This window comes from Marmota flaviventris, chromosome 2 (genome assembly GCF_047511675.1).
Source record: "Marmota flaviventris isolate mMarFla1 chromosome 2, mMarFla1.hap1, whole genome shotgun sequence".
NCBI classification, from domain to species: domain Eukaryota; kingdom Metazoa; phylum Chordata; class Mammalia; order Rodentia; family Sciuridae; genus Marmota; species Marmota flaviventris.
In genome coordinates this window covers 177620278-177692366 of record NC_092499.1, presented here as the reverse complement: position 1 = coordinate 177692366, position 72089 = coordinate 177620278, and the positions used below count along the sequence as shown (strand labels likewise).

The window sequence follows — 72089 nt, the reverse complement described above, 5'->3', positions numbered from 1 at the left end:
GGAAGCCCTGGTAATGGCGTCAGAGAAGGGAACCTGTTTCTGTCCTCTTGTAATGACTGTTTGGGGTTGGACTGTTGAAGAGTCTCGAATTTTATCTGCTTCAAGGCAGATGAGATTTCTTCCTCTGTCAGAATGTGCCTCCACTCTTTGGGAACAAGTATTGGCCTGCAAAAAGATCCCAGAGACTAAAGCCTCCAAGTACCACCCAAGCTCCGTGTCAGGGAACTGCTGCCCCCTAGAGGTCGAGTTTCCATTCCTGAGCTCAGAGCAGCCGGTGTGTTCTCTGAACAGTTTATTTTTCTTTCTTTTTCTTGGAAGAAAGGGATTGAAATAACTCTCCAGCCTAGGAAGTGGCAAGCACTTGAGGAACTGAGCCAGGAATCAAATTTTGTAACATACTATGCAAATTCAATAAGCTTCAGAGATATACTCTTTCTCCTTGAAAAGATTCGTTTCAGTGTACTGAATTAAAAAAAATCTTTGAAATCTTATTATACTCTTTCAGTATAATGTATCAAGACATCACAGGGTACTGTGTAAATATATACAATTAAAAAAAATTATATAGGTGATGCAGTAAGCTGAAAATGGCACCCCAAAAGATTAGAAGAAGGGATGTTATACTCTTTAGGGAGTAAAATAAAATATACGTAAATAACAAATGTATAAATAACCTGTCAAATTCACAAAGATCTTAAAAGTCATTTTAATGGTATTCCTGTTTTCTATTATGAATACTTTCCACTTAAAAATATTACAATTATAAAAGGCATTCACCAGTGTGACACTACATGGGATGAGTATAAAAACAGAATAGTTGACTATTAGTCTGAGACTTCCAGCATCTTATTTGCTTATAGTTAGAGAATTGTTCAGACTTCCCATTTCCAGCCAAAAATTTTTTAAAAATATATTTTGGATGACAAAAGAGAAAATCTAATTTTAATTAAATGACCTCAGAGTTCCTGCTGAGTACAATAAGAGGAAGAAAAGAGATGCAAATGATCTCTAGGCTTATAGAGTAACCATAAAAAGGGCTTATTAACTCCTCTGTAAAGTTTCTGATATTATTTGGTTGAGAAAGAACTTTTGTAGTTATATCATGTTCTCATTAATACTCCCATGCAGGGGAGACATTTCATTTCTATTTTTTGATGAAGTTTTGAGCTAAAGTCTGCACGTACTCTCTGAATTTACCTCAGTGGGAAGTAAAAATATAAATATGAGATTTTTAATGGGTCTACGGCTTTTTTTTATTGTTTTATAAAATAGTTAAAAATCCCTTACCCTTCCTTACACATTCCTAGTAATTATAGCAGAAACATGTAAATATAAACATAGCTCTTCAACTGAGTCATAATTTAAATATATGGTGTTTTATAAATTTGGTTCTTGTAAACTCCAGGCAATACTTCATTGACACGGATTGTTAGTTTCACCATTTATATCATATGAACATAATATGATATGATGTCCTTGTTTCTCTATCAAAGTGTTGTATATGAACTGTGGTTTCGTTATCCTTCTAAGTTAGTGCAAATATATTTTCTAAAACTCATTGTTGTTCTGTGATCTTCAGAACAATTCGACATTATGGCAAAGATTAGAGATCTTTATCTTATGTATTCTTATTGATACAAACTATTTTGATCTTCAAATTAATTAAAATTAATTAATCCAAGCTAGAGAAGTTACAGCCATCAACAGATTATGTAACTCACAGAGAAACAAGGAAAGACCATTTTAGTAATAATTATTCTTGCCGAGTGTTTTTCAGAATCTTTCAGTGTCACTCAACAGTATTATAAAAGCAGTTTCATTTTAGTTTGTCCAGGTGAAGAAAGAGGCCCATACCTCCATTGAGAGGCCCTTTGTAGCTACTTAGATAGATCTCTGAACGTGTAAACTGTGGTCCAGCTAAATGTCGGGTTGACTCTGTGTACTTCAGAAGGGTGCAGTTGCTGTGTGCAGAAGGACTTCCATAATACTCTCATCTCTTGAAGGTAGCTGGCCCCCAACAATGCTTTCCTGCCTTTCCCAGGAGGTATTAGTGGTTAAACTTCTCCACTCCTGGAGAAGAGGAATCCTGGTGGTAGAGAGTCTTGAGCAAAATTATTTCAAAGTTCTAAAGAAATATACCCGGGCTTCTTCACAATCACAAGCCCTCCAGTGGACACGGGCGGACATGCCATTGGATACACCTGGCCGTGAATTTCACATAATTTCCTCACTCGATTTTGATCTGAACTTCACTGGGAGGTGCCTCCCCAAGAGCTAATTCTAATTATGGCGTCCGGCCCAGGACGGTCTATTTCAGATATCTGCCTCCCACTGTCAGAAAGTGTGTGCTTTATCTATTTAACAACATCTTGTTCTTAATTTGCATTCTTCTCTTAGGCACAGGGAGAAATATCCCACATCTGAGTGATGGCGGTTCAAGGAAGTTCCCAGTAGCCTCTTAAAATTAGCTGGACAGCTGGGCACAGCGACACAGTGGCACACCCCTGCAATCCCAGAGGCTCAGGAGGCTGAGGCAGGAGGATCTCAAGTTCAAAGCCAGCCTCAGCAACAGCGAGGCACTCAGCAACTCAGTAAGACCCTGTCTCTAAATAAAGCTGGGGATGTGGCTCAGTGGTCGAGTGCCCCGGAGTTCAATCCCTGGTACAGAAAAAAAAAAGTTACGTGGACAGCTGCAGACTCGCCATCCCCTTGACTCCCTTGCCACTAAAATGCCAAAGTTTTCTAACAACTTCTTCACCGGCTACAACTGAACCAACTCCTGAAGCTCCCAGTGGGAGAGCATTCAGTGTCCCTGTTGACCTTGCTTTAGACTTCTCTTGTCTGTTCCTAAAAATTTACATTGCAATTTTCCATCCTTCTCCTGTAACCATATAGTCACTTTCTGCTAACAATTTTCTCATCAGGAAATAAACCCATACTTGAGACATATCCCCCAACACAGCCTGGTGAATCCATTAGCAACCCACAAGATCCTACCATATAATTCAGCCAAAGGAGTTTGGCCAAACACTTGGAAGAGTGAAGCATCTCAGTGGTGTGTGCCACGGTCCAGTTCTGGAGGACCCCCTCCTTGCCTCTCCCGATGCCCTGGCTATTCCCTCCTCTCCACTTTGTCTGATTGATCACCTTGACCTTTGCCATTGCCTTTGGGCTTTGAGAACATTTCTCTGACAGCTGCTTCTTGACCTTCTGAACCACTGAGACGTTTTCCCAAGAGATGTGTCTCTGAAAACAGGCTGAGATCTGCACAGGGAGGGTCATCCAGCATCCACAGGGCACACAGGAAGCAGGATTGGGCAGGGGGAGAAGTGAAATTGGAGTCCAATTGCAGCAGAAGCCTCAGCTAGTTTGGGGTTCTCCCCAGTGGAAGCAAGGAGGCAGACTTCACACCCCTTCTTTGAGCAGACACTGGGTACAGGGCTACTCCTGGGGCAAGGCTGACACATGAATCTGGCAGTCTTTTTCTTTTATTTTTAAATTCTTCTGATAATAATTTCTTCCTTCCTTCCTTCCTTCCTTCCTTCCTTCCTTCCTTCCTTCCTTCCTTGACTGGGGATTGAAACCCAGAGGTGCTTTACCACTGAGCCACATTCCCAGCCCAATTTTTGTTTTTTAATTTTGAGACAGGGTCTTGCTAAGTTACTTAGGGCCTCACTAAGTTGGCGAGGCTGCCTTGAACTTGTGATCCTCCTGCCTCAGCCTCCCGAGTTGCTGGGATTACTGGCACACACCACTGCACCTGGCTGATAATAGCATCTTTATCTGCTATTTTTTAAAAAAATTTTCTTTCTTTCTTTCTCTCCTCCCATAAGCAGCCTCTTTTAGTACGATTCCCTCTGGGAATTGCCAGCAGTTCCAGCAGCTGGGGGAAGGCACTCCCATGTGCAGCGTGAGATAGAGAGTCTGAGGCCTTTCTGGAAGCACCCGATGCTGAGCACTCTGATCCAGTGGACATCAGGGAAAACTGTGGGTAGCAAGAGTGGCCAAAGCTTGTGCTGTCTGGGAGGCTGGAAGAAGACTAATGGCAGAAATTGATTCTCAGGGTGAGACTCAGCTGCCCTCTTTCTGAACACATGCATTGGTGATGAAATTACCTGCCCTATGTTTTATTTGTTAAAATCTCTCTCTTTTTTTCTACTGTGTTATAAATTTTAAACTTGTGTCTCCCTCCCACTCTTAGTAATCATTGGTATTCCAGCATTGTTCCTTGAGATACACATCCTACTCACTGTGAGTGAAACAAATCTCAACAGTGGTAAAACATTCCCTCCTCCTATGCAGTCTGTTAGAAAAGCAGATACTATTCAGGGTGATAAAACTATTCCTCATGAAGATGCCGTCGAGGTGTCCTGTGAAATCAACCTTCCCTTCCACGATGAGTAGTGATTGCGATTGGTTGTCGTATCTATTACACCAGTCTCTTCTATCTCATCTCAAAGATTAGAAAGTCAGAAAGGGATCATGGATCCTTTCCACTCCTCCCAAGAACTAATCAAGTGAAATGACCCCAGCAGTTTGTTGTCTAATCCAAATGTTGGACTCCTTTGAATTAATGATGGCCATGAAGAAAATATGGACACAACCGTATCATTTTACACCCCATCCTTGTGAAGAAAACAGACTCTGCTAGAGATTTCAGATAGATCTGTTCCCTCCCATGTTCTCAGGAGCTGCATGACCTTGGGAGAGTCAGCACTATTCCTTCCCAAACCTCCCCTTCTACGGCTCTCTCTGTAACTGCTGTACATGCCGTTATTTATCATAGAGGTGGACACAGGTCATTGCCCACGTTGCTTTCCTGCCTTTCTTCTTCCCCCAGTTCTTGTTCCCACCTGTTGGCTTCTCTGTCTCAACAGTGCCTGGCGCAGCTGAAGGTGTGGGAGGTTCTTCCTGACTCCTTCCCCGCAGGAGAACAGGGGCAGTGGATTATTTTTAAAGTTTTTCTTTGCTCTTTAAACATTTACTTTTCAGTTGTAGGTGGACACAATACCTTTATTTTATTTTTATTTGGTGCTGGGGCTTGAGCATGATTACCCCAGCCCTTTACTGTTTTTCTTTAACAATAATCTATATATTTCAAAAAGAAGAAAGGATTTTGAATGTTTTCACCAGAAGGAAATGTTGAAGTTTGAGAAGTCAGATATGTTCACCCTGATTTAAACATGGTATATACATTATGGGAACTTCACATGGTACCCATCAATATGGACAATTTGTATGTTTTTATGTATCAGTTAAAAAGTAAATCACCCCCAAATTTTCCATTATTCCATTTGTGTTTCACACAAAAAAGACAAATGGATTTTTTTGAATAATAATGATGAAATCTATTTTTTCAGCTTTACTAAGGTGTAATTAGCAAAATATATATTTAAGTTGCATGAATTGATGTTTTGAAATACACACACACACACACACACACACACACACACATATATATATATATAGTGGAATGATTACCATAATCAAGGTAATTAACATACCCATCAGCTTACACCATTTTCTTTACTTTATTTAATACCAGACAAAATAGACTTTCAGAGAAAAAGCATCATTGCCTCTAGACCTGGTGTGCCTCTAGACCTGCCTGCTTGCAATCCCAGCTCTTTGGGAGCCTGAGGCAGGAGGAGCACAAGTTCCTGGCCAACTTAGTAAGACCCTGGCTCAAGATGAAAAATAAACCGTTCTGGGGTTATAGCTCAGGGATAAAACACCTCTGGATTCAGTTCCCCCCACAAATGGATCAATTCATTGTGATAAAATGTTTAACTAATTACAAAAATATGTTTCTAAGTATATTTTTATACCTAACAACAGAGCATAGAATATATATATATATATATATATATATATATATATATAGAGAGAGAGAGAGAGAGAGAGAGAGAGAGAGAGAGAGTCAGAAATAAACAAAGGAATAGATGGACCTACAATTCAAGTGGGAGATTCTAAAACGCCATTTTGATAGATGATATCAGTAAACACTAATGAATAAGATTAAGCTAACATACATTATAGAACACTGCGAAGATGATATTATACCATAAAATCGAACAATGTAACTCTCTACCTGAACAGATGAAAAGACGCCTATGGTGGCCTCAAATGATACAGACAAACCTAGACATTTCAAAAACCAGTTATAGCAAATAGCTAATTGAGAAAAGGCAAGAGCTCACCACACATGCTGCAAATTAAATGCCAAAAGTTTGTGGTGACGGTTATAGATATTAAAGGAACTGGGTGCTCCCTTTCAACAAGGAGTCCCACTAATATCGCAGCAGAGGGCCTGGCCCGTGCCATTAGCAAGCAGAGCTGATTCTCCAGCGAAGGGGAGATGGACACGCTAGCTCAAGGGTTTATGGAAACAAGTGGGTGAAGAAGAGCCAAGACCATTTGGAAGAACAAAATTATAGACGTTACATTTGTGAATACTGAGATTTATTAGCAAACCCTATTGATTAGGAAGATGTGCTTCTGATACAAAGATCAATAAATCAGAAAAAAAGGGAGTCTGGAAACAGAACTAGCTCTGCATGCTTACAGGAGTCAAGGAGCACAGTGGGGGACCAGGGGCACAACAGGGGTTTCTCAATAACGGTCCTTCATCAGGTGAGTCGCAGCACCTGTGCACCTGTCTCCTGAATGACAGGCACCCTCTAGCCTATCTACTCCATGTGGGTATGGGAGAACACTTCCATCCTTCAGTCAAGTTTGCTATATGGGTTCAGTCACCAGGAGTTTCAGTCTGTAACACCAATGTTCAGATTGCACAGCTACAGTGGAGTCATCCCTTATATAGGTAAAACTGCCTTTAACTTTTCCATAGATGGTTCCATGCCCAGTACTGAATTGTTCCCATAACTAGGTTCCATCCCGTGGTTTGGTACTGGAGTGTATCCTGTACCTGTCCAATGGCTACTTCTCCTTAGTGTACAGAGGTGAGGGCTTATGGCAATTTTTCATCTGTATTTTGTTATAACAAAATTTTAAGGTGTCTAGTTCCAAATTATCCCACAATCTAATTCTAATTTTGATTTTATATGAATTATATGTTTTTGCAATTGTTTCAAAGAATGGTCTGTCAGCATTTCTAAATCAGAAGAGTTTATACCTGTAGCCTTGTTCCTGAGCCCTCCTAACATAGGAGTTAATGTCTCTCTCAGTTCAGCCATGACCCTAATTTGTTCCCTCAGTAAAAATTCTCCATAACGGGGGGGCTGGGGTTGTGGCTCAGTGGTGGAGCACTTGCCTAGAATGTGTGAGGCACTGGGTTTGATCCTCAGAACTGCATATAAATAAATAACAGTCCATAGACAACTAAAAAAATATTTTTAAAAAATTCTCCACAATGGTACAACTCATTGTGTACAAGGAAAATCAACTCAAGTTAGCAGCAGTTATACTAAAAGATGTGAGTCATTCAACTCTTGTAAGGACCTTAAGCTGTGGATTCCTAATTTATAAACAGGATGGACTCATTTTAATGGGACAATATAATTTGTATTTTTGGAGAAACCACTCCCACTGTTTAGGCTTGGATATTTCTTCCTTATCTTTACATCTATTTTTAGTTTTATTAAACCAGGCCCTGACAGCTATAAAAGATAATGGATGCTGGGCGCAGTGGCACACACTTATAATCCCAGCAACTCAGGAGACTGAGGCAGGAGGATTGCAAGTTTGAGTCCAGCCTCACCAACTTCATGCAGCCCTAAGGACTTAGTGAGACCCTGTCTCCAAATAAAACATAAAACAAGGGCTGGGGATGTGGCTCAGTGGTACAAAAGAAAAAAAGGGCATTTGGAATCTTAAGGATGCAATTTAAGCATAATCAGGTTTGGTTTGATTAATTAACAATTTCTTCCAATGGTAGGTGACATTTCAAGTCACTTTATTTAATATTTGGGTAATATTGATTTCTGTCTGTGGGAATATTTAAAATTTTCCATTTTATTTAAATTTAAACCACCCAATCAGTAGGTCTGAAGTATTAGAGACAAGTAGGTAAAAGGATTTCTGAAGCCTCTTCTCCATATTTGAGATAATTGACAGTATAAAATTCCATGAGAGTGAGACAGTTATTTTTAAAAAGAGGAATACAATTATAAGCCTTCATTTTAACTGACACAAAATAAAATATTAAGTTTAATGGTCAAGATACCTAAAAAGAAAGTAACAGCTGTCCATTTATATTGCCATTAGTCCCAGAGACTTCAGCCTTAGCCTACAATTCCAAGCTGTGGTCTTCAACAGGACCTACAGCCATCAGTCACTGGTGCTGGTCCGTGTGTGGTGTGTTCTGTATTGTCGCTCCTTCAGTTTGATGCTGGTGTGAGTTATGAGTAGTAAGGCCATCCCAGCATGATGACCACCCAGCATGATGACCACCCAGCGCGACGCTATGGAAACTGCCTGGATATCAGCCTGGTAAGACGCCTTCCCAAGGGTGTTGTTCCATAATCTGGCCACACGATGGCGGAAGGAGCCCAGGGAAGCAAGCCCTTTGTATCTGAATTAGGTGTTGGGCAGGGTAGTAGGAAAAAGTTCAAGGAAGATATATTAAAAAGGTGACTCTAGCATAGATATGAATTCTGAACATTGGTATTACTGGGTGAAGGATATAAGTGTTCTTCTATACCGACATGGAACAAATAGGCTAGATGGGTGCCTGTCATTCAAGGAGACAGTTGCTGTAACTCAACTGACAAAGAACCATTTATTGAAAAAATCACTCTTTCTCCTTCTACTCCATGTGCTTCTGGTCTCACGTAATCATGAAGGACTAGTCCTGTTTTCAGACGATTTTGTTCTCTTGGTTTACTGATCTTTGCATCAGAAGCACATCTTCCTAATCACTATAACTTTCTGATAAATCTCAGTATTCAGAAATTCAACTTCTATAATTTTGTTCTTCAAAATGATCTTGGCATCAAAGGGCGGTCAGTAGAGAATGGGGAGCAGGGGGTGGGGGTTGCGGAGGGCGGGTGGAAGTGCTGGGGAGTGATAGTGTCCAAATTATATTGTTATGTTGTGTGCGCTATGAATATGTAACAACAAATTCCACCATTATGTGTAATGCACCAATAAAAGGTGAAAAGTAAAAAAAAAATTAAATGTCTTAGCTGTTCTTTGTCCATTTGTTTACATAAATCTTTCAATTACCTGGTCAATTTTGAAAGAGCTAAAGAACCAACTTGTGCTATGCTAATGGTGTGGGCCAGGCTCTCACTGCAATATTAGAGGGGATATTTGCACTGTTAGTGGGAATCCTCGTTTTCCTTCAACTTCTTTCTTTTAAAATTTTGTTCTTTTTAGATATACATGACAGTAGAGTGTATTTTGACATATTAAATATTCATGGAGTATAACATTCTAATTAGGGTCCCTTTCTTGGGGTTGTACATATATAATGTGCTTCACTGGTCATGTATTCATACACGAACATAGGAGAGTTATGTCCAGTTCATTCTACTGTCTATCCTATTCCCACCCATTCCCCTCCTTTCATTCCTCTTTGTCCACTCCAATGAACTTCTGTTCTTCCTCTCCCCCCTTGTTGTGTGTTAGCATCCACATATCAAAGAGAACATTTGGCATTTGTTTTGGGGGGAATGGCTTACTTCACTTAGCATGATAGTCTCTCAGGTCCATCCATTTACCAGCAATGCCATAATTTGATTTTTCTTTATGGCTCACATGTATATACATACCACATACACAGTGGAACATTACTCAGCATTGTATATATGTACCACATTTTCTTCATCCATTCTTCTGTTGATATACACCTAGGTTGGTTCCATAGCTTAGCTATTGTGAATTGAGCTGCCATGAACATTGATGTGGTCCTGTAGTAAGCTGATTTTAAGTTCTTTGGGTATATACTGAGGAGTGGGATAACTAGGTCCAATGGTGGTTCCATTCCAAGTTTTCCAAGGAATCTCCATACTGCTTTCCATATTACCTGCACCAATTTGCAGTCACATCGGCAATGTAGAGTGTATCTTTTCCCCCCACATCCTCGCCAACATCTATTGTTACTTTTATTCTTGATAATTGCCATTCTGACTAGAGATGGAATCTCAGTGTGGTTTTAATTTGCATTTCTCGAATTGCTAGAGATGCTGAATTTTTTATACATTGATTGATCATTCATATTTCTTCTATGAAATGCCGGTTCAGTTCCTTTGCCCATTTATTGATTGGGTTATTTGTTTTATTGGTGTTAGGTTTTTTGAGTTCTTTATATATCCTGGACACTAATGCTCTATCTGAGGTGCAGGTAGCACAGATTTTCTCCCATTCTGTAGGCTCTGTCTTCAAGTTCTTGAAATTTGTTGATGTCTTCAAGATTTTCTATTTTATTAGATTATTGCCTGTATTTCAGTTTATCATGGTTATTTCCTTTTTCATAAAGGATTTTAGTAATTTGAGTTTTTTTTCCCTCTTTCGATTATTTAGATTGGCTAGGGATTTATCAATTTTATACATTTTTTTTTAAAGAACCAACTTTTTGTTGATTTTTAAATTTTTGTTTCAATTTCATTTATTTCAGCTCTGATTTTAATTATTTCCTGTCTCCTACTGTTTTGGGTATTGATTTGTTCTTCTTTTTCTAGGACTTGGAGATGTAATGTTAGGTTATTTATTTCATGACTTTCTGTTCTTTTAATGAATGAGCTCAATGCTATGAACTTTCCTCTTATAACTGCCTTAGTAGTGTCCCAGAGAATTTGATATGTTCTGTCACTGTTTTCAGTTACCTGTAACTATTTTTTTTTTACTTCATCCCTGATTTCTTCTGCTATCCATTGGCCACTCAATAGCATATTATTTAGTATTGAGTGTTATAATAACTTCTATTTTTCATTTTATCATTGATTTCTAATTTCATTCCATTATGATTGGACAGAATGCAAGGTATTATCTCTATTTTTTTTATTTGCTAGGAGTTACTTTGTGGCCTAGGATATGGCTTATTTTAGAAAATGATCCATGGGGAGGGGGTGTGGGGGTAGAAAAATGATGGAGTGAAAAGGACATCATTACTCTAAGTACACGTATGAAGACATGAAGGGTGTGACTCTACTTTGTGTACAACCAGAGACATGAAAAATTGTGCTCTATATGTGTACTATGAATCAAAATACATTCTGCTATCATGTATAACAAATTAGAATAAATGCACAAATTTCTAAAAAAGAAAATGATCCATTTACTGCTGAGAAGAAAGGGTATTTAGTCATTGATGGATGAAATATTATATACATGTCTGTTAAGTCTAAATTATTAATTGTATTTTTTAATTCTATGGCTTCTTTATTTAGTTTTTGTTTGGAAGATCTACCCAGTGATGAGAGAGGTATGTTAAAGCCACCCAGTATTATTGTGTTGTGGTCTATTTTATTCTTAAAATTGAGAAGAATTTATGTTTGTAGTATAAATATTTATGTTTGCAGCATAAATATTTATGATTCTTATATCTTGTTGATGTATAATTCCCTTGAGCAGTATGAAATGACCTTCTTTGTCCCTTCTGATTAACTTTGGCTTGAAGTCCACTTGATCTGATATGAGAATAGAAATCCCTGCTTATTTATAAGATTCATGTGAATAATATGTTTTTTTCTCATCCTTTCATTTATGTTCTGTAAATATCTCTGCCTATGAGGTGAGTCTCTTAGAGACAGCATATGATTGGGTCTTAGTTTTAAATCCAATCTGCCAGTCTATGTCTTTCGATTGATGAGTTTAGACCATTTACATTCAATGTTATTATTAAGAAATGACTTTTATTCCCTGCCATTTTGATTTATTTCTATTTTTTTAAATTTAGTTTACCCTTTAATTGACTATTCTTCCTGTATAGTTCCTCCCTTTGCTGGTTGAAATTATAATTTTCAAAAAAATTTTTAAATTTTTAAAAATTTTTTCTTTTTCATGAAATATTTTACTGATTATGTTTTGAAGTGAAGGCTTTCTAGTTGTGAATTCTTTCAACCTTTGTTTATCATGGAAGGTTTTTACTTCATCATCAATTCTGAAGTTTAATTTTGCTGGATATAGTATTCTTGGTTCACATCCATTTTCTTTCAGAGGTTAGTATATATTATTCTGAGACCTCCAAACTTTTAGGGTCTGAGTTGAGAAATCAGCTGAGATATGGATTGGTTTCCCTCTAAATATGGCCTGTCATCTATCTCTGGCAGCATTTAAAATTTTATATTTATTTTGTATGTTGGCATTTTCACAATAATGTGCCTTGGTGTGGGTCTATTGTAATTTTGTATATTTGGGGTCCTGTATTTGATTTTCCATTTCATTCCTAAAGCTTGGTAAATTTTCTATATATTATTTCGTTGAAAAGATTGTGCATTCCTTTGGTTTGTATCTCCAAGCCTTCATCTATATAGATAAATCTTAAATTTGGTCTTTTCATGTTATCTCATATTTGTTTCTTTGAAGTTCTCTTTATGGTCTTTTTACATTTTTTTCTCCATGGCCAACATTATTTTCAAGATTATATATTTTGTCTTTGCTGCCTGAAACTCTATTTTTCAGCTGCTCTAGTCTGTTGGTGATGCTCTCCATTGAATTATTAATTTGGTTTACTGATTCTTTCATTTTGAAGATTTCCATTTGATGGGTTTTTTTTTCAGAATCCCTCTCTCTTTATTGAAGTGTCTTTCACTTTCTGTATTTTCTTTCTGATTTGACCCCTTACACCATCCTTTACCTCACAGATCAGTTTAACTATGCCCTTTCTAAACACCTTCTCTGACATTTCTCCCACTGTGGTATCGGTGGATTCTGTTGTTGAAGTATTTTGGTTTGTTTGGGGTGGATTGTTCCCTTGCTTTTTCATGTTGTTTGTGTGTCCACCCATCTAACCATATGGGTCTGAAGCAATAGTGTTTCTACACTATGTACTTGTAGTATCCCTGAGGGTTTCCAGTACCCCATTGTTTAGGGGGAGACAAATAATAACAATCAATGCAAAAAGTATATAGTATTAAGCCAAGTAGTTCCTGCTATGACTATACAATGTTAATTGTCACAATAAACAGAAATGATGTTTTTAGTTACTGCCCAAAGTAAATCAATAAGTTGGCAAAGGTTAGCAATCTTGAATGGTTTACAGGAGAGAACAGAGAGATGTAGGGTGTAATGATTATGAGGGAGGAGGAGAGAAAATAGAAGTAAAAAATTAAAGGAAGAGTGAAAAAGAGAACAGTACACTTTAGTTGTCAGCAGAAGTGAAGAGAGAATTTGAATCAAGGGAAATAAGTGAGAGAAAAAATAGGTAAAATAAAAATTAACAAATAAACAAATAAATACAATTTTTAAAATAAACAATAATAATAAAATAATATAAAACCAAACCAAAATATCCTAATCAAAACCCAAGCCCTCAAATACTGACACATGAAAAATAACTGACTTCAAAAAGTGCCAGAAATGATTAAAAAAGAAACAAACATATATAAGTGTCCATGACCCATTAAGGTCACAATTACACAGGAGGAAAAAAGAATTGCTTCTACTGGAGTTCACAAACTTCTCTTCTCAGCAGTGTTTGGTGGGGTGGGCTTGAGTGTGGTGTCTTCCTCCACCCTGAGGGTGGGGTCGCTGGAGTATGGGAGGAGGCGGGGCGGGTCTCCTGGGGGGCGGGGCTCCTGGAGGGGCGGGGCTCCTGGAGGTGGGGCTCCTGGAGGTTTAGGCCTAGATAGGCTCCAGGTTCTTTGTTGAATGGGGATTGTTCTAAAGATTTAAATCAGAGCACCTCCAGGGCCCAGCATTTGCAGGTCCACACTGGGGGACTGCACCCCAGGAACCTGCCATGGGTTCCACTTGTGCAGAAGAGGAACCAATCCTGTGTCCTCTCTGTCACTCATGAACCCCACATTTCCTGGTCTGTGGGGCTCAGTCTCCAAAACTCAATCACTCCTGACCCCGCCCTTTCATGTATCTCCCAGCTGGCGCTTGGAGCCACCAGACTCAAGGGGAAGGGGGAGCCAGGTGGGTTTCCACAACCACGTGGCAAACCCTCCTCTGCTTTTGATGTTCTCCTTGTCACTCAGGCGCTCTCTCTGTCATGCGGTGTGGGTTTGTCTGACCTGTGTGTTGGGCCCTGCTCAGGTTGGCCGGGGATCAGCTCCCACAGCTGCTGGCGGCCAGGGCACAGCTGCAGAATGGTCCCTTCCTCTCTCCTCCCTCCTGCTGTGAGAGATGAGCCTTCTTTCCACCCAAGGGTAGTGGGCAGCCGCCTTTCAGGTTAGTCAGGCAGGGTCGTGGATCTCTGATCTCTCCATACCTACACGTGCCACAGGCCTCCTAAAAATGCGGGTTCCCTTATCTGTCCACTCTGCTGGTGGAGGGATGCTTTGGCTGGTGCTGGCTGCGGTGGTGCTGGGCATTTCTTCCTTATTGTATAGTATCCAACCTTCTGAGTCCCCATCTGTCTTGAATGTCCAGAATTAATTCCCAGTAAGGTCCCCCATGAAGCAGGTAGGAAAGTGACCTCCTCTATTTTGCCATCTTTTAAAAAAGATATATTTATTTTTCAGTTGTAGTTGGACACAATACCTTTATTTCGTTTATTTGTTTTTATGTGGTGCTGAGGATCGAACCCAGGGCCTCACACGTGCTAGGCAAGTGCCCTACCGCTGAGCCCCAGCCCCAGCCCCAATTTTGCCATCTTGAAACCAAAAAAGAGCTTCTTTCCAATTTCAAGGGGAATATAAAGTTCCTTGAACAAATGTAACATTCACCACAAGATTTTGGTGTGTTTGCTAAGTTCTTTTCTCTTCTCAATTAGTTAAGATATTCTGCTATTACTGGTTTTGAAATCTCTAAGCTTGTATCATTTGAGGTCATCATAGGAGTCTTCTCATCTATTCAGGTAGAGGATTAAGTTGTTAGATTTTCTCATGTATTTATCTTTGGGGAAATGTCTGTTCAAGTTCTTTGCCCATTTCCACACCTAGCTTTCTTGAGGTATAATTCAATAATAGAAATTGAAAATATTTAGGAGACACAAAGATATATAATACATTTAAACTGATGGTTTGATATCTATGCTATATATAATATATATAAATATTATATATAATATATTTCTCTCTATATTATATATATTTATATATATTGAAATTATCGCTGAAACCAAGCTAATTAACATATTCATTCCCTCACATTGGTTATCATTTTGTGAGTGTGTCTGTGTGGGTGGTGGTGGGAACCCTTAAGTCTATGTTCTTAACAAAATTCAAATATAGAATACAGTATTTTAAATATATATTTATTACTGATTTTAACTGACATCTAAAAGTGATACATGTCCATAGGGTACCATGCAATGTTTCAGTACATGTCCACATTGTGTAATGTTTCAATCAGGTTAACCATATCTGTCTCCTCAACAATCTATCATGATGAAAATGTTCAAAATCATTTCTTCTAGACTTTTGAGACGCTGGACATGATGGTTATCTGTAGTCACCCTGCTGTGTAATACCACACCAGAGCATCCTACTCCTAAGTAACTGTGATTTAGTACCCACTGATCATCCTTTCCCCATCCCTTCCTCCCCACTACTCTCTCCTGCCTCAGGTAACCACCATTCTATTCTCAACTTCTATGAGATCACTTTTTTCTATCTTCTATATATAAGTGAGATCATATGTTACTTTTCTTTGTGTGTCTGGCTTATTTTTCTTAATGTAATGATCTCTAGTTCTATCCACATTGTTGCAATCGACAGGATTTAATTTCTTTTTATGGCTACATAGTATTCCATTGTGTATATGAACCACATTTTCTTTATCCATTTATCTGTTAGTGGACACTTAGGTTGATTCCATTTCTTTGCTAGTATGCTTAGTGCTACAATAAACATGGAGTGCAGATGTCTCTTCAGCATTATGCTTTTTTTTTTTTTTTTGTCCATATACCCAGTAGTAGAGGGATTCCTGGATAATGGTTTTATTTTTAATGTTTTGAGGCACCTATATATTATTTTCCATAATAACTGTACTAATGTACATTTCTACCAACAGGGTGAAACTGTTCCCTTTTCTCCACATCCTCATCAGTACTTGTTATCTTTGGTGATTTTGATAGTAACCATTCTTACTGCAATGATGTCATAGCTGATTGTGGTTTCAATTTGCATTTCCCTGATGATTAGTGATGTTCAGCAGTTTTTCCACCTATCTCTTGCCATTTATATGACTTCTTTTGAGAAATATCTGTTTAGCCCATATTTAAATTGGGTTTGGGTGGTTTTTTTTTTATCTTTTGTTCTTCTTTTTCATTTGCTATTGTTTTTTGAGTTCCTTTTCGAGTCTGAATATTAATCCTGTAAAAATATATAGTTTAAAAATATCCTCTGCCATTCTGTACAGTATCTCTCTACTCTGGTGATTGTCTCCTTTGATGTAATTCCATTTGTCTATTTTTGGCTTTGTTTCCAGAGCTTTTGGGGTTTTATATTATCCTTGCCCATTCCAATATCCTGAAGTATTTTCCCTGTTTTCTTCTAGTAGTTTTATAGTCTCAGGTGTTAAGTGTTTCATCCATTTGACTTTTTTAATTTGTGAGAGATAGAAGCTAGTTTTACTTTTCTGCATATGAACACTCTTTCTTCCTAGTCAATTGTTTAAAAGACTGTCCTTTTTCCAGTGAATGTTCTTAGCATCTTTGACAGAAATCAGATGGGAGAGATGTGTCAAGTTATTTCTGGGCATTCAATGCTGCTCTTTTTCTCTTTCTTCCTTTTTAAAATGTAGGTACTTATTGCTATAAATTCCTTCTAAATATGGCTTTTGCCCTATCCCATAGGTTTTAGCATGTTTTATTTCATTTGTTTCAAGAAATTCCTTAATTTCCCTTTTGATTTATTCTTTGACTCATTGGTCATCAGCAACATTTAATTTCTATGTTTTTGTAGTTTCTAAAATTCCTCTTCTTTATTTTTAGTTTTAGTCCATTGTGGTCAGAAAAGATGCATGCCATGATTTTTATTTTGTAAAATTCACTGAGACTTATTTATGTCCTACAATATGGTCTGTCTTGAGGAATGTTCCACTGCTGATGAGAATGTGAAATCTGTAACTGTTGGATGAAATGTTCTGTAAATGTAGGGTCCATTTGGTCTAGTATAGTTTAATTCTGTGTTTCTTTGTTGATTTTCTGTCTGGATTCACTATCAATTTCTGAAAGTGGGGCATTTAAATTTCCAAGTAGGTTGTTTTGAGGTCTATCTCTCCCTTTAGGTCTAATAATGTTGCTTTATATAATTGGGGGCCCTGGCATTGAGTGCACATATATTTTAAATTGTTACTTCCTCTTGTTGAATTGATTTCTTTATCATTATATAATGACCTCTCTTTTGACAGTGTTTGACCTGAAGTCTATTTGACCTGAGATAAGCACAGCTACTCTTGCTCACTTTTGGCTTCTCTTTATGTGGAATATCTTTTTCTGTTCTTTCACCTGAAGTCTTTGTGTGTCTTTATTGCTGAAACCAGTTCCTTGTAATATCGGGTCTTATTTTTTCTTAAATACATTCAGCCAGGGTAAATCTTTTAATTGAGGAATTTAATTCATTTACACCCAAGGGCATTATTAATAGGTAAGGTCTTACTCCTATTATTTTGGTAAAATTTTCCTGGTTGTATCCCGTATCCTTTATTTCTTTTCTTTTTGTTTACCTTTGTGGTTTTTTGGTTTATATTGATAAGGCTTGGTTCTTTTTTTCTTTTTCTTTTGTGTGTCTGCTCCACTAAGGATTGTTCAACTTTCTCATGTTTTTATGTCATCCTTTTCCTTATGTCACTAATTTTCTCATTGCTTGCTTGCTGAATCATGCATTCATTCAGATTTATGTCACACAAAGTGCCAACTGGTGGTAACTTGCCTCTGGTTCTCCCTGGGAGGGCAGGCCTACTTTGGCCCCTGTGTTGCTGGGAAATCTCCGCAATTCGGAGTGTGCAGCTGACTGGGAAAACTGAATAGCTATGTATAGAAAAATTATATTAGACCCCTCTCTCTCACCCTGCATGAAAGTCAAATAGAAGTGGATCAAAGACTTAGGAGCTAGGCAAGGATCTTTACAACTGCTAGAAGAACAACCATCATGTAGCTCAACACTCCATTATAAAGGTGCAGGCACTGACTTCCTTAACAAGACCCCCAAAGGGCAAGAAATAAAACCAAGAATCAATAAGTGAAATGCACCAAACTAAAAAGCTTCTGCACAGCAAAGGAAACAATTAAGAGCATGAAGAGAGTCTACAGAATGGGAGAAAACCCTTGGCCAGTTCCTCCTCTGAGAGGAGATTAATATCCAAAATACACAAAGAACTCAAAAAACACCAAAAACAAACAAACAAACAAACAAAATCAAAAACAAATAACGCAATCAATCTCAATCAATGAACAAAGAACTAAACAGAAACTTCTCAAAATAAGAAACACAAGTGACTAACACATATATGAAAAAAAAATGTTCAACAGCTTTAGCAACCAGGGAAATGCAAATCAAAACTACACTAAGATTTTATCTCACTCCAGTCAGAATGGCAATAATCAAGAATATGAACTACAATAAATGCTGGAGAGGTTGTGGGAGAAAACGTGCACTCGTACATTGTTGGTGGGACTGCAGACTAGTCCAACCACTCTGGAAAGCAGTATGGAGAGTCCTCAAAACAACAGGGATAGAATCACCACATGACACAGCTATCCCCCTCCTTGGTACTTTCCCCAAAGATTTAAAATCAGCATACTACAGTGATGTAGCTACCTCAATGTTTACAGCAGCACAATTCATAATAGCTAGATTTTGAATTCGAACCAGATGCCCATTAATGGATGAATGGATTGATTTCATTCTTTTTTTATGGATTAAGCCATAAAAAAGAATGAAATTATGGCATTTGCTGGTAAATGGATGGAAATGAAAGACATCATGCTAAGTGAAATAAGCCAGACTCACAAAAATCAAAGGTCAAATCTTTTCTTTCATATGTGCAAGTTAGAGTAAAATAAAGGAGATGGAGAGGGAAAGATAGGATAATATAAAGAATCAAACAAATATAATTTAATAGATGAGAAAAGGAAGTCAAGTGGAGTAGAGGAAGGAGAATGGGAGGGGGAGGGAAAAGGGGAGGGTCATGAACTGAAATCGAACCCCATGCATGCATGAGTCTGTTGGGAAAAAGCCAACTACTACATATAACTATAAGGCTCTAATAAAAAAAAAAGTGTGTGCAGCTGAGATGTGTGACCCATGTCGTCCTTCTGCTTGACTGACTGACTGTCTCCATCCCTTTTAGTTCACTGCACACAATCCTGGCCCTTTTCCAAAACTAATAAAGACAGAACACTGTCCAGCTACAGTGATTCCTATTCAGTCACCTGCAACGCTGCCCTCTGTTTTCCTGGGACATGTCAGTCATGAAGCCCTATTTAATGACCATTGCCATCCTTCTGACTCTGGTTCAAAAGTCTCCAGGTAACTCAGACCTGCTCAAAGGTTCTGGGGTCTTGCCTGTAGTGTTGGCATCTTGGTGGCCTCTGAGGTGACTCCAACTCATGTGTAGTAGGTACCACTTAAGGCTTCTCTGGCCTCAGGTTGCAGGTGTTGTCCCCAAGGCTCATCACGTCTCCTCTGGTTCTTCTCGGCCAAGGCAGATCTAGGGGGTGGTGGTTCCTGGTGTTCTCGGCCCAGTGGAGAATCAAAGCATGGGTCACTTTAGGTAGAGCTGTCATTGGGATGGAGCTTGATTCGTGGTCTAGGCGTGAGAGATGGGGTACAAGCTGGGGAGCTGTGGGAGGGACGAAGGGCAGGTGGAGAGTAGAGAGTGGCTTGGCATTGAGTGGTTTTCATGGTGTTGTGTTTGTGTTATGTTTTGTCATTGGGCCTTGGGTGTCATCAGAAGAGAAAGGCTGGAATTGAAGTTGGGTGTTTGACACAAGTGTCTTAGGCAGGGTCTCTGTGGGGCTGATCTTGGTCGGGGCTGCTTATCCTGGGTTTTGGGGTGGTTTAGCTTGAGTAAGAAAGTTGAATTCATCTTAGCAGGTCTATGGCTATCAAAATGGGGAGAATATTATGTATCTTTATCAGATACATAATTTGCAAATATTTTCTCCCATTTTGAGGCTGCTTTTTTTTCCTTTTTGTATAATTTCCTTGGGTGTGCAGAAGATATATATATATATCCTATTTATCCCGTTTATCTTTGTTGCCTGTGCTTTTAAGGTCATATCCAAGAAATCATCTGAGACCAATGTCAGGAAGCTTTTCCTTTAGGTTTTCTTCTTAGAGTTTCCGGTCTTATAAGTCTGATATATTTCAAGTTGATTTTTGTGTGTGGTATAAGATAAGGGTCCATTTTCGTAGATATCCCTACAGCACTCATTGGGGAGGGTGGCTTTTGTGTATATGTGCTCAGAATCTACTGTACAACATAGCTTTATAGTTGACAGTACTGTACGGTATGTTTAAAATTTCCCAAGAGAGTAGATCTTAACACAAGATTTGGTGAACAAAAAATAATAAATAAGAGGACAAGAGAAAACATTTGGAAGTGATGGATGGGTTTATGGTATTAGATAGTGAAGATGGTTTCGTGGGTGAATATTTATCTCCAAACTCATCAAGATGTATAAATTAAATCTGCACAGATATTTTTTGGCATATCAATTGCACTTCAATAAAAAGAATTTTTTTTGGCATGAGGGATTGAACCCAGAGACACTTAATCACTGAGCCACATTCCCGGCCATTTTAAATTTTTATTTTGAGATAGGGTTTTTCGAAGTTGCTAAGGCTGGCCTGGAACTTGTGATCCTCCTGCCTCAGCCTCCTGATTGGCTGGGATTACAGGTGTGCATCACCACGCCCAATAAAACATTTCTTTAAAAAATAAATAGGAAGTGTAAACTCTGGATGGAAACTATCCAGCATTATTTTCTAATTCTGAGGAAGTTTCTCCAGTGTGATTTCCGGGGGAAACTGAAGAACAACTGTAGGAAGTGAAGATAAGTGAAATCAAGTAGCTGCAATGTCCTCCAGTGTCCTCTCCAACTGTGGCATGTAGAGAAAGGTATGGGAGCAGCCTCAGCCCTGCCCTGGGAAAACCCAGGCTGCTGCTTTCCTGAAGTGAGTTCAGAGGTTTTCTTTTTCTTTCCTTCTTTTTTTAAACTCCTCCACTTTCTTCTCCCTCAACCTTCCTCCTTCCTGCTTCCTGCTTCCTCCTGCTTTGTGTCCTCCTCCCCACACAGGTCTCGCCTTCTCCCATCCCCTTATGGAGGGACACTTATTCTCAGGCTCAGTAAACTCAGTTCCACGTTGGACGAGTGTAGATACCACAGGTGGATCTGAAAAAAAAAAAAACACCACAAAAATGAAGGCAGTGTTCCACGCTTCAAAAGCGGAACACGGTGTCGCTTCCTTAATAACTACATACTACTATCACCTGGTAGAATTTATGGGCAGGCACTGTTCTGGACAATCTTTTCTACCAGGGCAATCAAAGTCATTTCCCCCCCCCCTTTCATCAGCCCAAACATATGCATATGAAATTGAATTGATTGAATGCCAAATTTCTGTCCTTTAAATTGATGTATTCCCCATATTGAGTGGAGTGCTTTTTATAGAGTTAATTTTAATGAATGTCTATTAAATGAGTGGATATATAGATGGCTTCACAAACATACATGGATGGGGCAGGATCATGTCTGGGTGCCCAGGGAGCACAGAAATGATGTCTCACATTGGTCAGGGGCCCAGACAGAGTTGTTAGGAAGGCCCAGGGCATATCTTTTGTTTGTTTGTTTGTTTGGTTGGTTGGTTGGTTTATGATAGTTTAATTTGCTACTAAAACACTTCCACTGGGCAATGTCTATGGCTGAATGTAAGAAGGCCCCGCAGGATGTGGCTCTCGTTCAAGCAGAAGCCCAGAGTGTTTTCTGAGGGCCTCTTGCAAAGCAGCCTTACTCTGGCCTCTTCTAAGTCTGACTGAATCAGAAATTCTAGAGACACCGTGTGAGTATCCTTAAAAATTCCCTAGATCATCACACAGCACCAAGTATTGACACCCTCCTTCTCAAACACAGCTGAGATTTTCTGATCTGGTGCGAACTCCCCCGTTCCCCTTCCTCACACGGGGATACTAAGTTCAGGGAGCTAAAACTGAACATGGGACAGAGGAGCAGGGACCATGCTGGGATGTGAGATAGGTCTCCTGTGACCTCCATCTGAAGATGAAGGGATCACCAAGGTGCTGTTACTACCACGTGGGTGTTGAAATCTGTGGCCATGCAGGACAATGTAGAAATGGGTTAGAAATGACATAGGAGTGAGAAGTGATACAATTTTATGACAAAAACTTTATTTAAAAAGTTTTTTTTTATACCACTGTAGATATAATCCTCTGGGGACTGCCATGTGGAGGGGTTAAGGGAAGGGTAGCTTGCCAGATCTTCAGTGTCCCTACCTGTCCCTCTGGTAACCTCATAGAGGAGATCTTGTGTGTCCTCACTTCCATTCTGTGTCTTTGGGAGATGGGGGAAGTCCCCCAGGTCAGGTGGCAGCCAGAAGAACATGGGTGTCACTCTAAGGAGGACCCTTGCAGATCTTTTCCTGTGAACAAAGAGAGGGGGACACAAAGAGCAGGCCCCATGATGGGGGCGAGGATCAAGGTGGGACACACAGAGGTACCCTGATGGTGGAGAAGGAGTGACGGGTGCCATTTTTGATTCCCTCTGATTAACCAGTGGGCTGCTGATGTAATAATCCAGTGCCTCCTCTGGATTTGGGGGGGCAGTTTATATATATATACCAGCACCCAAATGTTATGGCACCACCAAGGCATTTTTCTTTTCTTCTTTATTTCCCTTCCTGTTCTCCAACTTCCCCTGAATTTGAAAACATTGGCGCAGGGCTCCTCTTTCCATGCAGGTAATAACATCAAACTTTCTCTGTCCCACTTTTTTTAATGTTAATAGTGAATCAATTTATTTATTAACTGGAGCCCTCAGCGTGGTTAGAAATGGGGTGGACTGGCACAAAGTCAGTGTTGACGATGGCCGTGGGGGTGACAGATGGGGGGATGTTTGGAAGAGTCCTTGAATACTGAACTGAGGATTTGGGATTGTCTGTTGAACAAGCTGTAGAAGGCCCCGGGTCTTTGAGACATGACGCAGGGAGACGCTACCTATGAAATCCTCTCATAGAGAAGGAATGTGTCACAAAGGAAAGGACCTGGGCTTGATGCATGTGGGCCGGGACTTGAATACTGGCTTGGTCGAGTATGAGCTGTGGGAATATGGACAGAAAAGAGTCTCTCTTTGAACCTTAGGGTCTTTGTCTAAACAGTGGAGATTATAGCAGGGTTTTATGTGGGTTTAGTGAGATATCATTTGTAAAATACCCGATACATAGTAGATTCTGTATCATACCGTAATAGATGGTTAATATCACTTTCTAATAGCTCCTTTGTCTTTGGAAAAGAAGAGCTAACTAATACCATTGGTGACTAGTATTTATTAAATTCTGGTTAAGTGTCCGGAATTGTGTGGGTATTTTTCAGCAAAGAACCTGTATACACACACACACACACACACACACACCTGCACGAGTGACATGTTGCTGTCAGGGTGGGCTTTAGCCATATATGGATTTTCTTTTTCTTTTTTTTGGGGGGGGCGGGTACTGGGGATTGAACTCAGGGGGCTAGACCACTGAGTCATGTCCAAAGCCCTATTTTGTATTTTGTTTAGAGACAGGATCTCACTGAGTTACTTAGTGCCTTGCTTTTGCTGAGGCTGGCTTTGAACTCGCGATCCTCCTGCCTCAGCCTCCCGAACCGATGGGATTACAGGCGTGCGCCATTAAGCCTGGTGCTGTAGCCATATATGGAAGGCACATGGTAGAGGTCTGTAGGGTAAACACATGTGTAAACACTTCATTTATTTGTGAATTGAATCTGTGGAAAGAGCTGACTTGTGCCTGGGATCCCGTATGCACTACTGCCCTGCTCGTGTTGCCTGGGACCTGTTTCTATGGGGCCAATATAGAAAAAGAGACGTGTGTGGACCGTGTTTGTGCCTGTGTTTCAAAGTGTAAAATTCTGCATGCTTAAGGGTTCAGATATGTGTGTCCTGTCTCTGAGTTGACCCTGGTGTCTCTGATGAGCTGTGTGTAAAGAGATCTCATCCCTATAGGAACTTTGGAATGTGTCCCACATGGGCTCACAGTGACAGTCACTGAAGCGTTCGTTGGATCCTCAGGAAAGACATTCCTATCAACACCACCTAATATCTAATTATTTTATATGCCAGAGGCCTTTCTGAGCTTTCTGTATCTGCTAATTTAGCCATCACAAAAGCTTTAGGAACTTGGCTCTATTATTATCTCATCAAGGATGGCGCTAGTAAGTGACTGAGCCCCTGGTTGATGCAGGTGGTTTTGACTCCAGTCCTGTGACTTAATGTGCTGAGGGCTTGTTCTCTCTTGCTCAGAGTTTCCTCACCTCTGTCCTCACTGCTTCCCAGAAACTGACCGTGGCTGTCTTTCCCAGGCGGCCTGTTCAGATCCAACAACAAGAAGGAGCACTGGAATCCGTGTGAGCTTTACCGAGGAGGCAAGTGCAGAGACGCCTGTGGCAACGACGAAATTCAGTACCTCTCCTGCCTCCCCGACCTCAAGTGCTGCCTGAAAATCTCTACGTATTTAACCAATTCTGACTCCAACTCCAGCTCACCAGTTACAAACACGTCCAGCTCTGCTCCAAGTTGAAGATCAACAACGTCTCCCGCTTGTTGTAGTCATTCCTCCCCCATCCTGCAACCCCTGCCCATAAAAATGCATTCCCTTTCCCGTGTGTGTCTTTCACCTGGGAGCAGTTAGGGCCGGCAGGAGAGGTTAGGCTGGGAGCTGGGAAGACATGAGGAGAGGAAGGGGCCTTGGGACAGCTCGGTGGGTACAGAGGTGCTGAGAAAGAAAGGGGTCTCCTCTCTGCTGAAGTTGCAAAGGGGAGGTGACATCTGGACTGAGTCTAGTGCACAGATAGGCCATGAATTCAAATCCTCTGAGAAAACATCAGCTGGGGACAGAGGTGCCTTTGGTATCCAGAGAACTAACATGGTGTGTTTGGTACGGTGCAGTGATCTCCAGAGGAACCGAACTGGATGGATGGATAGAACCGACTGCAGGAATCTGTTGGGCAAATTAGGGTAAAACTTTCTGCTACAGCTGTCGAAAGTAGAATAAATGGGTTTTTACCCATTCACCCTGTGTTAAATTCTGGTTAAGTGTCAGGAATTGTGTGGGTATTTTTCAGCAAAGAACGTGTATACACACCCACACACCTGCATGAGTGACATGCCACTGTCAAGGTGGCTCTTCTTCTGTAGCTAATGTTGCATTTTCCATCTCTTTGACTATGAACTTCTAGAACTATTGTTCTTAAGTAAGGTCTCAAAGTTCTAGATTCCCAGGCTCGCCTCAGGCTCGCCTCAACTAAGAGAAATCTGGGTTTTGTGCTGATCACACCACTGAAATGGCCTTGGTTTCGGTTACCACTGCCTCCCATGTTGAAAAATGTAAGCATTCTTTGCATTTTTTTAAATATTTATTTTTAAATAGTAGTTGGACACAATATCTTTATTTCACTTATTTATTTTTATGTGGTGCTGAGGATCGAACCCAGGGTCTCGCACGTGTGAGGCGAGTGCTCTACTGCTGAGCCACATCCCAAGCCCATTCTTTGCGTTTTAACATTGACTTTGCTACCATTTCTTGGTCCCTTCTTAAGTTCTTATTTGCCTTGACTTCTGGGTGCTCTTTCTTAGTTATTTTTAGAATTTCTTCTGCCATCTGCTCCATGATATTTACGGTCATTGTTTCTCTCTCTCTCTCTTCCTCTCTCTCTCCCTTCCTCACCCTCACATTGCTCATTATTAGACAATGGACATTCCCAATCCAAGCCAACAGATCAAAGGACATGTACCAGAATACGCAGTTGCCTTTTATTTTGCATGTGGTTTAGCAATCTGGTGGTAAAGTTTAATTCTGTTGACATCTTTGAGACTCAATGACATTCAGACACACCGACGGGGCAGAGGGCGAGGGCTTAGCAGAAGCTGGGTTTCAAGGCAGGACACAGAAATTTGCTGGCACAAGTCACATGATAAAAAGAAATATGATTTAATATTGAGGATAAGATATTGGTTCTGGGTTCTGCACAGCAGTCAGGAAAGATGACTGGGACTCCAGGTTTAAAGCACAAATTCCACTTCCCTGGTATCCACGTGTCAGACGAAGACCCGCGAATATAGAGTTGGAAGGATTTGTCCCTCTCCTGAATCACTGCCCAGCAGCTCTGCAATCTTGAGCACAATCTGTCTTCCTCTATTCAGTCCAGATCGCACCTTTGAGGTCCAGACTCAAGTATTGAATTATGTATTTATCATGTTCTCTGGGATATCTTAGCCATCTCATACACAAAATGCCTCACCTGAACCCTAAATCTGTTCCCTCAGACTTTTATCATCTTCTCTTCCCTAGTATTTAGCATCTACAGTTTGTCCTGTGGCTCAGTTCAGACACTTGTGAAAGTCACTTGTATCCCCCCAACTTTCCTCATGTCATCAAGGCAAAACCATCAAATGTGCTTTTAGCCCCTCCTCTTAAACTAATCTCAACTTAATGATGCAATTGGCATTTGTGTGATTAAAAATAGAGGACTCGCTCCAGAGAACATGAAAAATCTCAGCTGATTGTTTTACTCCCTCAAATGTACATTTTTGTTCCTTTAGGGACCTGCTGATGTCATGTTCTCCTCAACAAATCATGTGATTCCCTTTTGAAAAAAAATACACATTTTGATTGCTATCAGAACTTATACCAAATAGCATCTTAGAGGTTTGCTATTTCATAAGGTCTATCTTCTTCTCTCCAAAGTAGCGTCACTTTTTCCTTCTCAAGTTCACTTTCTCCATGCCTCATCCAACACAAATCTTTTGTTTTTCACCAGAGACTGAATCCAGGGGCGCTTCACCACTGAGCCACATCCCCAGCCCTTTTTATGTTTTATTTAGAGACAGGGTCTTATCAAGTTGCTCAGGATCTCACTAAGTTACTGAGACTAGCCTTGAACTTGAGATCCTCCTGCCTTAGCCTCCTGAGTTGCTGGATCACAGGCACCACCACGCATGGCTCAGTACAAATTCCACAGAGATTTGAGGGCCTGTTAAGTCATATAAATCCTTTGGTTTGGGTGTGTTAAGCAATGGAAATAAATTGGTTCTCAGTTCCTGGCTGATGGGCATCTTCTCCTTCCTTCCTGAAAAAACAGTTCTACTAAATGGCAAATGTATATTTACAAAGTTTGAGTCTGATCAGTCTTGCAAAACGATTTGGCATAGTTTGTGAGAGGCTGGGAAGATGGAGGTGGAGTACAGGATGTGAACCGAGTTCACACATGGCTTTGCTTTCAGATCCTCTTCTGCGGCCACCTTCTACTCCCCAGGGAGAGCCTGACCCCACCCTCAAGCTCAGCAACCCTTGCACCTCAGTAGAGATTAGTAACTGAGGCCGATCACTTACACCTGAGGAAAATCAGGTCACTTTTGTTGAATTACACCAAACTCTGTGGCATCTTCAGTCAAATGGTCAAGAAAAAAAAAAGTCACATCTGCTTGGCTTATTTTAGACTCCTGTGGTATCACCTGATAAGATTTGTAATTGGTGACCAGCGATAACCCCCCAACTAGTGGTATTATTTCCTGCTTTATCCTGAGGGTAGGATGTCCCAAAATATTTAAAAGAAAAATCTAGAAATCTACCTCTTGGGCCAGAAAGCAGTCATGATATTTATGGGGGAAAAAAGAGACTCACAAAGAAAATAAAAATTCTATCTCTCCTTTGCAGGTAAGCCTTTGAGAGATTGAAAAAAACATTAATGAACCTCAAAGGGAAAAAAAGACCCTCAAAGCCTTTTCAGATAGTGGGTTTTACAGCCCACTAGAAAGAAAGAGAGGGAGGGAGAGGGAGGTGGGAGAGCAAAAGGGAGGGAGGGGAGAACAGAAGAAAGAGAGAGACAGAGAAAGAAGAAAAACATTTGGTTTTGTTTTCACAATTGAAAACCAACCTGGTCCCAGAGTTTTGTATACCTCCAATTTTTTTTAATGGAGATTCTATAAAGTCTATTAAATTGCCTCAATATAAGAGTGAGCCCTGAAAGCATTCTTTTTAAAATTTCTTAGTGTATAAAAGAACACACCCTAGAAATAATAATAAATACAAGCTATTCTACTTGGGTCAAATATACCAATGACATTTCACCAAATGAACTCTATAGAAATTAACCCAGGCATTGTCTTGTACACTGGTAATCCCAGCTACGTAGGAGGCGGAGGCAGAAGGATTGCAAGTTCAAGGCCAGACCCAGGTGACTTAGTGAGACCCTGTCTCAAAATTAAAAGGGCTGAGGATGTAGCTCAGTGGTAGAGCATTTGTCTAGCTGTTCTAGGCTCTGGATTCAATCCCTGGCATCACAAAAAAAAAAAAAAAAAGCCTCTTCTGCTGACCAAAACATAAAATAGAACAGTAGAGAATTCTCCCCTCAGATTATCTTTAGGATTAGAAATGGTAAGGAAATAAGAGGAATTTATTTTATTTTGACTGATTATTTATTATCTCTAACAAGCTCTAACATTAAATACTTGCAACATTAAGAAATTCTGTGTTAACATGTCAGGTAATCTTTATTCTATAGATAAAATTTGGTTTTGTTTTCACAATAAATCCCTTTATCTATCTTTATTTATACATCTTTATTTATTTAAAGGGATTTATTCCTTTATCTATACAATAAAGCATCATCCCCAAATAAAAGCATTAAGTATGCATTCTAATTTCTTAATTAAAATGATGTTTGGAAAGGGACCAGTCCTAGTAAACAATTGCTAAGAAAAAGAACCCCAAATTTGAAAATAAGTTAAAAATATAAATAAAAGATAGTTAGGTGTCTTTTTAATAGAATGCTGGACAAATTCTAGCGATCTTCCTAGGATTATATTATTCCACTAGGGCTGCACACCTTTGAGCAATTTGACACTCACTAGGCTATTTTGAAAGTTTCTATAGGTAGATTACAAGTTAAAAAACTGATGTCTTAAAAAAAATCTGAAGAGACGTGCAAACTGTCCCCATACTTAACGCTGCACAGGGACACGGTGGAATCAATGCATTGAATCCCCTCGTTTTCCATCTGGCAGGACAGTATCTTTGCATGTCCTTGTCCTTTGGGATGTTAAACAGGTTTACATCGGTTTGCAAATTGGTCCCAGAATCCTTTTGATCATTTATATCATCACTTCTCCTCTGAAAACCAGTCAGAATATCTTACTGGCTTCTTCATCATTCATGAGTTTAATGCAATTATTGCCCTTTGTTTATTTAATATTTGCATGTGTCACTTTTTTACGTTAGCATCTTCATATTATGATTTATACTTTATACTTCATCACAGTAAAGACACGTAACAATAAAAGCATAAAATGTGCAGAATTTATATTTTCGATCTGGTGACTTTTTTTGCGAGAAAAGCGGAAAAATGGCAAATATCTTAGTTTGAAATAAGATTATATAAACTGTTTTTAGATGACTAGTGCTTGGGCCTGTAAGATCATAATTTGGGCCTGAAACAAGCAAGTCACAGATCAAGAACCCCTGAAGTATTGGAACCTAAGGTCAGGGTCCCCTCATAGGATGGATCATTTTGCTATTAATACAGTCAGATTGATCCGTCTTTTATTCAAGGGTAATTTTGAAAAAGAAATCTTTTCCTACAATAAGAACAGAAAAATGTTAGCCTGTATCTTCTGAATATTTTAGGATGTCTTGTTCATCCTAACACCTGCTCTGTTCCCAGAGGCCTAGAAGACAGTTGGCCCTCAATATGTTTTTGTGGGTAAAAGAAAGAAATGAACATTTTCTCACTTTGTTTTGTTTTCAGAAGTTTAAGTTTTTATACTAGGTTATTTATGTGGAGCATATTCATCTTACTTTTGTGAAAAGCAGGACTATGATTGCATTTCCCAATAGGTTGGACTAAATTGTCCAGCTGTCCCTCTTTTCCTGCTGATTCTCTATCTGCATTCATCATGTATCAAAATTCCCTGTATAAGCGAGCAGGGGCAGTGGCTCACACTTGTAATCCCACGGGCTCAGGAGGCTGAGGCAGGAGGATCCTGAGGGTGAGGTGCTAAGCAACACAGTGAGACCCTATTTCTAAATAAAATACACAATAGGGCTGGGAATGTGGCTCAGTGGTTGAGTGCCCCTGAGTTCATCCCAGGTAGTCCCCTCTCAAAAAAAAAAAAAAAAAAAAATTCCTATATAAGCGAGCAGTTTCTGGGCTTCCTACTTTGTGGCACTGGCATTTCCCCCAGCATCAAGATTTCTGTCTTAGCAATTATAATCGTGTAAGTAGTTCACATATTTAGTAGGCTCACTCACCTTCCTCATTATTTGTGGTCAGAATTTTCTTGTCAATTTTTGGCCTTCTATACTTGATATAATTTTTATTCATTCCTTAAACATTTTATAAAAGTATATTGGAATTTTGACTGGCACTACATCAAATCTGTAGACCAACTTGGGAAGAAGTAATATCTTTTCAAAATTATATCTTAAGATTCATGATCGCGGACTATATCTCCACTTATTTAGGATTTCTTTATAACTTCTAGAAGAACCCCCGTCTCAAGGGTTGCTTCTGGATTTCCAAGGCTATGAAAGAGAAGAGAATGTAGGCCATTAGCTAAGCTCAAAAGTGTCATTTGCTGTTTCTCTCCTTTTATCATTGATTGGAATTGTATGGCCAAGAAACAACAAGCCTCTGCTGAAATTTTTCGACATTCTGATCATTAGTACCACTCCTGGGCTGGGGATATAGCTCAGTTGGTAGAGTGCTTGCCTCACATGCACAAGGTCCTGGGTTCAATCCCCAGCACCACACACAAAAAAATATCAACCTCAATGGGGCTGGGGTTGTGGCTCAGAGCACTTGCCTGGTACATGTGAGACCTTGGGTTCCACTCTCAGCACCACAGACAAATAAGTAAATAAAGGTCCGTCAATGACTAAAAAAAACAAACAAACAAACAAAAAAAAAAACTCCTGTCCCCTCTTGTTTGAGCAGAGGAAGGCCTTCACTGCACCCCCTCGGTGGGAGGTCAGCTCCCTTACCTCCTACTCAGCTAAGAACACAAGACAAGGTGGAAGTGCCTAGAAGGTGGGCCCAGAGACCACAGAGAACAAGAACATTCCCCCCACCCCAGAACCTGCGTTTCCTAAGTAGAATCTGCCCCCTTCACCATCTGCCTATTTGGATTGTAGAATTTGTGTTAATGACCATCACGTGTCTGTTTTTCCCCTTTTCTGAACTGGTGTCCTTGCTGTGGTTGTCGCTATTGTTTTAAATCAGGAGCGGGGGCAGTTGGGGGTGGGCGGGGAGCTTGCCATTGGTTTGGAGGCCACTGGGCTAAGAGGAGAGGCTGTGAGGAAGTGCACTCAGGAACAATTGGGAGACCCTGCCCTTGTTCATTATAGAAACAGATTATAGATAGACTTAATATTGTTGGTTTTGTTTTGTTTTGTTTTTGTTTTTTGGTACTGGGGCTTGAACCCACAGATACTTAACCACTGAGTCACATCCCCAGCCCTTTTTATATTTTATTTAGAGACAGAGTCTCTGAGTGGCTTAGGGTCTCACTAAGTTGCTGAGGCTGGCTTTGAACTCACGACCCTCCTGCTTCAACCTTGAAAGCTGCTGGGATTGCAGGCATGTGACACCGCTCTGGGTTTGGGGTCACATAATTATACAATCATGAAACATAATTTGCTCCAATTCAGTCCCCAGTGCTGTCCCTTTCCCTTCTCTTCTCTCTCCCCTGTGCCCTTTCCTCTACTCCTACTGAAGTTCTCTCTCTCTCTCTCTGTCATATATATATATATATTAAACTAGTGCATTATGGATAAAGATACAGGTGCAGTTCACTGTGGCATATTCATCCATGTACATAGGCAAGTTCAGTCAGAGTCATTCCACCGTTCTTCCCTTTTCCCAGCCCTCCTCCCTCCCTCAGCCCTCTGGCAAAGAGTGGCTGGATAATCTAAAATTCTCTTTTTCCTTCCTGAGCTCCTTAGACCACACATCCGAGGCTCCTTTGCAGTTAACCTGAGACCATGAAAGTGGTTCTGCTGGTGGATTAGGAGCAAAATGAAATACACCATTTAAGGTCCTGCTCTTAAAAGCTCTGCAGAGTCATCAGCTCTTCCCATCGCAGACTTGTGCAGCTGGGAGCAAAGCACTTAAAGGTGGCCCAGTCACAAAACAGAAAGAGCCCAGAGCGGATCACAACTCGGCACCACTGTCCTGAGTTTCTCAAGAGTCAGTGGACCAGTGATGGAATGTGACAGGAGCAAGACATTGGCGTTTTAAAAATTGAACCAATGAGATCTTTGGCACTGTTTGTTGTGGTAACAGGAATTAATTATTCCAATGACCCATGGGGCTATTCCTTGCATCCCTGTAAAGAACAGAGAAACTCTCCTTGGCTGTTCTCTGTTCTTAGGTCCACTCAGGATTCCTGGGGTTTCATTCCCATTTCTAAGCATGTTCTGAGGAAAGGGTCGGATCATCTTAATTTACAATTTCCTGAAGGAGTTTTCTGTTGGATGGGAGGCTGGAGAGGGCGCCTGGTGGAGTCTCAGGGAGATCCTGAGGTTGTTCAGAGCAGCCTGTGGACTAGCCTATGCTACAAATTTTTCTTTTTCCTATGCTCTTTTCTTCACCAACTTTTCAGGATTTTCTGCCGTCTCCATATTTCTGCCAGCAAGTTTTTAGGTTCTACTTCTAGAAAGAGGAAGGAAAATCCCATTGAAACAAAGTTACCGATTATCAATCAATCATGACAAATATAATAATGTAATAATAAGTGTGAGGTATTTGTAAATTTAACAACAGCTATGTGTAATAAATATGATTATGTTTATTAGCCCCGGGTCTGATATATGAGGACTTGTTCATCCACACATTAGAAAAAGTTGAAAATGATATGCTCGATCAAGTTGAGAAATACAGCTGATGCCACGGTATTGTACTATGCTTTGAAATTGTACTGTCGATCCCAAAATTGTTAAACAGGTCAAGATCACTATAGAGGATTTTAAAAAAAGTTTGAAAACATGATCCTATGCATAATTAAAACTTTCTAGCTTGATATTTTCATGACGTCTTATGTATTTATTTTGCTTTGTTTTGTTGTTGTTTGTTTATTTGGTGCTAGAGTACTAGGGATTGAACCCAGGGGTGCTTCACCACTGAGCCACATCCCCAGTCCTTTTTATTTTTTATTTTGAGACAGGGTCTTGCTAAGTTGCTTGGGGCCTCACTAATTGCTGAGACTGGCCTCAAACTAGCAATCCTCCTGCCTCAGCCTCCCAAGCACTGAGTTTTCAGGCATGTGTCACTGTGCCTGGCTATCTTATATGCGTTTTAAATTATGAAAGGATATCTAAGAATGAGATTGTTCCAAAAGATCTGATTTTTTTTTCTTTTTTTTCTTTTGCAGGCATACAGAGAAAAGGATGTGTCAGAAGTGAGGCGCTGTCAGAGTCCTTGGTGTATTAGATTTTGTTGCAGTACAGTTTCAAGGCATAGTACAATACCATGGTATGTAACTGGACTGAGTTAAATAACCTTATTTTTTTGTGTCTCTCCACATTCCCCCAATCCTGTCTGCTTCTCCAGCCTTTGGTCATTTGCTCCAAGAAGAGGCCTGGCCACCACCGCCTTTACCCCACCCCATGTCAGCCGTTCTCTCTGGAATGAGGGCTGGGATCTCACGCAATGCCTGCTTCACACAGCTTTGGCACAGGGCCCAACCTGAGCAGATCCCCGGAGCCTCTGCCGGCCTTCGCCATATCTGGAGAAGGGCTCCATCATGGGGATCAGGTGACCTTCTGCAGTGGCTGCTTGAGGGGCCGGTGGAAGAGCAGGAGACCTGAGGGGAGGAGGCACAGGTAGGTTGCACTCACCTGCTCTACCCTGCCCCATGTGCTGCTCCACTTGGCTGTGGCCACTCTGCCCTGGGATTACCAAGGGAGTGGTAGGACACAGGACTTGTCTCCTGCTTGGCTCCCTGGGTCGTTTGTTCAACCCTAATTACTGGGCCTGCCTCCAGAGATCTTGATGCTGTCCATCTGGGACAGAGGAAAGATTGGTATTTCTAATCCATTCGTAGGTGATGCTGACGTAACTGGAGCATGCTCTGAGGACCCTATGTTTCAGGCAACCCATGTGAGACGACTGGTCTCCAGAGCAGTCCTGGGAAGCAGAGCAGTGGACGGGATTGGAGCTGACTCCTCCGCCCCCATGAAAAGAACAGGAACCCTATTGTTGGTGACAAGCAGGGTGATAACAGCCCCTGGGCTGATCACTACTTCTGAGTCTTTCAGCTGTGGTTCAAGGGGATGGGGTACAGGCCAATGCAAGCACCTTGCAAGATCAAGCGGCTGCTCTCCTTGACTAGTTCAGGGATGGTGGCAATCAGAATCGTGGTGTGGAGCTGTGACAGAGATCGTGCCTTTGAAAAAAGAAAATGAAAGGCTTAAAGCAATTAATGGCCCAAACGCATTCTGTTCTGAAATCTAGAAGTCCTCTCCGGCAGCTTAAAGCAGACTCTCTTTTCCCACGGTCAGAGATCACGGACACTGACTGCACTGAGACTCAGGCTGAGGATGTGATTATAATAGCAAGGGACACTAAGCTCACAGGATCCATGAGTTTCCCATGTCAGAGGCAGGATCCTGATAGGGAAAGTGTGGGAGGGAACACTGATCTGGGGTGGAGCACTGGGGCAGAAGGGGTTGTGGGGAGAACCTGAGAATCTTAAAAATGGGATTATACTACTATAGGATGAGGCTTCATTGTGTCCTCACTGTGCCATTTACATCCTCAACCACTCACCTATATGATCCTTTACTTCTCTACCTATGAAAAGAATTTGCATAAATGCTGATCCATTTCTCTCTGGGCTCTACTCTTCACTAGCTGTGTGACTACAGGAAAGTTAATTTCCTCTCGGAATTCCCATTTATCCTCTAAATTTCCTTTTCCTTGAACATCTAGACTACTGCAAAAATGAACAGGGAATTAGTGAAACTTGAATTGTTTGTTCTGTGGCATTTTGTACAGGCTGATCTAGAGTAGAACCAGAGTACCTATGACTTAACTTTTGCTTATTACCTTCCCTCTTTCCCCCTCTATTCCAACATCCCTCATTTAAATTTCCCCCACCTTTTTTCCCTCTTTAAAAAAAAAACTAATGATGACTGAGTGTAGTGATGCACACTTGTAATCCCAGCAACTCGGAAGGCTGAGGCAGGAGGACTGCAAGTTCAAAGCCTCAGCAACTTAGCGAGGTCCTAAGGAACTTAGCAATACCTATCTCAAAATAAAAAATAAAAAGGGTTGCAGATGAGCAATGGTTAAGCATCCCTGGGTTCCATTTCTGGTACCAATAAAAAAAAAAAAAAGAATTGATGTGACTAATAAAGAACTGGGTACAAGACACTGTAGATTTATGGGATATCTTACTGACAAGGGGATGAAGACAATTTTTTTAACGTTTATTCATTTTTCTGACTATTTTGCTGGTTTGTTGATTGTTTAACTGATGGATCCACTCATTCATTCTCCTTTGTCTTTCACAAAATATTCTAATTGTCTCTTACTAGGCAGGAAGGCCCAGTTTGGTGTGGGTGCTGGCAAAGCTCCTACGCTCAACTCGGGTGCCCAAGTGAGACAAGACATGTCATCCTTCTGCCTGGCTGACCTCAGCATATGCTTCACCCCCGCTCCAGCCCACACCCCGGCCCACCCCTGAAGCTCATAAAGACAAAGCACTCCCTGCCACAAAGACCTCTGCCAGTCCCCGTGCGCGTCCTTCCTTCCTTCAGGACCGTCAGTCATGAAGTCCTATGTATTAACAATTGCCATCGCTCTGATCCTCATTCATAAGACGGCAGGTAATTCAAACCTCTTTCTACGCTTTTGGGATCGGCACATAGTATTGTAATTTTGGTGACCTGGTATGAAGCAGCTAAGAAATGTTACCCTCAGATTCGTAGCGTGTCTAAATCTCTTACTGGCTTTGTACTTCCAATATCAAATGAAGCATTTGACACTCCTGGTAGAGTGGTAGAGAGGACTGCATAAAACAATGCAGGGTAGCAATGTCCTTGGGTTGAGAGTTTGGAATATGGGTTAGAAATGAGGAACTGAGCTCAAGTCAAGGATTTTGAGGGTAAATCAGGAATTACTTTGGAGATTAGGGAGTGAATTATGGTGCAGAAAAAAATCTGACTGTTGGGATGGTGTAATGGTAGAAAAACAAACAGGGATGAGCTGGAAAAGGAGGACTGTATTTTGGAATTAGACTGGGCTGATGGTTTGGGAAAGACTGAGTTGGGTTGACATGTGTGGTTGAATGGATCCGGCAGTGAGATTAGGTAGAGATGGGAATTGGCATAGACACTTTTTGTAGACAGGCTGGATGTTGGGTTGACTCCGGTTGGTGTTGTCCAATGTGGTGGCATTGCCTGAAACCACACCCAGTATCTGGAGACTTTCAGATTTGGTGAAAGAGTCTGCATTTTCCTGTTGCCAGAGACCGGACCTTTAGGATGCTGTTTTTAAGAAGTTATTTCATATTTTTATTTAAAAATATTACTGCATTTGACATCTAGAGTTTTCCAGAATACAAAAGTAAGTTTAAGTATAGAAATATGTTGTCCAGTATGACAGACTGTAGCCATACGTGGCTATTGAGCATTTGAGATGTAAGTATTAGTGTCATATATGTACTGGATTTTGATGATAAAAAGGTTAAAAAGTTGCAGAATATTTCACCAATAATTTTATGTCAATTAATACTGAAATGATATTTTGGATATATTATAATTTGGATATATTATAAGCAAAATTACAGTTAAAATAAAATTCACTAAAAGTAAAACAGTGTCTATAAACCAGTGAAACAGAGACTAGAAAAAAAAACAATAGAAAAGATCAATGAAAGTAAAAATTGTTTTTTAAAAAATATCAACAAAACATTGTCATAGCTAGACTAACTATGTAAAAAAAGAAGACCCAAATAAATAAAATTAGAAATTAAAGAGGAGATCTTATAACTGATAACCACATAAATGCCAAAGATCAAAAGAGTCTCCTATGAACAATTTATACAGTTACAAATTAGATAGCACAGAATAAATAAATAAATTCTTAGGAATACACATTTATCAAGATTGAACTGTGAAGAAATGGAAAATCTGAAAAGATCCATAATTTACCAAAGGTTTAATGAAAATCTAACACCAGTCCTTCTCAAACTTCTCAAAAACATTGAGAGGAGAGAACACATCCAAACTCATTTTCCAAGACCAGCATTACCATGATATGAAGGCCAATCAGAGACCTCACCCAATAAATAAATAAGTAAACAATATGCCAAAATCAAGTTATCTTGATACAGACATCCTTAACAAAATATTAGAAAACCACACTCAAGTTCAAGAGCACATTAAAAGGACTGTTCACCACAATCAAGAGTCAATTTATCCCAGGGATGCAAACACAGTTCAGCCTACATAAAACTGCACAAGATACACCACATTGACATTATCAAGGACACAAAATACACAATCATCTCAATAGGTCATGCAGAAAAATCGCCTGACAAATCCATCACCCTTTGATTATAAACATGCTCAACAATTCAGTTGTAGAAGCAGTGGGCCTCGACACACTAAGGCAGACATGATAAGCCCCAGCTAGCATCCCACTCAGTAATGAGAAGTTAAACGTGTCTCTTCTAAGATCAGAAACAAGTCAAGGATGACCACTTTCCCCAGAGAACCGGAAGTCCTAGCCAGAGGAAGTAGGCAAGAGCAGGCATCCAGAATTAAAACTGCCCCGGTTTTCAGACAACATGATGTTACGTATAGAAACCCTGAAGACTCCACCAGGAGATTCAGAGCTAATAGACAAATTCACTGGAATGATAGGACACAGAATCAACTTCAGAAAGTCAGTAGTGTTTCTAGACTCTCACAATGAACTTTCCACGAAAAGAAATCAAGCAAACGATCCTATTCAAAGTAGCTCCAAAAAATAAAAATAATAAAAAAAAAACTGAAATGCTTAGGAATAAGTTTAATCAAGGAGGTGGAAGACCTGTACACTGAGAGCTAAAAACACCCAGGAAAGAACTCGAAAAGGGTTCCAATAAATGGAAATCCATCCTGTGTTCACAGACTGGGAGGATTAATATGTCCAAATGTCCCTATAATCCAAAGAAATCTACAGGTTCAAGACAATCACTATCAAAATTTCAGTCACCTTTTCCACAAAAATAGAAAAAAAATTCCTAAAAATGTCACACCTACTCCTCCTCAGGACCCACAAGCTCCTTTGGTCCAGATGTGCATGTTTGTTTGGTGTTTTTCATGGGGAAATGAGGACACAGAGTTTTCTGGTCCACCAAGAGCTGATGTCACTGCAGAATTCCAAGTTATGTCAGATCAAAAGTGACATCTTACATCACACCCCCAGTAATTTGGGGACCGTTGCAGGAACGTGGTCCCTCGCTGAGTCTCCATTTCTCATTTGAAAAATGGAGGTGATGATAGATTATTGTAAGTTTTCATTGACATTCACATAAAAGTTCTTGGAGCAAGTGTAATTACTGAAGTATTTGGGGGCAAAAGGTCTTGTGTGCTCATGCATATGCCTAAGTTATTAGGTAGTTGGCGGGTACACTGATACGCTGTTATGAAGTCACCTGTAGTAAGCACCAGTGCCTGTTTCAGTTGCTTTTTGCGTTTGTGGATCTGTGAATGACCTGAGCTGTGCTTATGTGCCTCTGTCCATGCCAAAATGTGGCTCATGGATCTGTTTCTGTGCAATCCAAGGCATGGGGGGTTGCACATAAGGTACAGGTTTATTCCTTCAAAGCATGGAGCCACTGACACGCAGGCGCACTGATATGTGTATGTCCCACCTTGGAGCAGACCTTGGCTATCCCCAGTGAGTCAGACCTAGGAAACACACATCTGTGCAGGCCAGTGCTCACAGAGGCAACCCTCGCAGTTCTGAACTCTTAGGAAAAGATCCTGAATAACATGAATAGTAGCCAGACACAGTGGCGCACACCTGTAATCCCAGCAGCTCTGGAGGCTAAGACAGGAGGATCGTGAGTTCAAAGCCAGCCTCAGCAACAGAAAGGCACTAAGAAACTCATTGAGACCCTGTCTCTAAATAAAAAATACAAAATAGGGCTGAGGATGTGGCTCAGTGGTCGAATGCCCCTGAGTTCATCCCCATTACCCACTAATAACAATAATAACAGTAGGAATAAAAGCAACAAAGGTTGTCATTTGGTTACTTCTTACTAAATGTGAGACATTATTTTAAACACTTTATATACATTATCTCATTTAATAGTCATGATCTGGTTTACTGTGTCCATCCTACATAGGAGGCAAGTGAAGGAACAGAGGGATGAAGGTACTTGCTCAAAGCATGAGATGTACATGGTAAACAACAGAACCCAGAACAGAACAGATTTCAGATGATTTGACTCCAACTTCTTTGCACTTAACCTTCTACAGCTTGTGTCTCATGAATGCATAGATGCTAACCACAGCCATGTCTTCCCCAGGAAGCCTGAAGCAATTCCCACCAAGACCGAAGGCATATGAGATCTCGTGTGCAGAAGACCAAGGATTATGCAGATGGAAATGCAGAAAACCTGAAAATGAACTGAACTACTACTGTGAGAACCGCAAAAAGTGCTGTATGATTGGATTTCCAACTGCCATTAGTCAAACAACTGAGGCTAGCAAAATTGAGACCACAAGCATATTTTATTTCTGAAGTTTCCCAACCCTTTTCTTTCTTGGGGAAATCTTCCTCCTCAAATACTTTTACCATAAAATGTGTGTTCACTTCCTGTATCTGTCTTTTATTTTAAGAAGACTCATGATCGAAAGAGAAAAATTGGGCAAGAGCCATAAAAAATTTTTTGAAAGGCTCCAACAAAGAAAATAAAACATTGAGAGATCTCAAGAGATATAGAGCAAACAGAGGGAGGGAGCTTCTATTTTACCTTGATGTCTGCACAAAGAAAAAGGATGTGAGTGGGCACTTCACAAAATTGGGTATCTAGTTGACCACTAAACATACAACAGGTTGCCAGTACTCATTAGCTAGCAAGGAAAAGCCAATTAGAACCTCAATACGATATTTCTCAATGTATGCCAAAATGGCTGCACACATGAAAGTCCCTGCTTTGCCAGGGACTGTGGAGGAATTGGAATGCTCATACGACTGGTGAGTATCTAAATGAAAAATTGTACACACGCATTCAATATGATTCACAAAATCCACTTGTAAGCATGTACATTAAGAATGAGTCTGAGCTGGGTGTGGTGGCACAAGCCTGTAATCCCAGCGGCTCTGGAAGCTGAGACAGGAGGATCGCTAGTTCAAAGCCAGCCTCAGCCAAAGCGAGGCACTAAGCAACTCAGTGAGACCCGGTCTCTAAATAAAACACAAACTAGGGCTGGGGATGTGGCTCAGTGGTCAAGTGCCTGAGTTCAATCCCCAGTACTAAAAGCAAAAAAAAAAAGAACAAGTATATATTTTCACCAAAAGGCATGCACAAGTATCAGAGAATACCTACCCTCTATGGCAATAAAAACGAAGACTGTGTCTCCACAGGATGCCATGGATCCATCCCACAAATAGAATTGTGAGTGAAGAAAGCCACAATGTCTTTCTGTGTAAAGTTTAAAAAGAAAAAGTCATGTGAAATTAGAGATCAGAGTAGAGGTAACTTCCGCAGAGGGAAATGAGGTAAAATGTCTAAAAATTTCTATCACATTAGCAAATCTCTCTCTCTCTTTTCTCTTTCTTCTTATTTGTTTTATTGATTTATTTTTTATGGGTGTGTTATAGTTACACATCACAGTGGAATTCACTATGCAATATTTACCCATGCACATAACATCACTTGGCCCATCTCCTTCCCCAGTATGAACTTCGATAAGGCTGTCACAGTGCTATTTGTTTGACCTGAGTAATGGTTTCATGGGCTTTTTCATTTTGTGGAATTTTATGATTGTGTCCTCGTGATTTTTGTAATTTTTAAAGATGTTATACTTTGATGAATGTGATTATTCAAAAAGGGAGTGGGGCTGGGCATCGTAGCCAGATACTGACCTCTGATTGTTACAGTCCTATCCTTCAAGCGCATGATTTCTCTGATACTTCTCCACATGGATGCCAGTCAGACACTCTATCCAGGAAAGGGTGGCTAACTCCTGCAACCTTCTAGCCAATCCAGTCTACACTGAGACACCCGACATTGAAATCATAATCTTCCACATATGGAAGGTTTGCTGATCCCTCAGGAATTGAGACCCAAAAATGACCTATTAATAAATATTAATAGCCTATCAGTGAAGGTGAAGATGATCTATAGAGAAAACTCTATGAAGGTGGTAAGAGGATGAGTAATTCTTTGTAAAAGGATTATAAATCCTTTCCTTCTCTGCACAGTGACCTTGAAATGGGCTCTGGCAGATCCATTAAAAGGTAAAGCCTTCTTGCCGCTGCTTGACAGGGGCTTTGCCAGGTGACTTACTTAGGCCAATGGACTTTAGCAGCTAGTGCAGACACAGGCTCCAAGAGTTCCGTGCATGGGGTCTCCCACTATTGTTGCACATGACCCTGAGTCCACCAATAGACGGATCGACGCTAGTCTGTTAAAAGTTCAGAAGTTGTATAAAGGAGGACTAAGATATCCTGTACGACATCTGGTTAAATGCCTGGCCTGAGAGTGAGGCTGTCCTGGATCCACCAACCAACCGTCAGCTGCTGGCTGAGCACAGACGCACGAGAGAATCCAGGAGAGATTAGCCAGACGTGCTCAGGCCAGAAGAACTGCCAAATTAACCACAGAATCATGAACTAAATCAAATGACTGATTCAAGCCTGTAAGTTTTATGGAGTAGAAGTGTGTGTGTGTGTGTGTGTGTATGTATGTGTGTGTGTGTGTGTGTGTGTGTGTGTGTGTAGGCAGGAGTTGCTAATGCACACTGGGACCTAGTAGCTTCTGGTTAGAAAATAAGAATTCAAGATTCTGACCCTGGTAATATATTTCCCCCAGGAGGCAGGAAGATGCCAAACCTAGCTCTGCCTAAGGTTATTGAATAGAAAGATCGAACAAATGGAAATAACGGACCATGGATACCCAAAGGGCATGAAAATAATAAAGCGTGTTTGGGAGACGGAGAAAATAGGTAATCTTTTCATATTTTGAAAGGTAACAACAAGTCCTAATAGGTGTTATTAGGACTTTGATATCATCTGTGTCAGGTAAATATTCCTCTGGCTTTGAATGCAGGTAGGTGGTGGTGGGATGTGGTTAAGCTCTAGTGAGTTTAATCAGGGTCACTGTGACCTGAAAATAGCAGCAGAAATGAGGTCATATCCTGTGACACACACCTTACTTGCCAATCCCATTCGTTATTCTGAGTACCTAGAAGGCAACATGCTCCTCCCTCTTTGGGGTTAGGTTGGGGCAACACAATGAATCCTGATCACTGGGGTAAGGGGAGAAAGGATGCCTGCTTCTTTAACACCATGCTTCTTTCCTTACTCAAGTCAATTTTTCTGAGATGTTGGAGTCACACAACGCCAAGAGATCATACCCCTGGCTCATGGCTTGAGAGAAAGGCTTCCAGAAATTCACATGGTCGGTGATACTATAAAGAAGAAACTGTTGAGCAAGAAGAATGTGAGGGCAGAGCAAATGACTGACAGGAGGAGCCTGGCACTCCTCAGAGAGAAGGACCCAAACCCCAAATAAACAACCAACTTATAACAGGAGTGACTGAAGAAGAGTGTTGGAATACAGCAAAGGAGGGGTGGAATCCCTGCAGCATGCGAAACCAGGACAGCAGCACAGAGAGGGGAGCACTGCACCCTGCCTCTGCCACCCACCTCTCCTGCCAGGAGGCGCCCAGAGCTAGGACCTTTTCCTTACAAGGAAAAGTTAAGTGTGAGGCTTCTGGCAGCCCCATTACCACAGTCTTTGCTACAGGAAAATCCTGCAGCCCTTAAAAGCTTTGAGCTCAGTTTGGGGAATTGCCTGAGTTCATGTGGTTGTATTTCTCCAGAGAAGGAGCCCCATCGTGCAGTTCCCATGATCCAAGATGCTATGGCATGGCACCATCTTGAAACCAGAGCCACTGAGAGAATGCATCCACTCTGGGAGCCATGAGCCACCAAAACTCTGCATCTCTGCGGTCACCCCACTATTCCAGCACACTTACACAGGTGGTTGCAATGCTATGACCCCAGATATTCAAAGTCTATGCCCAGCAGAATGACCAGGACCCCAGTTTCCAAGTCATCCAAAGAAAAGAAGATCCTGCATAGAGGGAGGCAACCCAGATCAGCTGACCTACTGTGCACATGTGACACTAGTGCAAGAGCTAGACCGGTGACCCTATCCCCAATGATTTCACAGGTCAGAAGACCTGCCCTGTGTATATCCTCTGAGCCCAAGAACTAGCCCAGTTCCTCATGTTCAACAAACTACCATGAATTCCTGAAATCTAGGCCACTGACACCCAGACGTCACTGACATGAGTTACAGATGAAGACACAGCACAGAAACCACAATTCTGCCTCCACCCGGAACCCAAGCCATTGCACCATGCCCAGCCAACATCCTGGCACCCATGTACAGGAAAACCCACCAACGACAAAAAGCAAAAACAAAGAAGACAAACGCTACTCTATAAGATCAGTAAAGTTGGTGTGTTCCATCAGATGCACAAATCTCGACATAGGGACATAAGAAACATGAAAAAGCAAGGCAACCTGACACCTTCAGAGGAACCCAACAATGTCCCAGTACAGACTGCAAGAGAAAGGGAATTTACAAAGTGCCAGTAAAGGCATTCTAAATAATGATCTTAAGGACACTAAGAGAGATATGAAAGAATGCAGATAAACAGTGGAACCAGAAAAACTATTCATGAATGAAATGAGAAATTTAACAAAGAGGTAAATACCAGAGAAAAGAAAGAAACAAATCTTGGAGCTGAATAATTCAATAAATGAAATAAAAAATGCAATTGACAACTTTAACAGTAGATAAGAGGAAGCAGGAAAAAAAAGACAGAGATAAACCCACACAAATAGTCACCTGATTTTGACAAAGTTGCCAAAAACACACATCAGAGAAAAGGCAGCCTTTTATCAAATGGTGCTGGGAAAACTGGATATTCATATGTAGAAGAATAAAACTAAATCCCTGTTTTAGTCAGCCTTTTCACTGCTTGACGAAAAGACCTGATAAGAACAGTCTTAGAGGAGGAAACGTGTATCTGGGATCCCAAAGTTTCAGAGGTCCCCATTCCTTGGGGCTCAAGGTGAGGTAGGACATCATGGCAGAAGAGTATGGAGGAAGGAAGTGGCTCCGGACATGACCCGGAAGCAGAGAGAGACTCCACTTGCCAGATACAAAATATATACCCCACAGGCACATCTCCAGGGACCCACCTCTTCTAGCTACACCCTACGCCTTCATTTACCACCCAGTTAGTCCCCATCGGGGGATTAATTCAGTGATTGGGTTAAGGCAAAGATTTCCTCCGTCTTATAGGCTCTCTTCATGTTCCTAATTTCACCTCTAAACCTTCCTGCATTGTCTCTCACATGAACTCTTGGGACACCTCACATCTAAACCATAATAATCCCCATCCCTCACCCTGCACAAAAGCCAATCAAAATGGATCAAAGACCTAGGAATTATAACGGAAACTTTGCAACTGCTAGAAGAAAACACAGGGTCATTACCTCAACATGTAGGCACAGGCAGTGATCTCCTCAATGGTACTTCTAAAGCTCAGGAGATAAAACCAGTAATTAAACTTAAAAAGCTTCTGTACAGCAAAGGAAATAATTAGGAGCATGAAGAGAGCTATAAGATGGGAGGAAATCTTTGCCAGCTACTTTTCTGACAGACAATTAATATTCAGAATGTTAAAAGAACTCAAAAAACTTAGCACCAAAACCCCCACAAATAATCCAGCCAAATAAATGCACAAATGAACCAACTTCTCAAAAGAAGAAATAAAAATGGCCAACAAACAAATTTTTTAAAAATGTCCATCATCCTTAGCCATCAGGGAAATGCAAATCAAAATCACAGTGAACACCTGTAATCCTCAGTGATTTAGGAGGCTGAGACAGGAGGATCACAAGTTTGAAGTCAGCTCAGCAATGTCATGAGACCCTGTGCCAAAAGAAAAAATAAAAAGGGCTGAGCAGAGAGCTCACTGGATTTGCTTACCAGTACTTGGGGGGGGGGGGAAACTAAGCTGAAAATTCATTGCACCCCATTTAGAATGGCAATCATCAAGAATTTGAGTAACAAATGCTGGAGAGGGTGTGGAGTAAAAGGAACACATACATTGTTGGTGGGACTGTAAATTAGCACAACCACAATGGAAATCAGTATGGACCCACCCTATGGTCCAGCTATACCACTCGTCAGTCTTTTCCCAAAAGAATTAAAGCCAGCGTTCTAGAGTGATACATGCCTACCCACGTTTACAGCAGTGCAATTCACAAGAGCCAAGTTAGGAACCAGCCCAGGTATCGGTCACCAGATAAATGGATAAAGAAAGTGTGATATATATTCACAATGACTTTTCTTCATCTATAAAGAAGAATGAAATTATGTCATTTGCAGGAAAATGGAGGGACTTGAGAGCATTATGTGAAGTGAAATAAGCCAGACTCAGAGAGTGAGGGAGTGGTGAGACCCACAGAGGTGGGGGGCACTAGGAACCGGGTGCTCCTCTCTGCTGCTTCAGTAGCAACGCTCCCCAGGAGCAGGACCTCAGCCGGAGCCTGGCACGGTTCCTGGGCTGAGGGCTTCTGTGCCTATCTGGAGGGGGACCAAAGGCAGGGACTTTTCTCCCCCGACTCCTTCAGCTGTAACACCCAGAACCAGTAAGAGGAGGACAAATGGCTGTCTGCCACCTCACCATGCATGCCCCAGGACAGAGGGACAGCGAGATCCACAAGAGGTGCTCAAGTCCCCTTCAGCAAGCTCCTGTGGGCAGGGAAGAGACATCCAAACTACAGGTGGACACCACAAAACCACAGGAGTCAAAACAGCATGGCGGGGGCTGGGGCTCAGTGGGAGAGCGCTCACCTAGCAAGTGCGAGGCCCTGGGTTCCATCCTCAGCACCACATAGAAATAAATAAGATAAAGGTATTGTGTGCACCTACAACTGAAAACTAAATATTTTTTTAAAAACCCAGCATGACGTTGGCATAGAACAGACAGAGGAATAAACAGAGCAAAGACCCAGAAATAAGCCCCTGTGTCTTCAGCCAACTGAGTCTTGACAAAGGGGCCAAAGACGGACATGACAGAAAGGACAGGACGGTCTCTTGAAATGGTGCTGGGAAAATGGATACCCACTTGCAACTTGACCCCGAAATCTTAAACTGTACAAATGCTAACTGGACATGGATTGAAGACCCGGATGTAAGGTCCGAGACGACGAGAAGAAAACAGGGGCCACACTTCCAGACACTGGGACAGGCAATGGCTTTCCAGCTGGAAGCCCAACAGCACCGAAGACAAAAGCAAAATTGACAAATGGAATGAAATCAAATGACAAAGCATCTCACCGCCAAGGAAGCCATCGGCAGGGTGAAGAGACAACATGACAGTGGGCACAGTGTCCACCACTACATGTGACGGAGCTAAAAGCCAGAATAGGTTAAAAAAAAACAAAACCTTAAGGACAACAACAAAAAACAACAATTTAAAAATAGGCAAATGATCAGAAGAGACACATCTCTAAAGGAAGAAAAGAAATTAAAAAAAGAAGAAGAAATAAAAGAGGCCAACAAATACATAGAAAAATGCTCCTGTTATTAGCTATCAGGGAAATGAAAGCCAAAATCTGCAAGGAGACATCATCTTCCCCCAGTTAGAACAGCTACTAGCAAAAAAGCAAAGCTGTGGGAGGAAAGGAATGCTGATCCGTGGTTAGTGTGGCTGTAGGTTAATGTAGCCTTTGTAGGGAACAGTTCAGAGGATTCTCAAAAGACTAAAAGTAGGTCTGCCATGTGACCTACTTATCCCACTTCTGGGTGTGTACCCAAGGAAATTAAATAGGCATCACAAAGAGATATTTGCATGCCTGTATTTAGGGTATTATTATTCACAAGAACTAAGATTCGAATCAGCCAAGGAACCCATCAACAGATGAATGAATAAAGAAAATGTGGTACATATACACATTGGAGTATTATTCAGCCAGGAATAGGAATGAAATGCTAACCTTGACAGGAAAATGGAACTGGATGATAGTATGTCAAGTGAAATAAGAAAGACGAGTACTATGCGTTCTCTCTCGTATGTGGAAGCTAAAATAACCGTCAACCTGAATGTAGAATAGTACTTACTCGGGATTAGAAAGAGCAGAGAGGAGAACAAAGAGAGCTTGGATTTGATCCGTGCACATGCATATATGGAAATATCACAATGGACCAGAAATAGCACAATGTGTAGAAGGCCGGCTGCAGCAAAATAACCAGGGGGGTGACGAATAACTTGTGTAGGTTGATACAGCAGGAGTAGGAGCCGTTTATTGCAGGACAGGAGCAGTATTTATACATTCCACACAGCTTATCTAATTAGCATAAACTAGATACATCAGTCAACCAATAAGGAATCTCCACACTTAATGGCTTGTTTTTGTTACTTCTCAAACCACTCCCTCTGGCATTTTGCCAGGCACCATCCAGACTTGTTTACAAACTCTAACATTCCCCTGGCAAAATGCCAGGTGTTATTTTGACTTGTTTACAGACTCTAACAACAATGGACAGTACAATTAATATCTGTTCGCCCAAAATAAAAGGAAAGAGCTTAATAATAAGAAGAAGTCAGGATCATAGTTACCGCCTAGGTACGAAGTGTGGGGGTATCATCAGACTGCTAGTGATATTCTTTTTCTTGCCTGCAGGGGTGTGAGATGATCAAATTTCATAGAAACTTACATTTGAGTTTTGTGCACTCTTCAGTATGCATATTTTGTTTTAAAATAGTTAAACCTCTACAGAATGGAGTTGCTCATTTGTGTATTTTTAATTTTCCAAAAATCTCCATGGTAGCCTGTCATGAGACACTTCCCCGTAGGTTTACCTTTTTTGTTGCATAATCCTGATTATTTGGGGGGAAAAAAATTCTAACTTCCAATGTGTTCTCATTAAAATAAAGGTTTTCACTTACGTTTTGTTAGTCGAGCAACGTTTTCAAAGTACCTAGTGTAACGTCATTCTTGCCAATTTTCTCTTCTTCGATGTTAAACTGCTATAATTCTGATGGCCCTCGTTTATCAACGGCTTTGTATGTGTTCAGAGCGATTTTCTAACATGACCATCAACATCTGGAGAAAAGTCTTGCCTATGGAGCTATGTCTGAATGTCACTTTGCGATAATTTGCAGACCATGTTTTGGATTTTCACGGTCAGCCCAGGGAAGACATGGATCCGCTGGATTTGGAGAGAATGATAAGGTAATAAGGTCATTGGGGAGTGGGGTGTTTGGAGATGGGGGACCAGTGCTCATAAGTGTTTGCTTGAATAATATCCTATCAATATGGCTTTTCTTCCCTGTGTAACCTCTTATCAGAGGGGCTGGGCTGGGCCAATTGGCGAGAAGAACTCTCCAGGCAGAAGGAACAGCCTAGAAAAAGAATGGCGAGAAATTGGATTAATATCTCCCAAGAACACAAGCGGGGCGTGAGATTCATGGTGGGAGCTCAGGGAGGAGGGGCTACAGGTGAGATGCAGAGGTGGACTGGGGGTTATTCTGGAGAGAGTTGTTCAGAATTGGTTCTGGTGTGGGCTGTACAGCTTTTGAAGAGTTGGAAAAGAAAAATAGGATTGACTGAGAAATATTTCCAAAACATTGAAAAATACCTGAATTTAAGGATAACATTTAAGATACAAATGTTCTGGCACGTTCGCAAATTCATTTGCCAGGGCCGTCGTAACAAAGTCTCACAGAGTGAGTGGCTTGAACAACAGAAATTTATTTTCTCACAATTCTAGAGTCTCACAGTCCGAGATCAAAATGTCGGTGGTGTTGGTTTCTTCCCAAGCCCCTCTCCTTGGCTCGAAGACGCCATCATCTTTTTGGAGTTTAACATCTTCCTGTGTGCCAAAATGATTTGAGAACGATTATGTGCTGTCATCTCTTCTTACAGGACCTCATTTTAACCTCTTTACCTCTTTAAAGACCGTGTCTCCAAGTGCACTCACATCTCGAGGGGCTGGGGATTGGGGGCTTTAACATATACATTTTGGGAGTAGGGCAACAAGGTCCAGTCTACTGTGATCGTCAAGGAAAGATTGTGGCTGAACTACCGCAGTGGAGACGGAGGGAGAGCAGGTGCTGTGAGGCAGACTTGGAGGCGTCTGAGGCTGACCTGGGGTGTTCATGGGGCTGGGCAGTGGGGAACAGGAAGGCTCTGTGTGTGTCTGAAGGTCTTGACTTGAGTACTTAGATTGAAGGTCATTTCTTATTCCCCCTGCCCTCTCTCCCTCTCTCCTCTCTTTCCTCTCTCTCTCCTCCTCTCCCTCTCTCTCCATCCCCTGTGCCTTGACTCTCTCAGATGCCATCTTCTGAAGTCAAAGAAATGGATTTCTACCCTAATTTAAAGAATGAGGAAGGTCTTAGGACTGAAAGGCGGTCCGACACTTCCATTTTGGAGATAGTCAAACCGAGGCTCAGAGTGGTGAGTGTCTGTGACTTAGTCATATCCTCTGAATGTGTCTGAATGTCCTCTGCACCCTTCTCACTTCTTTGGAATCACGGGCCTGGAATCACGTTGACAGAACTCTGTAAGCCTCCAGGGTTCATCTGTGGGCCTAAGTCTCCAGCCAAGAGGACATACAGACCCTCGGTACAGGAACGAGGAGCTTCTAAACACTCTGCAGACACTGGTGGGAATCATGCGGACTCACATGACCCCGCCTCTGGTCCACTCCCCAGCTGTCCCCAAGACATTCTTTAAGGTTCAGGGTGGTGATGTTGCCTTGTGGCCTTTGCAGTGGTGAGGTGAGAGAGCTGATGTCAAAGCACTTTGAGAATGGGTTGGTTAGTGGCTGCCACTATCATCACGATGGCTGTACCTCGCCTTAAGACTGTGTCCTCTAGATAACTGTGTGGCCAGAGGCGAGGGATCATTTTCAACTTTAGACCTGATTGATCCTGGCCTCTGAACGGAGGTTGTTGGCAAAGTGGGACCCACTTCCCCCTGCACTGCCACCTCGAGGTGGCCTCCTGGGTGCCTGCGTAGATCAGCTGGGGCTGAGTTTGCTATACATTTAGCTGTCAGAGTACCAGAGGTTCTTCATTCGCCACACCCTCCGCTTTAAGGTTGGTTCTGGGTGGAAGAGTGAAGTGAGGTTCTTATTTCAATTGTTTCTGAGAAGTGCTGTGCCGGGATTCAGGCATGAAGGTTCCGAGTTCTGGGGCTGAACTAGCTCTCTCTGCAACTGAGTAGCCTCTCTTGGCAAAGGGACATAATACTAGTTCCTATCTCATAGATCTGCTGGAACAAAGTGAGTTTATGTCTGTAAAGTGCCCAGGACAAGATCTTGTACCTAATGTCTTCAATAAAAGTTGAGACTTTTTTCCTTTTTACTATTTTCCCCTCCTGTTTGGTTTTGGGAGGATGGTTCCCTTCTGGTCAGTGGACAGGCCCATCTTTGGAAAGTCAGTTGGAATGAGGGACCTGGGTTGTAAGGGATAAATTCCAAGACTGAGGCCACAAAGCAGAGCCCAGAGCCAAACCTCAAGATAAAGAGGTGAGGGGAGACCTTCTGGGTCCCATGGGCCTATCTCAACTTTCCAGGATGAAATATGACAATAACAGTTTGTGACCAAGGTACAATTTACACTAACCTGGAAAGATTCTATATTCAAGGACCCAGTCAAAGGCTTAGGAAGCCGGTCACAGAGGCTCACCCCTGTAAACCCAGAGGCTTGGGAGGCTGAGGCAGGAGGATCACAAATTCAAAGCCAGCCTCAGTAACTTAGTGAGCCCCTAAACAACTCACAAGACCCTGTCTCTAAATAAAATATAAAATATGGGCTGGGGATGTGGCTCAGTGGTTAAGCATCCTGGGTTTAATCCCTGGTACCAAAAAAGAAAAAGAAGGAGAAAGGAAGCCCCTGAAATCCAGGATCCAGATCCTCCAACATTCTCTTACCATGAGGATTAATATTATCAGTCATATCCTGGGACACCCGTGAAAGTTGTTGGGCCATAGGCCACTAAAGAGGCACATTGACGGCCGAAATGGATGTATTTTAATGGATCTGTGGAGACCCACCAGGGATTTAAGGATCCTGGACACCCATTTCTTGACTCATTATAATGACTCTAAAAATTTATATATGAAAATATGCATCTACACAATGATTCTTAAAATATAAATATATATATAATGAGTCTTCTGTATTCAGAAATCTCAAATAGATATAGAGCCTCACCTGTTGTGGTTTTTGGGGAGAAATCTGATAACTTAGCGTTTTTTGATAGGAGGCAGCAAGACAGAGTTTTCCCACATTTTTCTTTCTTCTTCTCTTCTTCTTTACATGATTTCCTGCATCTTCCCAGGCCATAATAGCACTTTTTAAGCCATCCATCTATCAAAATAAACAAAGAGATGAATATATAAGTACACAAAAAGGCAAATAATAGGATACTAAAGACATTGGTAATAGCAACAATGGTGACCGTCGGGGTGAACACTGATCTTGACATCTACTAGCATCTTGGGAAGCTCTGATTCTCTGCATGGAGAAGACACAGTGCTGGTCTTAACATGGCTTGGATGTGAGTCATTATTTCCCATCCTTCAACTAACACTGAATTTTATTCCCCTGCTAATGATGTTTCCTTCTCTGTCATTATTCACAGACTTACTATCTAGTTCCACTTCCTTTCTAAATCTAGGAGCTTGCCAAGGAGGAGCCCTGAGCTTCCAATGATCTGTTTTTTCCTCTCCATTCTTTCTTAATCAACAGCAGTTTGTTGAGCATCTACTACGTGCCAGGCACAGTTCTAGGAGCTTGCTACTGAGGAGATTACAGAGCTGACCTTTAGGCTGACATCCTGGGGAGTGTGTGTAACGCTCTATCTTTCTCTGATTTCTGGTCTAGGACTTAGCCTTAGCTAGATCAATAAAATTCTAAGTGCAGACTCAGCTCGCCCAGCCTTTTGGGAGATCAGCCGAGAAATCATGGTATGTTAGTTTCAACGACAGATTCTCTCCACTTACCCTTTCACCAAATCTTCTCCTAAGACATAATCCCCATTCTCCCTCACTAGGACATTCAGACTGGAAAAAACCATCACATTGACTTGCTTTTCTGTTTCAATATTCCATAAGCCACTATCTTGATTCTTTCTCCAAAATCTAATAATCTCACATGCATAATTCCTGCTCTATTGCAATTTCCCTCATCAGAGTTTAAGGCAGGCTGAAACCAACTCAAACTCAGCCCCAGCCCATCCAGGATAGGCTGGGATTTCCAACAGCAGTGAGCCAAAGGACATCACGGAATTAAAAATCACAGGGAAACCTATGGGGAAACTTTTCCATTAGAAAGTTATTTACCACCCAGCAGTGAAGCCTGCTTTCTTGCTGGAGCGCTTTGACCACATTCAATCTGTAATGCAGACCTTCCTGCTGCAACCCCCAGATGCACATCTTGAGACTATTTGTATAAACCTGTCGATACGCAATATCAACCTAAAATTTTTTTTACCATTTTTTTTTTTTTTTGCAATGCCAGAGACCAAACTCAGAGCCTCGCCTATGACCGGCAAGTGCTCTACCATGGGACCATATCCCTTCACCACTCATTCTAAGAGAAGAGCAAGAGACTTCCTCTGCTTGCTTGAAAGGAGCATTCAAGCCAGTGACTCAGGAGGCTGAGACAGGCTTATTGCAAGTTCAAGGCCAGCCTGGACAAATTGGCAAGACTCTGTCTAAAAAATAAAATAAAATAAAAATAAGAAGGCCACCCCTGGGCTCAACCAGTTGAGGGGGTCAGGGGAGAGAGGAAAAAGAAAAAGAAAAAACACATACAAAAAAATAAAGGAGCTTGCAAGGCCAAACCGGAATGGAGAAGTGAAATGAAGACATTGGTTATTGCAAGAAATATCATCAACTAAAGTGGGATTAAAGCAACAGACAGGTGGGATGAGACTCTTGACACTTGGAGCAGAGGCAGTAAGGACATTAGGGAGTGTCTGCATATGAAGGGACCTCACACGAGATGCCTACTGTCTGCTGGGTTTCCCAGGCTTCCTGATGAAGTATGGCCCGGGCGCTTCCCTTGTGAGGTATATTATTATTATTATTATTATTAGTTCTGGAGATTGAACCCAGGGCCCCTGTGTGATGGGCAAACCCTCTTCTACTGACTACACCGCCCATCCCAGGGCCACGTCCATCCTAAGCCCTTCACCCGACGGCAGCCGTCTCGTGGGCTGTCCTTCCTCCCACGCACCCTGGGTTTCCCAGTGATTCTCCCAGGATCCCACTCTTCCTCTCTTTTCCCTTTTCTCCGCGGAGCTGGTTACCTGGGGAAGTCTGAGCCAGGACCACGAGGACAGCTAAGGCCAGGAACAAGAGTTTGATGCTTCCTGAGGGAGTGGAGGAGCAGTCCGGCAGCATGCTGAGCCTGCTGGGGACCAGGGGTGTCACTCAGGGTTTTATTGGCCTAGGTAGGGCTGAGTCACAGACAATAAACCAGAGAAATGCAGTGTTCCACCACCCGGATGGTAGCCTGCAGGCCAGAGCTGCAGGTCGGTCACCCGGTGTCCAGGGTCCTGCTCTGGACCTCCTCTGGGAAGGGGAAGGCGCCAGGGGAGGCCGCGGCTTTGTGAGGCCACGGATCCACACTGTCCTGCCCTCTGCCAGGGAGCTCGGCCCCCTCCTAAGCTCTAGCCTCGCTGCTTCTTTCTTTCTGCACGGTGTTTTCCTGAGGCACCAGAGTATTTTCTAGTGCATTCTCCTATCAGGCGGATAACTTCAAGGGCAACTTTCAACAGTGAGTCCCTTGAAGCCTGGGACTGGCTGTCACTCCTGTAGGTCCTGAGCAGGCAACGAGCGAGTGCTGGGACACTGAGGGGTGCACGCGGTGCCACTCACCCCCATAGGTGTCAGGGCTGGCTCCCGGGGTGAAAAAGCATCCCCCACGGTCACACAGTGAACAAGAGGAAAACAGGCCAGCGGAAGCCCCCATTACCCAACACGCAGCTCAGTTCTTTGTAACTCTGTGTTTTCCTCCTGATGTCCGACCCCAGATTCTTAATGTTGGCCATTTGGGGGCCTTTCATGGACTCCATCCCCAAAGAGTAAGAGGGTGGAGAAGAGGCTACTTCCTGGGTTCCTTTAGGAAAGCTGCTGAGGGCTGCTGGGCTTTCTTTTGGGGGGTCCTTGGTCTTGTCTCCTGGTCTTTTTATGCCTCTTCGTGGGTCAGTATTCTGTTCAACTCTCCTCTCCCTATAAACAGGTAGCAGGGGCTGTCTGATGGGGCTGGGAAAGCTTGTTTTGTCCCTAGGATCTGGGGCAGGACCATGTCAGGGACTGAATTTGTCCTGTCAGCAACTATTCTCAGTGCTATGTGTGCAGGGCCCCCGGGACCCTCCTAAGACCCCAGGTAGGCTCCTGAGATTTGCTCAGGGTTGTGCAGGGCCAGGTGAGGGGTGAGGTCCAACCCAGATCTGGTTGGCCTGTCCCCAGAGGTAAACAGAAAGAACATGTGTCCCGGAGGATTCTGGATAATGTCAGAAGGAGGGGCCTCTTTACCCTGAGAAGCAGTCATCAGCTGAGCACCGTCAAGGCCTCTGTCTAGAAGTAGCTGAAAGGCATGTTCTGTAGAGGCCCAGAGAGCGGAACTCGAAGCCCCACTTGGGTGGGCAGGGGGCAGGTTTAAACTCACCGGAAAGACCTCAGATGATGGACACTCTGGAAAATGGTGGGACTTCCTGGGGGAGGTGGTGGCTGCCAGGGTCCTAGCGCTCTGCAAACTGAGCTACTGACCATTCTCCTTAGCTCCTCCGAGCAGGACTGCTGGATTGAACGAATGTGGGGCTACACACTAAGCACAGTTCTAGGCACCTGCCATTCTAGCTGGGGAGAGTGACAACAAACACCTAAGACCAGGGAGAAACGCTCTAAAGGAAAATACACAGTCAGGGGGTGTGAGAATAGCAGGGCACACCTACATGGGGGTGCTGTTCTGAGCAGGGTAGTCAAGGAAGAATTCTATGAGGAAATGACATTAAGTAGAACCTGAATGTACTGAGGAATTGAGCCGCCTAGATATCTAGAATCTTCCATGCAGAAAGGACAAGAAGCGCAAAGCCCCAAGGCAAGTCAGTGCCAGACATCCTGGAAGAACAAGAAATCGAGGGGGGCTGGAGGGAGTAAGGGAGAGGATGAATCAAAGCTACCGAACCCCCAGGCAGGCAGAGTGCCCGTGTCAGGGATTATGGGGTCTTATCCAAGGCTCTGGAATTTATTCGGAATGTGATGAAGAGTTGAAAGGGATCTTTCAAATCTGAAAGTTCATTTCTGTCTAGGACATGTCACTGTATCTATCTTAAAAGTAAAGCACTTGGGACTAAACCAGTGTTTCCTGAAATGTGTGGCCCAAGTCCCTGGCAGTATGTGTGATTACTTAGGTGGCACAAAGTATATGGTTTTGAATATTTATTTTGATGCTCATTTGAGGAAAAAATCACTAGCTCCTAGTGGGATGTGGTGGTATGCAGCTCAGGAGGCTCAGACAGGAGGATCACAAGTTTGAGGCCAGCCTCACCAACTTGGTGAGAACTTGACTCAAAAAAAAAAAAAAGCAGGAGAGGCCTGGAAATGTAGCTCAGTGGTAAAGTGCCCCAGGGTTTATCCCAACACCACACTCCAAAACCCTAGCTCTTGATCTAGTGACTTTTTAGTAATGTCATTAGGTTTGGGCTGATCCAGATTTAATGAAATGGTCTGTGTTGATCTCTATTAAAAAAGTAAGTAATATGACAGGCTATAGATGATATGGCAAAAATAAAAGTGTGTAAAGTCACGTACAAATGGCTAAAGTCTGTGCTAGAAAATTGATACAGAGTATTCTGTGGAATAGAAAACTGAAGTTCAGAGAGGTCAATTGACCTTCATGAAGGCACAGAGCCAGTAAGCTCCTTTTAGGCCCCTTTATCGTCACACTCAACTCCTTACCTCTTCACCTCCTGTAACCCCTGGAAACTACTATTTTGTCCTCTGTCTCTACAAGATTGCAATTTGAAGAATGTTATTTAAGTGGAATCTTACAGTATGTAGCCTTTTGAGATTATTGTGTCTATCCTTGAGGTTGAGGATCTTTGCATACACTTAGGTATCAACTATATCTTCTTTGGCTAAATGTCTGTTATTCTCTTCCATCCAGGTTCTAAATGGGTTGTTTTTAATTGTTGAATTTTGAGAGCTCTTTCCTTAAAGTATGAGTTCTTTGATTGATATGTGTTTTGCAAATTATCTCTTTATCTCAGCTTTCCTTTCAATTCTCTTCACAGGATTTTTAATGACAGTTTTACTTATTAAAGTTTTCAATTGTGGTGAAGTACAATTTAGTGTTTGTTCATTTGTTTGTTTTTTAAGAATCATGTTCTTGGTGTTATGTATAAGAACTCTTCACCAAGATTTAGGCCCAAAATTTACATCCATGGTTTATTTCAAATTAATTTTTAAGGTGCAAGGTTTTAGATTGAATTAGATCGAGATTTTTTTTTTTTTTTTTTTTTTTTTGGCCTCTAGGTGTCCAGTTGTTCTGACGCTGTTAAAAACAAAACAAAAAACATCTTCCTTTTATTGAATTGATTTTGTACTTTGATCAAAATCAATCTGTTGGTTGTATTCGGGAGACCTATTTCTGCCTCCTCTCTTCTATTTTATTTTTCTGCGTGTCTGCAAGTTCAGAGATCTCCAAGATCCCCCTCACTGGTTTAAGGGTCCCCAAGACTACCCCTGGGCTTATTGGTCAATCCACCAGTAGGACTCACAGAACTCAGGCCATTATACTTATGGTTATCATTTATAACAGAGAAAAACACAGATAGACATCAGCAGCAGGAAGACACTTGGGGCAGGATGCAGAAAGCAGGGGGCAGAGCCTCCAATGGCCGTTTCTCTCCCAGCCGAGCTGAGCAGGCAAGACCTGTTTCCCACAACCACGTGCCAGTACAGTAGGTATTGCCAGCCGGGGTGCTCACCCAGGCCTCGAGTCCAGGACATGTTTACAGAAATGTGGTTGACCACCACGCATGGCTGACCTTAGGCTCCAGCTCCCCAGGGGTCAGACTGCGACCAAATGGCCCAGAGCATCCCACCATCAATCACAGGGTTAGCATAGACTACCCAGCGTGTGCCGAGGTTCCCAGGAAAACAAAGGTGCTCTTCTCAGGAAGGAGAGTCTAGGGCTCAAGGGTGACCTCCACAAGCTGAGGCACAAAACCTCTCTCTGGGGGAGGTACTGTTCAGTATTTAACCCTCCTCCAATACCGCATCCTCCTGACTCTCACTCCAAGGTAAGCCTCACTATGGGGAAGAGTGATTCCTCCCACTTCATTTTCAAATTGATTTGGGCTATTCTAGTTCTAGTAATTTTCCATATATCTTCAGGACAAGGTTTTATGTCTACAAAACACGTTGCTGGGATTTTGAAAAGAATTGCATTAATCTTGTATATCAGTCGGAGGAGATACTGACATTTTGACTGTAATGAATCTCCCAATCTATGAACATAAAATGTTCATCTATTTCCTTAGATCATCTTTGATTTCTTTCATTAGTGTTTTGTAGTTTTCATCCCATAAGTTTTATGCGTGATTTTTAGGTATACACCTAGGTATTTAATTTTCATTGTAGTGATTATAAATAGTATTTTATCTTTAATTTGAGTCTTTTTACATTTGTTGCTAAGTAAATAGCTTTTATTTCAGTATGTTCATCTTGCATTCTGCAATGTTGCTGAATTCACTTATTCCTAGGAATTTTCTTTTCGATTCCTTAGATTTTTATTGTAGACCATTTTGTCATCTGTAAACAGGGATGGTTTTATTTTTCCTCATCTATATGGCTTTTATGTCCTTTTCTGTCCTACCACACTAGCAAGAAATTCCAGCATTATGTTAAATAAAAGTGGTGACTTTCTTTCCATTTATTTTTCTAAATCTGTTTGTTCATTTGTTTCACATGTATTCATGATTACTTGTTGAAGCATTTTTGGTGATGGTTATTTTTTAAATCCTGTCGAGTAATTATAACATCTTGTCTTTGTATCGATATCTTGATTGTCCTTTCAATTTGAGGTTTTCCTTGTTCTTAGAATTTCTAGTGATTTTTTTTAATTATTGAAATGCAGACCTTTAGGTCTCATGTTATGACAGTCTGGATTTTATTTAACCATGTCTTAGCAAGCCTTCTGTCCAGTGCTTTTTAGAGGAAAGGGCCACTGCATTTTTGATGCCAGGTGGGGTGGACGTATAGATTCTTTACTCAGCCTCTGCCGACAGCTGGGAATGGGGGACGCTCGTGGATCCTGAGCGGCAGAGGTTGGGATTCCACTGGACCTTCACTGCTCCCACCCTGGGATGGTCTCTTCTGACACAAAGGTAGGAATGCCACCCTCGCTGCTCGGTGATGATTAACGTTCTGACTGACCACCAGGCCTCTCTGACTCCGATTTAGCAGGAAGCAGGAGTGGTGTGTGGGGCACAGGTTAAAAGTCCAGGATGCTCACAAATCTCCACTGGTGTCTGGGAATGTGGTCCCCACACAAGATTCTCTGAGTCAAAGCATCCCACCATCAATCCCACTGTTATTAGCACAGACTATCTGGCATGTAACAGGGGGTTCTCTGCTGGCAGGTGGGGTGGTTAGGATGCAGTGTTTTCTGTGGTTTTTGGTTGGAGTGGTGAAGTTTTTGCCTGTCTCTGTATTCCGATGCTTCCCTTTTTCTCTGTTTGTTCACAGTTTGAGATGCAGATTATATGCAAATAACTGCATAGACAGCATACGCATGAGTTTGAAATATGTATATTCCTGTGAGATGATCAACAAAGTCAAGGTAATAAATGTATCCATCACCTCCCAAAACTTCCTTGAGTCTCTTTACTTTTGTGGAGGTAAGAACCTTTAAGATAATATTTATTGTCCAGAAACTTTCAGTGCACAATACCATATGCTTAACTATAGGCACTGCGCTGCAGCGGGTTGCCAGAGCTTGCATATCATGTTGAAATGCAGCTTTAAATTATTGCACAACAACTACCCGCTCCTACCTGCTCCAGCCTTTGGCAAACACTATTTCTTCTTAGGTGTCTGTAAGTGTCGCTAGTTTAGATACTTCATATGAGTGGAATCCCTAGAGCCCCCACCACACACACACACAAATATAAATAACGATGCAATGTATGTAAGAATGCACATATGCTAGGTCCTGACTTGAATTCTTTTGAATAGATACTCAGAAGTGGGATTGCTGGATCAGATAATAAATCTATTTTTTAAGAGCTTTCATATTGTTTTTCATAGTGACTGCACCATTTCTCATTTCCACCAATATACAAAAGTTTCCTTTGCTCTATTATCACTTCCAATGCTGGTTATCTTATTAGTTTGTTTTTAAATGATAACAATCCTAGCCAATGTGAGGATATGTCATTGTGGTTTTAATTTGCATTTCCTTAATGATCAGTGAGTTGGAATTATTATTATTAGTGTGTGTGTGTGTGTGTGTGTGTGTGTGTGGCTCTAGGGATTGAACCCAGGGCCTGATTACATGCTAGGCAAGTGCTCTACCTCTGAGCTGTAGCCCAGCCCAATGATTGGTGGGTCGAACACCATTTTTCTCTACCTGTACATGTCTTCTTTGGTAAAATGTCTATTCAGTTCCTTTTGACATTTATTCCTTGGGTTTCTGTTTCTGCTATTGTGTAGTAGTCTTTTGAGTTATGTTGTATTTCCATTTTCATTTGTTTCAATAAATTTTTCAATTTCCCATCCTTCCCTTTCCCTCAGTGACCTACTGTTCTTTCAGAAGTGTCTTGTTTGGTTTCCATGCATTTGTATATTTCTAAAATTGTCCTTGTTGTTGACTTCTAGTTTTAATCCATTGTGATCAGAAAAGATACAAGATATGATTTTGATTTTTTTAAAAATGTGCTAAGACTTGTTTTTTCATAATGTGCCAATAAAAGGGGGGGGGGGGAAGAGAACATCTTAAATTTGTAAAAGCTTCCAAATATATTCCAAATATGTAATATGGAGAAATAAGTGTGTTAAGTAAACCTCGTTTACAAAATGAAAAAAAAAAAGACTTGTTTTGTAGTCTGACATATGGTCTATTCCAGACAGAATTCCACACACTGATTAAAAGGATGTACAGTCTGCAGCTGTTGAATGAATGTCTATTAGGTCTGTTTAGACTAGAGCATAGCTGGATGCTTACTGATTTTGTTTTGTTTTGTTTTGTTTGGATGATCTTTGCGTCAGTGAAAGTGGAGCGTTGGAATCCCCACTATTGTTGTGTTGGAGCCTATTTCTCCCATTAGGTTTAGTGGTGTTTATTTTATAAAATGGGGGGCTCTCACATTAGGTGCATAGAGATTCGCAGTCAGATCTTCTTGTTAAATTGATCCCTGGATCATTGCACAGTGACCTTCCTTGTCTCTGGGTTGATTTTACTAGATACAAGCACAGACCCTCTGGCTCATTCTGGGATTTCATTGGCTTGGAATATCATTTTCATCTGTTCATTTTAGGTCTATATTTATCTTTACAGGTGAAGTGAGTATCTTCTTTCTTTTTCTGTTTTTAATTTTATAGTAGGATGCATTTTGACATATTGTACACAAATGGAACACAACTTCTCATTCCTCTGGCTGTACATGGTGCAGAGACACCCCAGGAGTCATACATGTATATGAGGTAAGAATATCTGTCTCATTCTATCGTCCTTCCCATCCCCAAAACCCCACCCCTTCCCTCACTCCCCTCTATACAAACCAAATTTCCTTCATTCTTCCCTCTGCCCTACTATGGATCAGCATCCACTTATCAGAGAAAATATTCAGCTTTTGGTATTTTGGGTTTGGCTTATTTCACTTAGCATGATATTCTCTAGTTCCATACATTTACATGCAAATGCCATGATTTCATTTTCCTTTAAGGCTGAGTAATATTCCATTGTGTATATGTACCACATTTTCTTTATCCATCCACCTGTTGAAGGGCACCTAAGTTGGTTCCATAGCTTAGCTATTGTGAATTGAGCTGCTATAAACACTGATGCGGCTGCGTCACTGTAGTATGCTGATTTTAAGTCCTTTGGGTATAAACTGAGGAGTGGGATGGCAAAGTGAGTATCATATAGTCAGTGTAGAATTGGGACAATTTTTTTAATACATCCAGCCAGTCTGTTTTCATTAAAGAAGTCTGTTTACAGGCAAGTTTATAAGTGATAGGTAAAGACTTAACTTGTCATCTTGTTTATTTTTTCCAGTTGTTTTCACATAATCTTGGTTCTTTTCTTCCTCTCTGGTTCATCTCTGTGGTTTGATGGTTTACTGCACTGATAATGTTTGATTATTTTCTATTTCCCTTTTGTGTATCTACTCTTTTAGTGGGAGGTGGGAGTTACACTTTCACCTGTTACCTGTCTTTCACTTCTGGGTGTAAGATTCCTTTACACATCTTTTGTTCGGGCTGGTCTGGCAGTTATGAAATGTTAGAGTCTGTAAACAAGTCAAGATGGCGCCTGGCATTTTGCAGAGGGAGTGGTTTGTGAAGTAACGCCAGGGAGCCATTGAGTGTGGAGATTCCTTATTGGTTGGCTGCTGTATCTAGTTTATGTTAATAAAGATAAGCTGTGTGGAATGTATATATACCCCTCCTGTCCTACAATAAACGGCTCCCACTCCATCTGTATCAATCTACACAAGTTGCTCGTCACCCCCCAGCTAGTTTGCTGCAGCCGGACTGCGGCAATGAAATCCCTGGGTTTTGCCTGTCTTGGAAGGTCTTTATTTCTTCTTCATTTCTGAAGAATAGTCTTAATATTTGCGGTAGTTTATGTGTTTCAGGATCTGGACTAGGTCCTACCATTCCTTCCTAGCTTGTAGGGTTTCTGTTGAAAAATGTGCTGTTAGTCTAATGGTGATGCCCTTATATGTGACTTGGCCCCTTTCTCTTGCAGATTTTAGAATTTTTTATTTGTCTCATATTTTTGACCGACAGTTTGATTAGAATATACTGTGTTGAAGATATTTTCTGGTAGCTTCTATCTGGGGTCCTAGAAGCCTTCTGACTTGGTTGTTCATATATTTCCCAAGATTAGGAAAGTTTTCTGCCATTGCTTACTTAATTCAGTAATTTTTCTGTGCCCTTAATTTTTTTCTTCTTGCCTTTGGGTTTTCAAAACATACAGATGTTTGCTTATCTAATGCCATCCCATACATCTTGACTACTCTTCATTTTTTTCTTTTTAAATTTTTTTTCTATTCACCTGGGATTCATAAAAAGACTGACCTTCAAGTTCAGATATCCTCTCTTCCACTCGATCTAGTCTGTTCTTGGGTGTGTTTCGACTGTATTTTTATTTGACTTACTGAGCTCTTCCCTTCCAAAATTTCTGTCTGATTCTTTTTCAAAATTTCTAACTTTTTCAAATCTCCATCTCTTTGTTGAATTTCTCACTCATATCCTGCCTCCTAATTTCACTTAATTATGTGTCTGTATTCTCTTGGACCCTGTTTAACTTTTTATATAATTATTTTTCAGGCATTCAAGTGTTTCAATTTCTTTGAGATCTGTTGCTAGAATTTTGTTGCTATTATGTTCTTTTGGAGGTATCATATTACCTTTTTTTTCATTTCTTTTGCTCCTACATTCAGATTTTCCTATTTGCTGGATGTCTACCACTTTTATGCGGCAGCCTTCTTTCACCTGGAGATGTATCTTGGCTATCAGCTCGTTATGCAATTGGCTTTATTTCCAGAGAGGCACCATAGTCTCTCCTCCCTATATCTTCTTCAGTTGTGGCTAATGACTTTGGTCATGGTGTGTGCAGAATCAGAGAGGCCCACTGTCTCTACAGACCACACAAGAGTGGGGACACTCTAGCTGTTCAGGCAGTTGTGGCGCAGACAGAAACGGTGTGGGGAGCTGCTGTTGTAAGAGGAGCTCACTGTGTAGCTCTGATAACAGGAGTACTGGACCCTCTCAGGCAATGGGGGTTCCTTGGCACCACTGATGCTAGTTCTGCTCCTAGCAAGGGCCTCTGGCACTGGTGGCCCCAGCAGTGGTGAGACACCCGAAGCCCTTGTCCTCTAGCCAGGCAGGGGTACAGGCCCAGGTGCTATACCAGGAAATGCAGTGACAGTAACCACAGCACCGTCACAACCAGTCTTGACAGCAGTGTGTGATTGACCAGATGTGGGGGCAGGGCAGCAGTAGGAGCCACGTCGGAGGGGTGGCAGGAGCCATGGTGCTCTTCTCTGCCACTTTGGTGACAGTACCCACTGGCAAGAATGAGCACAACCAGAGCTGAGCAAAGTTTTTCAAGGGGTGAGGCACCTTTGGTCATGCATCCCTGGAGGCAGGGGGGCTGGCTGGAATCGCAGAGTTGCTCGAGGCTACTTGAGCATGAACTGAAATGAAAGTCATGGTGTTTGCTCCCCATCCTGTTGGTAACAGGCAGCCAGGCAGAGGGAAGGGCGGCGGGAACTGTGTGGCACCTGCCTTCAGTCCTTAGCACTGGTTCAAGTCCACATGCAGCTGGCCACAGCCTTGGCCTCAGAAGGCAAGACCCTGATCTCTTGGTTCTCCAGGGCAGATCTTTCCATTCTCCTCTGTGTCCCCAACCAGCAGGGCACCCTGTGGGCTTAGGTCATTATCTCTCTGCCGGGACAAGTTGGGTTCCCAAAGTAGCCCTTCCTCAAACCAACACAGTGGAATGCCTGTGGGGTCCCGGAGATGGCAATATGCAAGGGTTTCTGACCTCTAGAGCAGCCAAACTCGGACAGTGGTGTCCTGGTTCAAGACGGCTCCTGGGTACCACACCCTGGGGATTGCTGGGAGTTGACGTGAGATTCTTTTTCAAAGTGGATTTCACATCACTTAGCCACTTGGGCAGCAAGTCTGTGAGAACTGTAGCTCAGAATGCTGGCGTCCACATTGACAGAGTTTGCTGGGGCTTTATCTTTCACCCTTACCCCTGAGAAGGGGAGACTCCCCCTCCCCTGGCTGTGGATCTGGGGTGACGGTTGCTAGGAAGTTTTGTTTTTCTTATGCTGTTGTCCAAGGTCTCTAAACTGTTCAAGTTTCTAGTCTCTTCCTGGCTGATTTCCAGTATTCTACCACGGACACCCACCTCAAAATGCAGCTACACGGCCCTTGCTTGGATTCTTCTTTGTAGAGGAGATGAGTGCTGGGCCCCTCTACTCAGCCATCTTGAATCTCCCAATCTATCTTTTGGTTGTTCCTGTGCTTTTTGTTTAATACTAAAGAAATCTTTGCCAGATCCAACTTCATGAAGATTTTCCTCCCATGTTTTCTTCTAGAGTTTTGGCACCCTTGTCAAAAATCATTTAACCATGTATGTGAGGATTCCTTATCGGCTCTTTATTTTATTCCATTGATCTATACTTCTCTTTATGTTAGTTCCATATTGAATACTTTATGCTTTTTTATTACATTGAACATTTTAACTTTGGATTAAGATTTGAATTCTTTAGTTTTATATTAAGTTTTGAAATCAGAAAGTAGGAAACCTCCAACTTTGTTCTTCTTTTTCAAAAATTTCTGGATAATCAGTTCCCTTGGATTCCATGGGAATTTTTAGGATTTTTTTCTCTATTTCTGCAAAAAATCGTGGGGATTTTGATCAAATGACATTGAATCTGTAGATAATTTGGTAGTATTTATATTTTAACAAGATTTTTTAAGCCTTACAGTCCATGAACAGGGGATATCTTTCTAGCAATTCTATTTGTTTCTTTATTCTATTTATGTAGCAGTACTGGGGGTCAACCCAGGGCCTTGTGCATACTAGGTAAGCACTTTACCACTAAGCTATATTCCCAAGCCCTGTTTTTTTTTTGTTTGTTTGTTTGTTTTTTAAGACAGGGTCTCATTAAGTTGCCCAGACTGGCCTCAAACTTGTGCTCCTCCTACCTTAATCTCTTGAGTGTCTGGAGTTATAGGAATGTACCACCACACCTGGCTAACAATTCACTTTTGAATTTTGATTTGGAACCTGGGACCTTGCTAACTGATTCCAGGAGTTTTTGTTTTATGTTATTTTTCAGATTCTTTGGGGCATAAAAAATCATTTTATCTGTCAATAAAATTAATGTTATTTCTTCCTTTCCAATTTTTAATTTTTCTTTTCTCACTGAACTAGCTAAGGCTTCTGATACAGCACTTATTATTGTATTTATTTATTTATTTATTTTTTGTACTGGGGATTGAACTCAAGGGCACTCCACCACTGAGCCACATCCCCAGCCCCATTTTTTTGTATTTTATTTAGAGACAGGGTCTCACTGAGTTGCTTAGCACCTCGCTAAATTGCTGAGGCTGGCTTTGAACTCGCGATCCTGCTGCCTCAACCTCTTGAGCCGCTGGGATTACAGGCATGCACCACCGCCCAGCTTCTTGTTCTTGGTGTTTAGTCCCTTTCCCTTAAGATGATGCCATCTCTGCAATATTTTTTCATATTATGCATTAGGTTAGTGAAATGTCCCTCTAGCCTTAGATTTGGAGGGCTTTTAAAAGTTTTTATTTTGAATGAGCATTAACACTAGTTGAATTTTATTTTTCTGAATCAATTAACATGCTCACATAGTTGTTTTTTCTTCAGTCTGTTAGTATGGTGGATTATATTGACCATGAACATTGAGCCAGTGCAGCAATCCTGAAATAAATCTAAATTGCTTTTTATATGCTACAGGATTTTTTTGATAATGTCTTGTTAAGTGTTCTCACTCCTGTGTTTATGGGAGATACTGGTCTGCAGTTCATTTTCTTGTAATGACTTAGTCCAGTTTTGTTATTAGGGTAATGCCGATCTCAAAAAATGAGTTGGGAAAGTTCTTTCTCATAGTTTCTGGAAGATATTGTATAGAATTGGTATCATTACTATTGTAATTCAAGAGTGAAATCATCTGGGCCTTGAAGTTTTCTTTTTGGGAGATTTTGAACTATTGTGTTGTCTTCTTTCATTATGCATAAAATTATTCTGGTTATCTATTTCAGTGTTTGGGTATCTTTCAAGGCATTGGTTTATTTCATCTGTTTAATAAATAACATGGATATATAATTCATTGTATTCATTATTTCTCTTTTAATGTCCAAGGGATAGGTGGTGAAAATCTTTCAATCTTGGTAATGGTAATTTGAATCTTCCTTCCTTTCTTTTTTTTTTTTTTTTTGTTATTGCTTAGCATGACTAGAGATTTATCAAGTGTGTCTTTTCAATGAACCAGCTTTTGGTTTTATTGGCTTTTCTCTATGGTTTTCCTATTTTCAATGCCATTATATCTTTTTGTAAGTAAAAATATAATAAAACATTTTAAACACCATTTTATTACTATAAAAACATAATAATTTGTCCTCTCAAACTATCCTGTTATAAAAGAAAATATCAACATTAATAATATGTTATAATATTTCAATATGTGATTAAAAATGCTTCATTTTTAAAATTTTTGGTTTGAGACTTTATAATATATAAGATCTGGTTCTGAGCACAGTATATTTCTATATTTGTTAAAATTATTAGTTGGGCATGGTGGCACACACCTGTATTCCTAGCAACTCAGGAGGCTAAGGTAGGAGGATCCAAGTTCAAGACCAGCCTCAGCAACTTAACAAGGCTCTGTCTCAAAATAAAAAATAAAAAAGACTGGGGGTGTTGCTCAGTGGTAAGGCACCCCTGGGTTCAATCATTATATATATACACACACACATATACATACACACTAAATTTTTTACCATTAAAAAGAATCAATATTTGATTTTGATAGCTATAAAGAAATTATAAATATATAGAGAGAGAAAAGGAAGAAGGCTAATCTTGAGTAGATTTACTAAATATTGTCACTGTGTCTATACAATGTCACGATTTCTGCTCTGACTTTTAATATTTAACTTCTTCTGTTTGTTTTAGGTTTAAATTTCCTATATTTCTCTTATCTCCTAATGTGGAATTTTAAATCATTGAATTTAAATGTTTCCTCTCTCCCAATGTCTTTTCAGTAGGTATTTCTGAGTGAGGGTCTTATGGTTTGGATCTGGAATGTCCCCAAAAGCTGCGTTTTAAAGCCTGGTCCCCAGTGCAGCAAGGTTCAGAGGTGGGCTCTGGCCAATGATCGGCTCAGGAGACTCTGACCTCATCAGTGATAGCTGAATGGACTCCTGGGTGGTGGGACCTAGTTGAAGGGAGTCAGTAACAGGAGCATGCCCCGGAAGAATTTATCTTCTACTCGGCCCCTTCCCTTCTCTCTCCTTCCTGGCTGCCCGGAGCTGAGCAGCTTAAACAAAGTCTGTTTTCCTGGGGCCGGGGCTGTAGCTCAGTGGTAAGTGCTGGCCTCGAATGTGTGAGGCACTGGGTTCGATCCTCAGCATTGCATAAAAATAAATAAAGATATTGTGTGTCCATCTACAACTAAAATAATTTTTTAAATCTATTTTCCTATTTTCACTCCTCATTCGAGATTCCTTCCCCTCATCATCAGTGGTAGAGTCTTAAGAACTTAGCAGTTAAAAAAAAAAAAAGTCTTCCTTATTTCAAGAGGATTCATAATGGGCTAACTCCCAGAAGAAAAAAACAATACTTTACTGGATATTGTAAACTCTTGGTCTGCTGCCAGTGGTCATCACACACTCTTCTGCTATCACTTGGTATGTATAAGGTGGCCCATGTGGACAGAGGAGAAGCCCTGGACCCAACTTTGGTCTCAATGCTTCCTTTTGAGGGTTCTTTTCTTCAGACCCTACAGTTCTGTGTGACCTTATCTCATCTCTCATCTCAGAGGGCTTCAGTTGAGGCATCACTGTGTCACGCAGGTTCCATGATGTAAATCAATGGTCTGGTGATCTGGGTGGCATGACATTCTTGCCCTCTCTGGTTCATCACCCATGATAAGCCAGTAAAGATAACCACTTGGAGTCCCAGCGGCTCAAAGAGTGCTTGGGCTTCCTCAGGACACAGAGCCTCCTCTCCACCAGAGCTATGCGCTTCCTGATGCCCACCTTCCTTGTGTGTGGATTGCTCATTCAGGTGACCACAGGTAATGGGACCCTATAAAGTAGCAATTGTGGAGTTAGGAGAGTTGCGCACCGAGGCTCCCCCTAGTGTCTTGAGGGGGAAAGAGAGTCCCACAGAAAAAAGCCTTGGAGCGATCGAGGAGAAGAGAAATGGCCTTGTGTCAGCTGCCCCGTGCCCCTACTCCCTGGGAACCAGTGGAAGCCTACAGAGAGCTCTCCAAACGCCAAGAAGGCCCTCATGCGCTAGCTGTCCTCGCTGTCTCTATACGACCATCTGGTGTTAGCTGTCCCCACTTCACTTCTGTTTCTTTGCTGGGTCCCCTTTGTCCAATGTGTCCTACCATCTTGAATTCGTCTTTGTCCTAAAAATACCTCAGAGGCAGGCCCTCATTTTCCTATTAGATATGGTAGACAAGTCCACAGACACTCTAGATTCTGCACGTGGAAGAGACAACATTTAAGTTTGGGGGGAGAAGCAGGAATGAGAGGAGTGAAGTCAGGGTGGAGGGCCAAGTGGCCAATGAGGAGCTTCCAATTTTAGATCAAGTTGAAGAGCTTATTCCCTCTTGTTAATAATACTACTTTTGAAAATGACCTATTTTATTGAAAAATAATACTTGCAATTGATTCTTGCATCAAGCAATTGATAGGATTATGTAAATTTAAGGAAATAAAAGTGCTCTTCTACTCAAGAATACTAACTCCTGGGTGCTGGGGTTGTGGCTCAGAGGTAGAGCACTCACCTAGCATGTGCAAGGCCCTGGGTTTGATCCTCAGCACTAAATAAAAATAGATAGATACAATAAAGGTATTGTGTTCAACTACAACTGAAAAATAAACATCAAAGGAAGAATACTTTATTATGTGTTTTTAGGTGATAGAGCATTGAGTGGTTTCTTTTTTTCCAGAATCAATCAATGTGACAAATTTCTTGGAGGTCCTAGCAGATATGCATGGTGGGGTGGTGGTGTATGTGCATTTGTCTGCACATGTTTATACCCTTTGGAGTTTTAAAAAATTTAGTTGTAAATGAACCACACGGGTTGTTCTGAAATGTACAAGCAATATGTCTTAGTGATTTCTTGTTAATAATAAGCCTAGCTTGTTATTTTAATCAACAGATGAAATTTTGAGGAGAGGAGTAGATCTCTTTATTTAATTGCTTCAGTACTATCGTAAAGCAGATTTTTGATTTTTACAAACAATTCTGCCAGAAAATTCGTAAACAAATATGTCTTTTGACCCATAAGTGGACCATACATGCAGGCATGCTCACACACACACACATACACACACACACACACATACACATACACACACACACACATACACACACTGCCAAACTGTCCACCGAAAAGCTACAGACTGACTCCTGTCAGCTGTTGTGAGAGGGTCAGCTTCCAGAAACTCACCAAGTTATCGGGGTTTTTTCTATTATATGCTTCCAAGTTTTATAGTCTGATAGGTGAAAATGGTGTCATCTTCTTGGCCCCTTAATTGTGAATGACTTTGAACATCTATCCCACAAGATTTCTGAACTCCTTCTCATTGATTTTTAAATCTTAACAGTGCTATAATTTGCTTAGAAAGATGTTTTTCACTTTCATGAAGTGATTATAAATGAGCTGTCTTGTGCGCACGTTGATGTAGTGAGTGAACTAAACAATTCATATCAACAATTCATTTCTGATTATGAACTATTTGCTGAAACTTTGGAAACTTTGGAAGTTGTAAGGAAGGAAGAATAAAGTTTTGGGCCATTGCCCTCCTTTAGTTTCTCTGTTTATCATTTGAATAAAAATGTATAGCTTATTTATAAATTTCCCGTTGCATCGGAGATATTTTCCCATTTACCAAATATTTTTCAAAAACTGTATTTTTGATGATTATATGAAATTTCATAAAATGGATGCTGTGTAAGTTATATATCCCAACTATTTCTGCATAAATAACTTTAAAATACTAGGGTAGATAATATTGTCCATAAATCAATCAACATAAAATTCCCAGAAAGACATTCTTCCTGTCTACTTAATGTATTATCAATTTCAAAATATTTGCAAATCCCCTGAGTGAAAGATTATATTGGATTATTTAATTTTTATTTCTATCTTTGGGAGATAGAGAAGTCAAACTTCCAATACAACTCACTATATATTTCAACTTTTCTACAAATAGTCTGTTTCTGCCTATTTTGCCATTTTATTTTGGAGGATCTGTTTGAATTCCTCTTGATTTATGTAGTTTCATTTTTATTTTTCTTTCTAGGTCTTATTTTGAAATTTAATGATTTAGTCTCTCTGAGCTGCATGATATGTTTTTAGGTGATATAGCATTGAGTGGTTTCTGAAGCAAATTTTTTACGAAGCTAAACTGTCAATCATTGGATTGCTATCAATAAATGTATTTCAGTTGACGCTGGCTGATTCTATACCTGATGATGCTTTGGCTAAATGACTTCCCTGTCTAAAAATAGACCATCACCATTCATATTTTCTAATATTTGGGTTTTGAGATATGGGTGATAGAGATCCCCTGTCCTAATAACATAGTAGTTCCAGGTTATTGCAGAGCTTTGAAAAACTGACTACTGTCAAACTAGGGGGGAAAAAATCCAGTAAGTTATGGATTATTCCTAATTACTATCTTTTTGTGGATGGAGCCAAACTCTTGAATTATCTTTGATATTCTATTGCTTCACCACCCGTTTCTACCAAGCAGCCTAATCTGCAAAGGACATCCCGAGTCCAGCGGCTCCTCCCCCTGCACAGGTATCACACTGACTCGGGTCGCCAGCATCTCTTACCTGTGTGACTGCTGCAGCTTCCTCATGGGTCTCTGTCCTACCCTTATTCACCACATCTGTTGTCAAGATAGCAGCGTATGGGACCTGCTTACATGGACGTCAGATCATGTGCTGTTTCTGCCCCTAATTCTGAGACGGTCCTTTCTTCATGCACATCAGTGTCCAGAGTCCTAGACTCGTGTGATCTGACCCTAGGACCTCTCACACCTCATCTTCTACTACTGTAGTCCTAATTTAGAACTCAAACCTGCTCCACCCATGGAGGTCTGTATTCTTTGCTTGGAATGCAGTTGCTCCTCTGTGTGACTAATCCCCACACCTTCTTCAAGTTGCTGAACTGTCACCTTGCCACAGAGACCAGTGCTACCTCCTGTTGAATAAGCTGCATCAAGCCGGGTGCCGTGGCTCACACCTGTAATCCCAGCAGCTCAGGAGGCTGAGGCAGGAGGATCGCAAGTTCAAAGCCAGCCTCAGCAACAGCAAGGCGCTAAGCAACTACTCAGTGAGACCCTGTCTGTAAACAAAACACAAAATAGGGCTGGGGACGTGGCTCAGTGGTTAAGGGCCCCTGGGTTCAACCTCCAGTACCAAAAAGAAAGACAACAAAAACAACTTTGTTGAGTGTATGGCAGTATCCTGGACTGCAAATCTGGA

The 72089-nt window shown here is 41.3% G+C and overlaps 3 protein-coding genes across 3 annotated transcripts in view; 2 read left to right on the top strand and 1 right to left on the bottom strand.

The window, feature by feature from the left end:
• Positions 1–19477: 19477 nt before the first annotated feature.
• Positions 19478–24833, top strand: Defb116 (defensin beta 116). Its single transcript, XM_027945114.2, has 2 exons — positions 19478–19544; positions 24616–24833. The coding sequence occupies exons 1-2, from the start codon at positions 19478–19480 to the stop codon at positions 24831–24833; spliced, it is 285 nt and encodes a 94-aa protein (XP_027800915.2).
• A 9225-nt stretch (positions 24834–34058) lies between these two features.
• Positions 34059–53977, bottom strand: LOC114100417 (beta-defensin 115-like). Its single transcript, XM_027945113.2, has 3 exons — positions 53884–53977; positions 51783–51938; positions 34059–34111 (listed from the first exon to the last, which is right to left on the bottom strand). Exons 1-3 carry the CDS (start codon positions 53975–53977, stop codon positions 34059–34061), a joined length of 303 nt encoding a protein of 100 aa, XP_027800914.2.
• Positions 53978–68594: 14617 nt separating this feature from the next.
• Positions 68595–72089, top strand: part of Defb125 (defensin beta 125) — a 6659-nt gene continuing 3164 nt past the window's right edge. Inside the window, exon 1 of the mRNA XM_027945111.1 lies at positions 68595–68652. Coding sequence (XP_027800912.1) covers positions 68595–68652 — 58 coding nt within the window. The remainder of the gene's footprint in view (positions 68653–72089) is intronic.

Excerpts from the sequence above, each read along its gene's own strand:
- LOC114100417 (XM_027945113.2), bottom strand. The coding sequence starts at position 53,977 with ATGCTGCCGGACTGCTCCTCCACTCCCTCAGGAAGCATCAAACTCTTG. Across the intron at positions 51,939-53,883 it reads CCTGGCTCAGACTTCCCCAG|ATGGATGGCTTAAAAAGTGC; the intron begins GTAACCAGCTCC and ends TTATTTTGATAG. Across the intron at positions 34,112-51,782 it reads CTCCCCAAAAACCACAACAG|GTCTCCTGCTCTTCCACCGG; the intron begins GTGAGGCTCTAT and ends TCCTCCCCTCAG.
- Defb116 (XM_027945114.2), top strand. The coding sequence starts at position 19,478 with ATGTCAGTCATGAAGCCCTATTTAATGACCATTGCCATCCTTCTGACT. Across the intron at positions 19,545-24,615 it reads TCTGGTTCAAAAGTCTCCAG|GCGGCCTGTTCAGATCCAAC; the intron begins GTAACTCAGACC and ends TGTCTTTCCCAG.